The sequence below is a fragment of the Vanellus vanellus genome (assembly GCF_965231255.1).
Source record: "Vanellus vanellus genome assembly, contig: HAP1_SCAFFOLD_125, whole genome shotgun sequence".
NCBI classification, from domain to species: domain Eukaryota; kingdom Metazoa; phylum Chordata; class Aves; order Charadriiformes; family Charadriidae; genus Vanellus; species Vanellus vanellus.
In genome coordinates, this window is record NW_028127759.1 from 150,050 (window position 1) to 220,489 (window position 70,440).

General features: G+C 52.3%; 4 protein-coding genes across 4 annotated transcripts; 1 reads left to right on the top strand and 3 right to left on the bottom strand.

The window, feature by feature from the left end:
• Window positions 1-308: 308 nt before the first annotated feature.
• LOC309685019 (olfactory receptor 14A16-like) lies at window positions 309-4,023 on the bottom strand (the record flags this gene model as incomplete). The annotated part of the gene is made up of 2 exons (XM_082500839.1): window positions 309-380; window positions 3,130-4,023. 2 exons carry the CDS (start codon window positions 4,021-4,023, stop codon window positions 309-311), a joined length of 966 nt encoding a protein of 321 aa, XP_082356965.1.
• Window positions 4,024-15,080: 11,057 nt separating this feature from the next.
• Window positions 15,081-16,016, bottom strand: LOC309685020 (olfactory receptor 14A16-like; the record flags this gene model as incomplete). Its single annotated transcript, XM_082500840.1, has 1 exon — window positions 15,081-16,016. One exon carries the CDS (start codon window positions 16,014-16,016, stop codon window positions 15,081-15,083), a length of 936 nt encoding a protein of 311 aa, XP_082356966.1.
• A 28,924-nt stretch (window positions 16,017-44,940) lies between these two features.
• Window positions 44,941-45,876, top strand: LOC309685021 (olfactory receptor 14I1-like; the record flags this gene model as incomplete). The annotated part of the gene is made up of 1 exon (XM_082500841.1): window positions 44,941-45,876. One exon carries the CDS (start codon window positions 44,941-44,943, stop codon window positions 45,874-45,876), a length of 936 nt encoding a protein of 311 aa, XP_082356967.1.
• Window positions 45,877-62,716: 16,840 nt separating this feature from the next.
• On the bottom strand, window positions 62,717-63,706 carry LOC309685022 (olfactory receptor 14C36-like; the record flags this gene model as incomplete). Its single annotated transcript, XM_082500842.1, has 1 exon — window positions 62,717-63,706. The coding sequence occupies one exon, from the start codon at window positions 63,704-63,706 to the stop codon at window positions 62,717-62,719; it is 990 nt and encodes a 329-aa protein (XP_082356968.1).
• Window positions 63,707-70,440: the final 6,734 nt, after the last annotated feature.

Here is a 70,440-nt window from a genome sequence, read left to right on the forward strand (position 1 = left end):
GGCTCCTGCCCCCTCCACCTCAGCACACAGATGAGGCCCCTGCAGCTCCAGAGAAGTTCTCGGGGAAAGGATCTCAGACAAACAAGTCAGTGCAGGGTACTTCAGTTTTTTAAAAACAAAGAGAGAAGAGCTTCTTATTTACACAAAGTCTGTGGCTCCCACAACACAGACAGACCCTGACATAGCAATAGGATAAAGGATGATTCTTCACTTTTATTGACAGCATTAACAAACCCCAGAAAAGCTAAAAAACACATAAATGAAAGGAAAAATATATTAAAGACAATCTGGGCCTGTAATGAGTTACATCATGTGTGATATGTAGAAGATGGGCAGTTCATTGCTGCTTCTGACAAGATACCAGTCATCAGTTTCCACAGGGCATCCTTGAGCTCCTGGTTCCTCATGCTGTAGATGAGGGGGTTCACTGCTGGAGTCACCACTGAGTACAGAAATGACACCAACAGGCCCAGAGATGGGGAGGAAATGGAGGGGGGCTTCAGGTAGGCAAACATGGCAGTGATGATAAACAGGGAGATCACAACCAGGTGAGGGATGCCCGTGGAAAAGGCTTTGTGCCGTCCCTGCTCAGAGGGGATCCTCAGCACAGCCCTCAAGATCTGCGCATAGGAAAAGAGAATGAAAGCAAAAGCCCCGAATGCTAGTAAGACACTAAGCACCAGAAGCCCAACTTCCCTGAGGTAGTCTGAATGTGAGCAGGAGAGCTTGAGGATGTGGGGGATTTCACAGAAGAACTGTTGCAGGGCATTGCCCTGGCAGAGGGGCAGTGAAAATGTATTGGCCGTGTGCAGCACAGCATAGGGAAAACACTGCCCCAGACAGCTGCTGCCATGCGGACACAAGCTCTGCTGCCCAGGAGGGTCCCGTAGTGCAGGGGTTGGCAGATGGCAACGTAGCGGTCATAGGCCATGATGGTGAGAAAAGAAAACTCTGCTGAAATGTAAAAGACAAACAGCAAGGCTCGTGTAGCATATCCTGAATAAGAGATGACCCTGGTGTCCCAGAGGGAATTGGCCATGACTTTGGGGAGAGTGGTGGAGATGGAGCCCAGGTCAAGAACAGAGAGGTTGAAGAGGAAAAAGTACATGGGGGTACCAAGAAGACCGAGTGGATAAGGCCCTTTATAGACTGATTGGAGTAGGCTCACATTCACAAGCCCTGGTCCTCAGAGGGAACTTCAGCCACCCTGATAGCTGTTGGAAGGAAAGCAGAGCAGCGCATAGGCAATCCAGGAGGTTTCTGGAAATCATTAATGATTTCATCCTTCTCCAAGTGACAGCAGAGCCAATGAGGAGAGGTGCCATGCTGGACTTTGTCCTGACCAAGAAAGAGGGGCCCATGGGGAATGTCATGGTCGAGGGCAGCCTTGGCTGCAGTGACCTTGAGGTGGCAGAGTCTGGGATCTTTAAGGTGGCTAGGAGAGCACACAGTAAGCTCTCTATCCTGGACTTCAGGAGAGCAGACTGTGGCCTCTTCAGGGATCTGCTTGGTGAATTACATTGGGACAAAGCCCTGGAAGGAAGAGGGGCCCATGAAAGTTGGCTAATATCCAAGCGCTACCTCTGCCAAGCTCAGGAGCAATACATGCCGTCAAAGAGGAAGTCAGGCAAAGACAGGAGGAGGCCTGTGTGGATGACCAAGGAGCTCCTGGTCAATCTCAAAGAGACAAAGGAAGCCTACAGAAGGTGGAAGCAAGGACAGGTAGCCTGGGAGGTATTTTCTGAGCAGCCAGGGATCAGGTTAGGAAAGCTAAAGCCCAGGTAGAGGTGAATCAGTCCAGGAGCATGAGGGGCAACAAGAAAGACTTCTATAGGTATGTGGGTGACAAAAGGAAGACTAGGGAACACGTGGGCGCACCCAGGAAGGAACCGGGAGACATGGTCACCCGGGACATGGAGAAGGCTGAGGTACTCAACGACTTCTTTGCCTCAGTCTTCCCTGGAAAGGGCTCTAACACTGCCGTTGTCCGCTCACAGGCACTTCCCAGCACTCCCCAGCCCTCCCCAGCTCTGCCCACCTCCCCTGCCCTCTCCCCAGGACAACCCAGCCCAGCAGCCCAGTCTGGGCTGGCCCCACAGCACTGCCCGCCGCAGGCTGATGCAGAGCTCTGGGCACTCACCGCACAGCCCCAGCTCCTCCCAAGGGCACAGCAGCTCCTGGGGGGCAGAAAAGGAGGTCAGCCTGCCCATCAGCCCCGGGGCTCATGGTTGTGCTGAGGGAATGAGGAAAAAGAGGCTGGTCACTCTCTGCCTCTCCGGAATTCATATTGTGCCTCATTCCAAGCCCTGACTGAATTTGCCCCCTTCTCTCCCCAGTCAGCCCCACGCCCCAGGACAGCACAGCAGACCTGGCCCTGGGGTTCCCTCAGGCACCTCCTGTGTCCCCCCACTCTCCCCTCCCTGTGCCTGATGAGGCCCTGCTGACTCCCTCGGCACTGCAGCGTCCTTGTGCGTGGACACATTGATTCAGTGCTTTATATTGGTGGACTTCACCTTGGAGGGTGTTTCACCTTCGGAGTCTCCATCCGTTCAATCTCAAGGGCAAGTGTCGAGTCCCTTATCCCGCCTCTCTTCCCGCCTGAGATACATTTCCAGAACGTCCAGTATATGCCATCAGTCCTGTCACACATGAAGAAGACTGAGGAGATAATGGGAGCTCATGGACCGTCTCCCCTTCTATTGGGCACCAAGAAGAGCGCCTTTAAATCCAGAATATTTGGTGAAGTGGAAACCAATTATACCATGAGCTTAGCTCCAGAAACTTTGAAAACACAAGAAGAGACTCCTTAAAATATTGATTCCTTGAACATGTTCTTGGAAGGAACTTTGGAGGAACAGCCCATCCTTCAGGCACGGCACTTGGGAGATGCCATTTTATTGAAGAGCTGTTATCTGTCAGGCCACACCTGACTCTGTGTTGTGCAAGGGTCAGACACAGTAGGATGAAGCCTCAAGAGAAGCAGTGTAAACTCAGAAAATTATCTACAAGCAGGATTATCACGAGAGAAAAAAGCAGACTCACAGCCTAAGATAAGCCTTGGGCAATGTGCATGGAAGGGGCAGCAGGTTATTGTCAGTGAAACAGTGTCCATTCGGTCTGTTTCCGTACGGCATCCTTGAGCTCCTGGTTCCTCATGCTGTAGATGAAGGGGTTCATTGCTGGAGGCAGCACTGAGTACAGAAATGACACAACCAGGTCCAGAGATGGGGAGGAGATGGAGGGGGGCTTCAGGTGGGCAAACACTCCAGTACTGATAAAGAGGGAGACCACAGCCAGGTGAGGGAGGCACGTGGAAAAGGCTTTGTGCCGTCCCTGCTCAGAGGGGATCCTCAGCACAGCCCTCATGATCTGCACATAGGACACCACAATGAAAACAAAACACCCAAAGGCTAAACAGACACCAACCACAAGAAGCCCAACTTCCCTGAGGTAGGAGTGTGTGCAGGAGAGCTTGAGGATGTGGGGGATTTCACAGAAGAACTGGTGCAGGGCATTGCCCTGGCAGAAGGGCAGTGAAAATGTATTGGCCGTGTGCAGGAGAGAATAGAGAAACCCACTGCCCCAGGCAGCTGCTGCCATGCGGACACAAGCTCTGCTGCCCAGGAGGGTCCCGTAGTGCAGGGGATGGCAGATGGCAACGTAGCGGTCATAGGCCATGACAGTGAGAAGAGAAAACTCTGCTGAAATGAAAAAGAGTAAGAAAAAGAGCTGGACAGCACATCCTGCATAGGAGATGGCCCTGGTGTTCCAGAGGGAATTGGCCATGGCTTTGGGGAGAGTGGTGGAGATGGAGCCCAGGTCAAGAAGAGAGAGGTTGAGGAGGAAGAAGTACATGGGGGTGTGGAGGCGGTGGTCGCAGGCGATGGCGGTGATGATGAGGCCGTTTCCCAGGAGGGCAGCCAGGTAGATGCCCAGGAAGAGCCCGAAGGTCAAGAGCTGCAGCTCCCGTGTGTCTGCGAATGCCAGGAGGAGGAAGTAGGTGATGGAGCTGCTGTTGAACATTTGCTGCCTCTGGGCAGGGGGATCTGTCCAAGGAGGAAAAGGCAGTGACAAACTGGGAGAGACTTCTCTGAGGAAATCCCAATGCCATTCCTCATAGAAATCCGCCTCCCACAGCTGAATGAGGAATGACTCAGCTCATTCCCAACCCCACAAACTCAGTGACACTCTCCCTTATCGGGTAAAATACTGCTTCGACACCTACTTTCCATGAGGGCACCTCTGGGGCAGGAGTCAGAGGCAGAGTCAGAGGCAGAAGAGAAGCTGACCCACACCCCCTCCCAAACTCCTTAGATGCAGAGTTCAACAGAGGGGTGGGGAAACAAGGAGAAACACGTCTGTGCTCTGAAAAAAGGAAGCAAGGAGAGGGAGTCAGACAGGCGTGCAGTGAAGCCTTCTCCTCAGTGACAGTGTCTCCAGACAGCGACACTGCAGGGCACTTGCTTTTATGTTGTGCATCACTTGTAGGACAATCACACATCTCCTTGAGTGGAGGTGCAGCTGCTGAGAAGGCATCTCGAGCTCTGGACCCTGTGGCTGTGGGGTGGGTGGGAGAGGAGAGCAGAGGCTTCCTGCGGAGAAGTTGTCTGAAGTTCAGGGGGTGGCTGGAGGTGCCGGGATTCCCCCTGCCTGGGCACTTCTGGCAGCAGCTCCCTCTCTGTCCCTGCCTGTGTCTGGGCTGCCAGGAGCTGCCCCTGCCTGGAGCTGCTTCTCTGCCCCCGGGTCTCCTCCCTGCCAGTGCCCCAGAGCCCATCCCACCCGCTGTGTGCTCAGCTCTGCCCTGCAGACCCCTCCTGGCAGCACAGCGCTGCCCGGGGGCATCTCTGGGTGTGCGGGGGCTCAGGAGGGCTTCAGGGAAGTGCTATCGAGAACGGGGGTCTCTGTGCCTTCTCCACAAAGGAGAAATCCATTCCCACCTCCCACTGCCCACCCACCAGCTGAGAGGAGAAATCCCACAGCACAGACTTGTTCCCTTTCAGGGGAAAGGTGCCTCGATGTCCTTCTTCAAAAGGGCCCTCTGCAAATGTCCTGGGGGTGATGGGGATCTGGAGCAGCCCTGACCCACACAGGTCCATCTCAGCAACAGAAGGCATCTGCCTTGCTGGCAGTCACTCCTTCCACCCACTGCTTCTCCCCACAGAAGCTCCGTGGGAGCTCCCCGGGCAGGCGGAGAGCTGACCCTGGCAGAGTCCCTGCCCGGCACACAGCCCCGGGGTGCAGGGACCCTTCTGGCAAGGACAGCCCTTTGCCACCCTTGCCTGCACACCCCTACGCACACCTCCACAAGCATCCCCAGCAGAAGGCAGCCCTCGGGCCCTGTCCCTCTCAATGGGCAGCAGGGAAGCCCTGCTCTGGAGCACATCCTCCTCCTCTACAGCACTGAAACTGAGAGAGTCCTCCTGACAGAGCCCAGCAGCTCTCAGATAGACCAGCTTGAGGAGATCCCTCCAGGAACTGGAGCTGCATTGCCCGGCACCCCGAGACTTACCACGCAGAGGGCGGTGAAGATTTCTGCCCCATTGAGCTCTCAGCACCCCCCACTCCCAACTGCCTTTAAGGTCTCTCTGCCTCACAGGTCTCCCCTCCGTGCTTGCAGGCAGTGCCCCCAGCCCTGCTCCTGGGCAGAGCTGTCTCTCTGCAGCGCTGCCCGCTTGCCAGGAGATCCCTCCGGCCCAGCAGCCCGGCCCAGTTCAGCAGCAGAGGACCAGCCCACGGTGGCACTCTCTCTGTCCCCTCTGGGCTCCCTGGAGGTGTCCCTGCGGCTCCAGGGGAACCGCCTGTGAAAAAAAATGATGCAATCTCTCATGTTCCCTCCCTCAGCTGCGCAGAGACACTTACTTTCAGCAGTGTTATTTCTCCCAGCAGAAGTGCTGGGCATGAGCACCCCGTCTTCTTGTCCCAGCAGTAGCACACACGGGTTCTTGGACTCTTGATACCAGGAGTCCTTATGGCAAGTCACCGCTTGCCTGGTGCCACAGCTGGGGGGCTTCAGCCCAAACGAGCAGTAATGATTTCAGACAGGGGAACAGACAGGACGAGCTGGAGCTGTTCCTGTGGCAGACAGAGCTGTGACATGGTGAAGAGCTCAGTCCAGCTGGTCTTCAAGGACAGCCTCCTCCAAGCTCAGCTATAGTCCAGATCGCAATTCAATCTAAGCCTGAAAGGCAATTCAAGGGCAACAGAATGAGTGTTTACTCCTTCAGGAACAGTTTGAGGAGAAACAAAGCCACTGTGTGGCCACTGCTGAGTTTAAGAGAGCGGGTGGAGCTATATCTGAGATTCTCTACATCCTCTTTGCCTCAGTCTGCCCCAGCAAGGTCTCCCAGGGCTCTGTGTCTCGGGGCAGGAATCTGGAGGAACACCACCAGCAGTGGATTGTTCCCAAGTCACCTTAACTAAGACAATCCTTACCAGTCTATGGGACAGGAAGGGTGGCAGCTGAGGGAGATGACAGGGTAAGCCAATGTCCCAACGTGTCCAATAATACTCTGTAATCATTGAAAGGCCATGGAGGTTGAGGGAGGGAACATAGAGGTACATAGACAGGCCAGAGGGATGGGCCAAAAGGAATATCATGATGTCCGATAAAGAGAACTCTGAAGTCCTGCCCTTGAGGTGCACTAACCCCGTGCAATGACAGAGGGCAGGGGCGGTGTGGCTGGGTGGCAGCTTTGCGGGAAAGGCTCTGCTGGTCCTTCAGTTTCATTAGGCAAAACAGGAGCCAGGGGCAAAGAAGGCCAACAGCATCCTTTGCTTCTCATTCCATTCCCTGAAATCTCGAGTGCTTCTCTTTTATTCTCCTAATACCCTCCCAAAAGAACAGCCCACCTGTGCTGGTTTGAGGTGAAACAGAACCCATTTTCTGTTCAGTAATTTGACTTTGCAGCCAAGCCTCCACGAACTAACTGAACTCTCTGAAATTTAATGCATATTGTCCATAAGCTGTTGGCTCTCAGAGTGACAAAACCTGATCATCTATAATTGATGCCAAGGCATGGTATGCAGAGAGGCTCTTGCTTAGACTTTTTGCTATAACAACCAAGGGCAGCTCACTTTGTTATATGCCCCGTTGGAGGGTCGGAAGCCATAAAGTGTAGAGGGGTCACACCTTTGGATAGGAGCGGAGATGAGAAGTGACCCAAAACTGACTAACTTATCTAAACTGACAAGTCCTTTCTCTCTCTCCCTCCTCTCCTTGGAAAGAGAGGTGAGGGAGAGCATCTGTCGTTTGTCGCAGTGGCCAGGCCGGCCCAAACCACGACAAGGGTGAAGGAACTGCACTGTTGGACTGAAGGCAGTCCTTGCTCCTGCACACAGAATTCCAGCCACAAGTAGCTCTGTGCTCATTTAATATTTGGTTGGCTGCCTCGAGGAATTGTCCCCGACACACCCTTGGCTGGGCTCAAACAGCATTTTGTCTGGGAAGCTCTCCTAACAAACAGCCTCATCCCAACTTCACTGCGTGGTCTGTAAACGGAGAGGCAAGCCCTGCAGTCAAAGTGGAAGGTTTGTGGGTGATGGTGGTGACTGAAATGACCCACAATGCATCTTTGGTGTGGCTTTCTGGATGCTCAGAACCAATGGACCTCTGAAGGAAAGTCAGTCTGGAATTGGAGCTTACAGAAAACGCATTTAAAACTCTTTTCTACTGAGTCGCTTGGAGCAGCAAAATTCCTGTTAGTGTTTGCCTGTGTAGAGGCTGTATGGGAAGTGCACAGCATAAAACAGACCATGCAGCTTGAGCTAAAATATATGTTAAGGAGGAAAAGGATGTTAGAAACTCAATAAGCAGGTGATTGAACTAGAGAAATGCCCTACGAGATCCCACTGTCTTAAAGTAGCAGATCCCACTTCTCCAGCCTGTGAAGTTTACGTTAGTCATTGCAAAGTGAAAAAGGAAGCCGGTGCCATTGGAACCCTGTGGTGTGCCATGTATGATTCACAGGATCTCCTGAGAGAAATGGATGACGAGGTAAAGAATGTGAAAAAAAGACACCCGTAAATTGAAGGAGGAGGAATTTCCCAAAATAAAGACAATCATCTTAATCAAAGTTTGATAGGAAGATCTCAGGGTAAACAGACATAGACCCTGGTTACAAATCAAACAGCTGGACTTAGAAGTTGGACAAGCACAAGATTTAGAAACAGAATTAAAGGTTTTAGAAACTGAGCTACAGAAAGCTGGAACAGCAGCTCAGCTTTCAGCAGAGTAACATATAGTCATGAACAGAAGTCACAATCAATGCAGCGCACTCCCATCAGTCTGGGAATTCAAGAGTATGTCTTGGACAAGATCCATAGGGTCTACTGGGAAGGCCCAGGTTCTTGTGGGCTGGCACCAGGGATCCTGGAATGCTTGCCAGAAGATTCTCACACATCGGAAGTGGCCATTGGGAATAGGAGAAACTTGGCCCTCTTATTAGCGGACACATGAGCATGCACAAACACTCTTCATGTATGGCAAACTCAGGCTGAATAACTCCAGAGTAAGACACTTGGAGTGGCTGTGAGAGAGCCCATCGTCTTGATCCAAGGTGGGAAAATGTCATCTTCCAACCTGGGCAATGAAAGGGATTAATGTGAAAAGACCCATCAGGTCAACCTGCATCGTAAGAGAAAGCAAATTTTCCTTTTTGAAAACGGACAGAAGCCCCCCTCCTTTTGAAACCAACATGGTGGCCACCACTGCCAATCTGCTGTTTTAACTGCTGCACACCATAGAGTCTGATCTCAGCACTGACTTTATCACAAGAATTATGCATGAGCACTGCAAAGCTTAAACGTAAGATGTGCCACCCTGTCTCTGGCAACCCGTGGGGCAGAGGAGAGGGAAAAGCCAGTAACGGGGTTTGGATGTTGAAGGTGGGGTCCAGTAGAGATGAGGAGTCAAGGGAGTGGATGGGGAGAGATAGGCAAAGGTGAGACAAGTTCTGATTTGATTGTGAGGCCACTACTGTTATAGGAGCATGACTGGCCCGCAGATGGCCCCAGCAGTTTGGGGACAAGAGGTTTATCACAATACCACTCCTCCCAGCAGAGCCAAGATAGGGGCAGAGGGAAAGGGGAGCGGCAGGCCAAGGGGAGATGGCTGGCATGGTGATGCTTATGAGGGCACTTCCACAGCAGCAGCCTGGTTGGCCCTCAGGAGACATGCTGGCCAGCAGGCATGCTGAGATCATCCAGCGCATCAGAGACCCCACCCAAGAGGAATTCCGTCCTTGGGGAGGGGAGGGGGTGAGGCAGGTGGAAGAGGCCCACCTGGGTTCTGATCCTGGGGGCACCTCTGTTACAGCAACCTGACCAACCATGGCAGACAGAAGGGCAGGTGGGGCTCATGGCCACCCGGCTCAGGACGAGCCCTGACACTGGCGGAAAATCTTCTCCTTATCTCCAGGTTGAACATCCCCTCTTTCACCCAACACTTGTCTTTCATCCTCCTAATATGCACCAGAGGTGGAGAGCCTATCTCTGTATTTTTATGACCTCCTCCTAGGTTCTGACAGGGTGCAAGGAGGTCCCCCTAAGCCTTCTTTCTGCTCTTGACCTTCCTTGCAACCACTGGCTCAAGGGGAGCTTTGCCTTCCTAAAAACAATGACGTCAACAGAGATAAGTTTCTTCCTTGTAATGTCCTTGCTGTCACCTCCGGGCAGCTGCTTCATGGCCCCTGTCAGAGCCAGCCTCGTCCCTCTACACTCACCCAGCCTCCCTGCCCAACCCCCCCCCCCCCCCCCCCCCCTCCCCGCCCCCAAATGCATTATCATCACGGGAAGACTTGTGGTACACAAAGAGGTTTCTAGGGCAATCAAAACCTTGCTCAGTGGAGAGAGGGAAACAAGGGTGGGCTCTTTGTGTGCTGTATTATGTTAGTGTAAGATATCTACCCATATAGACACACAGCAAAAACGGATCCTTCCAAGAGCTGGTCTGACACCTTCCATCTATCCAGAACCTGACCCCAGGATCCCCTCGTCCCCCTTCTCCCCCCAGGCACAGACAAGCACACACTCACGCAAATGGCTCTCTCCAGCACAGAGTCACAGAATCATTGAGGCCAGAAGCCAGTCAGCGTCCACCTTCTCTGGGCTGCCCCTTCATGCTTCATTTTAGTCAGGACCTCCTTTCTCACCCATGCCAGGCTCCTGCCAGCTTTGACAGACTTCCTATATGATGGGGTGGACTGTTCTGGAGCTGCAAGAGTCCATCCTTGACTAGCAAAGAGCTCTCTGCTCCCCTCTTCTCCGCAGGGCCGTATCCCATGGGATTCTTCTGATCAGGTCCCTCAGAAGGCCAAAGATTGCTCTCCTGAAGTCCCCATCTTGGCCTTGTTCCCTTCTTTCAGGAGCCTCAACTCTACCTTCTCACCCCTGACTGTGACATCCCTGACAGTGGGAGATGGGAAATTTTTTTCTACACTCTGGAGCACGTACGGAGACCCCAGTTCTTGTTAGCATTTGTCTGAGCCTCTTCTTATCCCCTTGGCACACAGAGATGTCCCTGGGCAGTGCCCTGCTGCCAGGAGGGATCTGCAGGGCAGAGCTGAGCACACAGCGGGAGGGATGGGGTCAGTGAGCACTGGCAGGGAGGAGATGTTGGGACAGAGAAACAGCTCCCGGCAGGGACAGCTCCAGGCAGCCCAGACGTGGTCAGGGAGTCAGAGGGACCTGCTCCCACAAACACCTTGGGAGAGGGGACTTGGGCACCCTCCCTGCCATCCCCTGCAGTGCAGACACCCACTCTGAAGGAACGCCCTGGTCTCCTCTTCCACCCAGCAGAGCCCAACCCTCTGTCCCTCTCTTGCCTCCTCACAGCAACACTCCTGGCATTTCTCCACATTTCCCCTTTCTGCTGGTTTAGGGCAGCTTATCGTTTCTAGATGGGGACTTAAAACGATTGCCTTTTTATTTTGGGTGGCAGTATTTTGCTATGTTATCGGGTCTTTTTTAATGTTTCCATTTTCTGTCCCTTACGTAATGGCACCTTGCGAATTGCCGCGGTCAGACTCACCTTGGGACGGCGGGAGGCCTCTGTTGGACATTGTGCATAATTACACCTTGGGTTATATTATGGGCCATTTAGCAAGAGGGGGGATGTCTCTTGAGTCTTTGTATGTGCCGGTGGCATCAATAGCAACAGTTTTTGAAAGTCTGGAGTACCCTTGGAATGTTTTGGTTATTGTGCTTGGGTAATTAAATTTTGCGGGCTCTTTCTTCTTCATTGGTGGATCTGCTGTATAGGGAAGCGTCCAGCGGCAACCCCCCGGCCCCCACAGCCGACATCGTACCTGCACAGCCCCCACCTGTCCCTGTGACAGACATTGCGCCTGCACAGACCCTGCCATCCCCTGCGACACTCAGACCCTGCCAGCCCCCATGGCAGGCATCCATCCGATCCAGACTCCGTTGGCTAAGATCCCGCCGGTTCCTATGTCAGGCACCGCACGGTATTTCTCCTGCACAGCACCCACCAGCCCCCATGACGGACATTGCACCTCTCCAGTCCCCGCTGGCTACCATGACAGGACCCGCAGCTGCAACGAGTATTACACCTACTCCGACCTTGGTGATGGATGATGCAGCTGAACTACAGACCCAGTCAGTGCCGGTATCAGTCAACCCTGTGCATAAGACGAGACGTGCAATAGGACCAGATAGCAACGGGCAGTCAGGGACATCACGCAATGAAGAAACAGAGGAAACCACTCCATCGTTATCCCTAAGTGAGCTGAGAGACATACGTAAGCATTACGGCTGTCAGGAAGGCGAGCAAGTGATTCCTCCGCTACTCGATTGCTGGGACACTGGAGCCGATAGTTTGGACTTAGATGGTAGAGAAGCCAAGCGGTTGGGACCATTGACTAGAGAATTGGGTATTGACAGGGTTTTTGGAAGACCACCACAATCCCTTAGCCTCTGGAGATGACTCCTGTAAAGCGTGAGGAGCAAGTATCCCTATAGGGACGCTATCCCATACCACCCATCCAAGTGGACAACTATTGAGAGAGATGTTCAGAATCTGAGGGAAATAGCTGTGCGGCAGATGATTTTTACTGATTTGGACAACCTGAAGACACCATTAGATCCAGATGCACTCAAAATTACCGGACCCACTTGGCGCATGTGGGTACGGAGAGCACCAGCGGCACATGCTCATGGATTGGTATTATTTTGCTGGAAAGAGGATGAGGCACCGACGGTGGGTCATGTGGATACTGACATGCAGCATTATGCACATAATCTTTTTCTGCCGCGCAGGACAGTGTTTCAGCATTGGACAGGTCACGTGACCAGGCCGCTGTCTCAGTTGAGGAAAAACCATAAATCTGCGGTAGCATGTGGCAGTGTATTGGACAACTGGTTAGATGATGTCCCTCGGCAGGTCAACACCTCAGCCATGGAAAAATCGTCTGAAAAAGCTAGGTGGGAACTTGATGAGATGTAAAACAGAACCAATTTTCTTCAGTAACTTCGCTTCTTAGCCGGGCTTCTTCTAACTACTGAAATTAAGAGTATATTGTGCAGACAGTGTTCAATCTCTCAGAGTGATCAGACCTATGGTCACAGCGGATGCCCAGGCACGGTGTGCAGAGAGGCTCTTGCTTATACTTATTGCTATAACACCCAAGGCCAACCAACTTTGTGGTTTCCCCCTTGGACGGTTGGAAGTGGAAAAGCATAGTGGGGTCCCACCTGCGGGGAGGAGTGGACAGGACAGGTGACCAACGGGGTATTCCATCCCATCTGCCTCATGATCAGTATAAAAGCTGAGGGATCAAAGGGTCAGCTTGCTTCCTTCAATGACCGGTCTGAGGAGGACTCTGTCTGTTCGTCTGCCTGTGATCCCGATCCTGAATCCTTATCTGGAATCCAGTTCCCATCCAGCACTGAGTCCAGTCTGGGATTGCCCCAGCGTCAGCCAGTGACGTGATCATCATCCTGGGAGCTTGATATGGTTTTGTATATATTTCATTATGGACTTTTTATTTTATTATTAATATTTCATTAACATAGTTTAGGTCCTTCTAAACTCATAAGTCCCTTTCTCTCCTGCCTCTCCTCGGTAGGGGAGAGCATCTGCCGTTCTGCCTGAGTGGCCAGTCCAGCCCAAACCTCAATACCTACACATTCACCCTCCATTTGGAGAGGTCCAGTTTCAATATCATTTGGAAATTGCTGATATCACTTAATGCGTAAGCAGATAAACAAAGACAAGTGGAAGAAAAAGGAAACTTTTTTCTTTTCTTTTCTTTCATTTTTAAAATCATTTCACTTCTGAAATCTCTCAAATAAGAATTGTAAAGTGAAGAAAATTATGCTCAGAGCCTTGGCTTGTTAGGGCATTTTGCATGTTAATGAACTGGCCTCTTGAGAAGTAAAAGGCAGCAACAAAGCTTCAAGTTTCTTAGCATGTCAGTGGGCTGCACTGAGGGCCACCCCTGAAAAGACCTTGGGGGGAATGACCAGAAAAGGGACTGTCCCTGGAGGCTGGTGAAGCAGGAATTCAGAGGCACTGCTTACAGGTTGAAAATCAAACATGGAAGTGGTTGTGAAAGCCCTTGACCTGTCTCATCAAGCGGGATGTCCAAGCACTGACCCCCACACCCTGGGAATGGGGATCCTTTCCCACACAGGAAGCTCAGGGCTCTTCCTGGGAGCACTGAGATGAAGGGGTGTGTGATGCCAAGGGCAAGACAGTGGTAGGACACCTCTCAGGCCCTCTGGAGGGTGGGGTGGAGGCAACAAGGCCCCGTTGATGTAAGGAACTGGAGTGCTCTCAGGGGCCTCAGTGGAAGAGACCGCAGCCATAGTCAAAAGGACAAGGATTTCAGTTCTGTTGGGGAGTCCCAGCCCCAAAAAAGGGGCCATACGCCCCACAGGCTGTGGCTGTTTCTCTGCAGATGCCAAGATCAGAGGAGATGATGCCAGCATCAGAACAGATGCAGATGCCAACCCCTGCTTCCCCACCCCACTCTGACCCCATGCTGTCCCAAGCTCTACTGATGACTCTGTCTTCACTATTTCTTCAAACACAAGGCTGTCGTTTTCTGAGGTTTTCCTAATGGCTGTGAGTTCCCCATAACCTGTGCGGCTTCTTCCAAAGCCCTCCTAATGCTCCTCAGATGCCAAAGATGTCTCATCCCATAGACTCATTTGAATCCTCTATTTAGCTCCATGTCATTGCACTGAACTGCACATCCTCCTTCTGCTGCTGCCTCAAAGACAAAACTAGATCTATTTCACTGCAGTATGACACCCTCCTGATATCCCAAATCTGAGTTTGTTACACGGTGTGCAAGCCAATAACACACAGAGCAGAGGTATTTCCAAGTTTATTCCATTAATGCGCGGAAATGGGGTGCTCAGCCCAAAACGGGAGCACAACTTAGCTTCAAAAGACTCCACTTCTATGCATTGATGTTTACATATTCAAACAATTCATATATATATTCACAGTTACTCATTGTTATTCTCTTCAAGGATTGGTTGAGATTTCTTTGCTTCCCATGTAAATTAGTGCACAGACTCTGTCTTCTTCTTCCATTGTTCTCTTTTGAATAGGTGGTATCATTTGGGTAGGTGGTCAGTGAGTCAGTGGTCGCGATCTCCCCCTGGCAGAATTACCTTTTACCACTTCTTTGATCTTGGCAGTTCCAAGAGGTTTTCTGGGTTCGCTGACCCGCCCTACAGTTCATCACTCTCTTGACAGGAATCCCCTGCTTCTCAACAATGCTACATTGTCTGGTGGTAGTTCCTTAACTGAGTCATAGATAAATCATGTCTAGTTACTCTTTCTCTATTTTCATATTAGGAAAATTATTAAATAGGCTTGGGGCAGTACAGGGGACTTGAAAAGCAGCAGGTGTCCTTGGTTGCTTCAATTACAATGACATTTATATTACGTTTTCTTAGTTTATGTCAATTTTCCTGCAACAGAGAGAGCTGCCCTGTTATTACAGAGATGCTCCTCAGGAAGGCAGTTCTGATGCTGTGATGACACATTTACCGAAGGCCTCACTATTATCCAGCACAGTAGGGACAGCCTGTGAGGAGACATGGGCAGCTTACTGCTGCTGAAGGTGAACCCATTGAATCCCTTTCTTCAATGCTTCTTTGAGCTCCTGGTTCCTCATGCTGTAGATGAGGGGGTTCACTGCTGGGGGCACCACCGAGTACAGCACTGCCACCACCAGGTCCAGGAATGGTGAGGAGATGGAGGGGGGCTTCATGTAGGCAAACATGCCAGTGCTGATAACGAGGGAGACAACCATTAGGTGAGGGAGGCACGTGGAAAAGGCTTTGTGCCGTCCCTGCTCCGAGGGGATTCGCAGCACAGCTCTGAAGATCTGCACATAGGACACCACAATGAAAACAAAACACTCAAAGAACAGACAGACACTGACCACAAGGACCCCGGCTTCCCTGATATAGGAGTCTGAGCAAGACAGCCTGAGGATCTGGGGGACTTCACAGAAGAACTGGTGCAGGGCATTGCCCTGGCAGAGGGGCAGTGAAAATGTATTGGCCGTGTGCAGCACAGCGTTGAGAATCCCACTGCCCCAGACAGCTGCTGCCATGTGGACACAAGCTCTGCTGCCCAGGAGGGTCCCGTAGTGCAGGGGTTGGCAGATGGCAATGTAGCGGTCATAGGCCATGACAGTGAGAAGAGAAAACTCTGCTGATATGAAAAAGAAAAAGAAAAAGACCTGTGCAGCACACCCTTGGTAGGAGATGGTCCTGCTGTCCCAGAGGGAATTGGCCATGGCTTTGGGGACGGTGGTGGAGATGCAGCCCAGGTCAAGAACAGAGAGGTTGATGAGGAAGAAGTACATGGGGATGTGGAGGTGGTGGTCGCAGGCGATGGTGGTGATGATGAGGCCGTTTCCCAGGAGGGCAGCCAGGTAGATGCCCAGGAAGAGCCAGAAGGTCAAGAGCTGCAGCTCCCGTGTGTCTGCGAATGCCAGGAGGAGGAAGTGGGTGATGGAGCTGCTGTTGGACATTTCCTGCCTCTGGGTATCTCTTATTCTTAACTGTGACTATCTGTTAAGGAGGAAAAGACAGTACTGAGTCAGAGCACACTTCTCTCAGCAAAATGGATGGCATATGTCTTCGCAGCCCCACATTCAGACCCTCTTTTCAGGAGCACCTCTCTGCAGCTCCCTCACTTGAGCTCTGGCTTTTGCTGGCTGAGGCTGCCACTGGGAGCAGGGCAATGGGCTCCCGAGGAGTCCTCCTTGCTCTGCAGCAAGAGGGAACTAGGACAGCAGGGCTATCTCCAATTAAATGTAATCGTGTTATATCAAAGAGCTTTTCAGCGTTGTTGTCGGCAATTTGCCCAACTGCACAGCAGAGGAGAGGGGATTTTGTTTTCTCTGTTTTGTTCTGGTTGTACCTGCCGCATTTCGGAGCGGTTTGGGATGGCCGAAATCCCTGACATTTCTAATGCACTCCAGGTGAAGTCTTGTGGGTCCTGAGAGGCAAAGGGAGAGTCCCTTAGTGCAGAGAGAGGAGAGCAGCTCTGCCCATCAGTCCTCTTCTCCGCTGCCCTGTGCTGGCAGCTTGCAGCTGGAGGAGGATCCCTCTCAGGTCTTGCCATCAAAAGAAGCAGGACACTGCGGAGAAGAAAGGAATCCAGGTTCAAAGGGCAGATATACAGGCTCATTGCCTTTTCTCATCTCTCCCCTCCCAGACTGGGACCAGGAGGGATCATTGCAGCTGCCCACGTACATCTGCCCAGCAGCATTTCCATGGCCTGAGCACCGAGATGTCTTCTCCATGTGGATCCGAGGGAGCACGGAGATACTATGGGAGAGCTGTGCCCTTCTGGAGAGCACCCTGCAGCCCCACAAGACTCCTCAGGGAAATAGTTGATGTCCTTAAGTTGCCTGGAGGAGACCTGGGCACATTGCTCCCACAGACACGACTGCAGAGCAGGACCCAAAGGGTTGGCATCTGAACGGGAGCTGAATCTGCCACCCGCAACCCCCACCCCCCGCACTGACTCAGTTTATCCTCAGTTTATCCAACGGTGAGAACAAGGGCAGCTCAGGCAGGAGGGGACGGCAGTGAAATGCCACAACTCTCCTGACAAGGGAGGAGGGACATGCTAGGCAGACGGCAATCCGGGGTTCGTTCTTTGCTGGGCTCTGGCTGCTGCAGGGTCAATGCGTGCCCGAGACCCCGTGGGCTGGAGGGCAGAGCTGTGCCCCGGTTGGGAATGGAGACCAGGCAGGAGCTGCCCAGGGGAAGGTGTCTGTGCTTCAGGGACAGCACGGACGGGCCCACATGCCCCTCGCCAGTGTTTCAGGCAGCAGCTCCCTCTCACTCCCTGCCCGTGTCTCTGCTGCCAGCAGCCCTCCCCCTGTCCCCGGCTCAGCTCCCGTCAGTGCTCACAAACCCCATCCCACTGCTGTTCGCCCACCTCTGCCAGCCAACACCTCCAGGGACGGGGCGCTGCCCAGGGGCACCTCTGAGTGTGTGGGGGCTAAAGACCAGTTCACAGCGAACCTGATGTGGCTGCAAAGGGGAAGATGCTGCTGAGTTGGTGTGTTGCCCGAGAGGTCCTCTGAAAAATATCATGAGGTAGAGCTCACCCGTGCTGTGCTCTCTTGAGAGCACAAGCACCATGCCCTGACCTGCTCATCCCTACTCTACCATGCTGGGGTCACTCCTTCCACCCACAGCTTCTCCCCACAGCACTGCGGGGAGCTCCCCGGGCAGGTGGAGAGCTGACCCTGGCAGGCGGCAGAGTCCCTGCCCCGGCACACAGCCCCCGGGGTGGAGGGACCGTGCTGGCAAGGACAGCCCTGCCCACCCCTGCCTGCACACCCACCTTCACAGCCCTTCGACCATTCCTGGGAGAGGGCAGCCGTCATGCCCTGTGCCTCTGATGGTGCAGCAGGGAAGCCCCAATCTAGAGAATGTCCTCTTGTTCCACAGCAGAGAAGTTGTGAGCATCCTCCTGAAAGATCCCACGGGCTGTGGGAGGTGCCAGCTTTTGGAGATCTCTCCAGCTACTGCAGCTGCTCTGCTTTGGGAAGAGTTCTACCCCAATTCACCCTCAGCATCCTCCCTCTCCAGACTGCCTTTAACCTCTCTCTGCCTCCCTGCTCTGCCCTCGCTGCCTGCAGGCAGTGCCCTCAGCCCTGCTGCGCTGTGCAGAGGAGCTGCTCCTGGGCAGAGCTGTCTCTCTGCAGCGCTGCCCGCTTGCCAGAAGCTCCCTCCGGCCCAGCAGCCCGGCCCAGTTTGGCAGCAGAGGACCAGCCCACAGTGGCACTCTCTCTGTCCCCTCTGGGCTCCCTCAGAGATGTCCCTGGGGCTCCAGGGGAACCACCTGGGAAACAAGCTGAAGTCATCGCTGATCTTTTCTCCCTCTGCTGGGCAGAGAAACTTCTTCCCTGCAGTGCCATTTCCCCTTTCGGAGACAGAGTTATGTCCAAGAATCCCCTCTTCTTGCCCCACTAGGAGACAGCACACCCAGGCAGTGAAAGGCAGGAGTCTCCTGTACCTCCTGTACCCATGCAAAGCACAGGTGACACATGAGGTGCCAGAGGTGGTCTAAGACACGTGCTCGTAACTGATGGAAATATTAAGAGGGACAGGGCAGTGTCTGGAGTCATCGTTTTGAGGCTGGTGGGGCATGGTGGTGACACTCTCTCTCCTCCACCAGCTGTCTTTACCCCATCTCCTTTGGCACCCATGGCCCGTTTCTCACAGACACCCCTACAGTGCCCAACCTCATTCAGGGCAGCTGCTCCATTGGAAGGTGACCTACACCCTGCGGTGCTACGGGAGGTGCCAGGGCTCTCCTGCACAGCCGCATGCAGCCAGCAGGGACTACACAAGACGTGCAGGAACACAATTGCCATTCAGAGCAGCCGTGTAACACACCCCAAGAGAACCTCTGGGACGTTCAGTGCCTTTGTTCATGCAGCTGCAGTGAGGCAAGTCCTGTCCCATCTCCATCCAGTAGATGTAGGCAGTGCTTCTCCCACAGCCTTTAGTCATCCCTTTGATGATGCAATCATGGAACAGAGCAATGATTTACCCCATGTTCTTGGATCACAGGATGTCCATCGCCGAGGACATTTTCCAAAGCACCTTGTCTTTCCTGGAGATCAGCTTCCCCTTGCACCACAGGCCCTGCAGGCCTGCAGAGACGTCCCAGAGAGCAAAGCCCTCTCCTGCCACGGCTGCACAGTCCAGCCCTGCTTCTCTCTGGTCCTGAGGGTTTGCTCTTCTTCAGGTCACCTCATTTCCTCTTTCTATTGCCATCTGCCATCCACCCCTGCATGCTCTGAACAAAACCTTTGCCTTGCATAGGACCTTGGGCACTTGGCACCAGATTCCTTTGTTGCACATCTGAGTGTGGTCCTCGTACCTTGGCTGAGGTCCAGCACAACTCTGCTCTGACCTAAAGAACCTATAATGAGGGAGAAGAAGGGGACAAATTCTTATCTTATTTACATCTCCATTTCACAGCTAAATGGAGAAGTTGAAACACGTGTGGAAAAGGCCTTGGTGTAAGGTGTGTGTAAGAAGTCCTCCTCTTGAGAACTTTGATGTTGGTCTGTACATTCTCATGTTTTTCATAAGACAGACCAGCAAGATGATACTTTCTCTGCTCCTATGTACGTAGAGATTTGTGCAGCCATCTGCAAAACCACATTTCCTCCAACAAACTAAATGTAGAAAGTGTGTTCCGAGAACATGTTTCTATCAGGACGTTTCACATCTAAATGGCGCCGGGAGCAATGAAGTTTGGGTAAACTGGATAGATCCTGCTTTTATTTCTTTGCTATCCAACATTGCCCCCACCTGCTAGCGCTTCCCTCCTGACATCCCTTTCTTTGAGAGGGTCAGTGCTAGATGGCAACTGATCCACATATTGCCCGAGTTCATCCAGTCACCTTCTCTTCCAGGCACACAGAAAAGCAATCCAAGGGGACATGACCTGGGACATGTTCCTCATTGTCGTGGTTTAGGCCAAATCCACCACTGGGGACCCGAGGGACCCCAGACGGGACCGACAGATGCTCCCCTCTACCTCTCTTCAAAGAGAGAGGCAGAGGAGGAAAAAGAGACTTACGAGTTTAGAAGAAACTAAGCTACTTTAATGAAATATTAATAATAAAATAAAAAGAAATAATGAAAAATATATACAAAACCGTATCAAGCTCCCGAGACGACAGTCATGTCACCGGCTGGCACTGGGGCAGTCCCAGGCTGGACTCAGTGACGGACGGGAACTGGATTCCGGATCTGGATTCAGGATCGGGATCACAGGTAGATGAACAGAGTCCTCCTCAGACGTCGGCCATTGAAGGAAGAGCCCGTGACCCTTTGATCCCTCAGCTTTTATACTGAGCGTGAGGCAGATGGGATGGAATACCCTGTTGGTCAGTTTTGGGTCACCTGTCCTGTCCGCTCCTCCCTGCAGGTGGGACCCCACTATGCTTTTCCGCTTCCGACCCTCCAACGTGGCATATAACCAAGTTGGTTGGCCTTGCGTGTTATAGCAATGAGTATAAGCAGGAGCCTCTCTGCATACCATGCCTGGGCATCAGCTATAAACAATTGGTCTTATCACTCTGAGAGAGTGAACATTGTCTGCACAATATGCAGTTAATTTCAGTTGTTAGAAGAGGCCCAGCTAAGAAGTGAAGTTACTGAACAAAATTGGTTCTGTTTTACCTCAAACCAGGACACTCATCTAAAGTGAAGCTAAGCAGCCTCAGCTCCGCAGCTCATCCTCTGGATCTTTTGGAAAGATGCATGCCACGTTGCTTTTTGCAGTTGTGATTGAGTCCCCCAGCCTCCAGGACCTTTCCAAGATGATAGAGACTGGCCTCACTGTGACATTCTCTTCCTTTCTCAGCACCCTTGCATGCTACCTCTTTTCCCACATACTGGTACTGGTTGACTTTGCCCAAATCACCTTTGATTTGATTCCCATCCAGCCCTGGCTCTTCTCCTCCAGAGTCTTGCCTTGAGGCACCAAGGCCTGGGAGACCTTGCTGGTGAAATCTGAGGCAAGAGACACATGGAGTATCTCAGTTCTATCTACGCTGGCTCCTACTCAATTCAGAAGTGTCCAGTCAATATCTTTGTTTTCTTCTTTAATTGCTCCTGAGGTAGGCAAAGATCATTATGATTCCCTTGAATTTGCCCTCAGGTTTCAACTGGGTTTTGATACAGACAAATGCTTGGAAGATGCTGTCCTTGAAGACCAGCTGTAGTGAACTCTGCTGTCCTTCAGTGCTGCTGCTGATTGGATCCCCACTAAAACTGCCCAGAACAGTCCCAAGTCTGCTCTCTAATGCCCAGCATCTGCAGTCTTCTATTCTTGTCCCTCCCTCCCCTCGGGACCTGGGACCCCCCTGTTTCGGGGTCATGACAGCCAATCTTCACATCCCGCACCAGCTCTTCTTTGCTTGCAAGGATCAGATCCGGGTGTGTATTACCCCTGTTGACCCATCTGGTCGCTGTGCTAAGGTGTTGTCCTCAGTCATTCCAGAAACTGCCTGCAGTGTGCACGCTGCCGTATTCCCCTTCCAGAAAATGCCCGGGGCACTGCAGTCCCCAGGGAGACTCAGGCTTCTACAGCCAGAGACTTCCTTGGCATGCTGAGCAAAGGCTATGCCCACTTCCTCACCCTGCCTGCAGGTTCCTGAACTCCCACTATGGGAGGCCACTTCTGCTAGCCTCTCCTCTGACCTTCCCTCACAGGGGCTCGTCAAACTTTTCACCTGGTCCACAGAGTAGCTCCATACATCCAGCAAACCTCTTCACTTTCAGTGAACCCCACCCCAGATCCTTCCTGCCTGTCTCTCCTGGAAAGCCGAATCATAGAGTCATAGAATGGCTTAGGCTGGAAGGGACCTTGAAGATCATCCAGTTCCAACCCCCCTGCTTTTGGTAGGGACATGTTCCACTACACCAGGTTGCTCAAAGTCCCATCCAGCCTGGCTTTAAACACCTCCAGGGATGGGGTAACCATAGCTTCTCCGGGGAACCTGGGCCAGTGCCTTACCACCATTGAAATGAAATATTTCTTCTGAATATCTAATCTAAATTTCCCCTCTTCCAGTTTAAAGTCATACCTCCTGGTCATATCACTACATGCCCTTGTAAAAAGTCCCTCCCCGGCTTTCCCGTAGACCCCCTTTAAGTACTGCAAAGTCGCAATGAGGTCTCCCTGGAGCCTTCTCTTCTGCAGGCTGAACAACCCCAACTCTTTCAGCCTGTCCTCAGAGGAGAGGTGCTCCAGCCCTTGGATCAACTTTGTGTCCCTCCTCTGGACCCGCTCTGACAGGTCCATGTCTTTCCTCTGTTGGGGGCTCCAGAGCTGGATGCAGTAGGCTAGGTGGGCTCTCACCAGAGCAGTTCCCTTGACCTGCTGGCCACGCTGCTTCTGATGCAGCCCAGGATGCGGTTGGCTTTCTGAGCTGCAAGCACGCATTGACAGCTCATTTCGATCTTCTCATCAATCGGCACCCCCAGGTCCTTCTCCTCAGGACTGCTTCCAGCCATTCTCTGCCCAGCTTGGATTTGTGCTTGGGATTGCCCCAACCCAGATGTAGGACCTTGCGCTTGGCCTTGTTGAACTTCATGAGGTTGGCATGGGCCCACCTCTCCAGGCTTTCCAAGTCCCTCTGGATGGTATCCCTTCCCTCCAGTGTGTCTACCTCACCACACAGCTTGGTATCATCAGCAAACTTGCTGAGGGTGCGCTTGATCACACTGTCCATGTCACCAACAAAGATATTGTCCCAGTATCAACCCCTGAGGAATGCAACTCATCACTGCTCGCCACTTGGACATCGAGCCGTTGACAACAACACTTTGCGTGTGACCGTCCAGCCAGTTCTTTATCCACCAAGTGGTCCATCTGTTGAATCCATGTCTCTTCAATTTAGAGACCAGGATATCGTGTGGGACAATGTCAAAGGCTTTGCACAAGTCCAGGCAGGTGACATCAGTTGCTTTTCCCTTGTCCAGTACCACTGTATCGCGTTCATAGAAGGGCACCAAATTTTGTCAGGCATGACTTGCCCTTGGTGAAGCCATGCTGGATGCTACCTATCACCTCCTTATTTCCTATGTGCCTCAGCAGAGTTTCCAGGAGGATCTGCTCCATGATCGGGCCAGGCACAGGGGTGAGACTGACTGGCCTGTAGTCCCCCAGGTCTTCCTTATTTCCCTTTTTGAAAACAGGGTTTATGTTTCCCCTTGGCCAGTCAGCAGGAAGCTCACCAGACTGCCACGACTTCTCAAATATGAGGGACAGTGGCTTAGCAACTTCGTCTGCCAGTTCCCTCAGGACCCGCAGATGTGTCTCTTCAGGTCCCATGGACTTGTGCACCTTCAGGTTCCTCAGGTGGTCTTGTACTTGATCTTCACCTACAGTGGGCGGTTCTTCATTTTCCCACTCCTTGCCTTTGCCCTCTGCATCATGGGCAGTGCGGCTGCAGTCTTTGCCAGTGAAGACTGAGGCAAAAAAGTCATTGAGGACCTCAGCTTTGTCTCTGTCCCGGGTGACCAGTTTTTGTATTTCCTTCCGGAGAGGGCCCACATCTTCCCTAGTTTTTCTTTTCTCACTGACATACTTAAAGAAGGATTTTTTGTTTGTCTTGATGGCCCTGGCCAGATTTAGTTCAATCTGGGCTTTAGCTTGCCTAACCTGATCCGGGGCTGCTTGAACAATTTCTCTGTATTCCTCCCAGGCTTCCCACCCCTGTTTCCACCCCCTATAGGCCTCCTTTTCACTTGTGGGCATGTCCAGGAGCTCCTTGTTCATCCATGCAGGACTCCTGGCTTTTCTGCCTGCCTTCTTCTTTGTAGGGATGCATGACTCCTGAGCTTGGAGGAGGTGAGCCTTGAATATTAACTGGCTTACTTGGGCCCCTCTTCCCTCCAGCGCTTCATCCCATGGCACTATATTGAGCAGATTCTTCAAGGAGACACAGTCAGCTCTGCTAAAGCCCAGGGTGGTCAGCTTGCTGCGCACCTTCCTCGCTGCCTTGATGATCTCAAATTCGACCATTTCATGGTCATGGCAGCCCAGGCTGCCCTTGAGCTTGACACTGCCTACCAGCCCATCCTTGTTGGTAAGGACAAGGTCCAGCAGAGCTCCTCTCCTCGTTGGCTCCTCTACCACTGGGAGAAAGACATTGGCAATACAATCCAAGAACTTCCTGGACTGCCTATGCCCTGCTGTGTTACCCTTCCAACAGATGTCAGCAAACTTGCTGAGGGTACACTCTGTGCCCTCATCCAGGACGTTGATTAACATGTTGAACAAGACTGGCCAGTACTGACCCCTGGGGAGCACTGCTATTTACAGGCCTCCAACTAGACTCTGCGCCAAACACTATGCTATCAGCCTCATTCCCCACAGTATTCTTGTGTCCAGTTAGGACATTATGGTCTGATTGGGTGGATAAGTAGATGGCTTATAACTGAGATCAGTACTCGGGCTTGGAAGAACGTGGTGAACGCATAGTGTTCTGCTCAGAGGGATGTATCTAGTCGGGTACCACCATGTTTCAAGGGCTTTTAATTACACAAAGGAGATGAGAAAATGCTTTTTTTACACCATTTGTAGCTGACACCTCAATGAGGAGAGCAGACACTATATTAGAGGGCAGGGTTGCCATCCCAAGGGACCTAGACAGGCTTGAAGGACAGGCCACTAGTAACATCATGTTATCCAACAAGGACAGATCTAAAGTTCTTTCGCTGAGGTTGACTAAGGGCCTGAAGTGACAGAGGGCAGGGACTGCCTAGGTTGGTATCAGCACTGCAGGAAAGGCTCCGGTTATCCTTCGGTTTCATTAGGCAAAACATGAAGCCATCAGCAAAGGCCAAAAGCATCCTGGGTGGTATGAGCAGGAGCACAGCCAGTGGGAGTGATTACCGCCCTGGGTTCAGCACATTTGAGAACAGATCCAGAATATTCATCTAGGTTCTGACCCGCTGCAATGCCTGAGAGACACTGGTAAACTGGAGCCCGTTCAGTGGAGGGCCACCAAGGTGGTCAGGGTTGGAGCACTTGTGCTGTGAGAAGAAGCTGAAAAAGCTGGGCTTGTCCAGCTGGAAGAAAGGAAGATCTTGGGGGAACATGCAGCAGCATGTCCCAGTGGACAACAGGATGCCCATGAGCCAGCAATGTGTCTTGGTGGCCGAGAAGGTCAATGGCATCCTGGGGTGCACCAAGCAGAGTGTGGCCAGCAGGTTGAGGGAGGTCATCCTCCCCCTCTACTCTGCCCTGGTGAGGCCTCATCTGGAGTACTGTGTCCAGATCTGGGCTCCCCACTTCAAGAAGGACAGGGAACTGCTGGAGAGGGTCCAGAAAAGGGCTACGAAGATGATGAGGGGATTGGAACATCTCTCTTATGAGGAAAGGCTGAGGGACTTGGGGCTTTTTAGTCTGGAGAAAAGGAGACTGAGGGGGGACCCTATCTATGCTTGTAAATACTTAAAGGGAGGGTGCCAGGGGGGTGGGAACAGTCTTTTGTCAGTGGTGCCCAGTGATAGGACTATAGGGAACAGGCACAAACTTTAATGTAGGAAGTTCCATCTTAACATGAGGAGTAACTTCTTTCCTTTGAGGGTGGCAGAGCACTGGCACAGGCTGCCCAGAGAGGTGGGGGAATCTCCCACTCTGGAGACATTCCAAACTCGCCTGGATGCCATCCTGTGCAACCTGCTGTAGGTGACCCTGCTCTGGGAGGGGGCTTGGACTAGATGATCTCCAGAAGTTCCTTCCAACACTGACCACTCTGTGATTCTGTGAAACTGGAGAGACGTGGATTTGAAGGGTGGATCGTTCGGTGGATGAGGAACTGTTTGGATGGTCCCATCCAGTAGTGATCAACGGCCTCATGTCCAGATGGAGACTGGTGACAAGTGGTGAACCTCAGCGGTCTGTACTGGGACCAATACTGTTCAATATCTTCATCAGTGACATAAGTAGTGGGATCGAGTGCACCATCAGCAAGTATGCTGATGACACCACGCTGAGTGGTGCGGTTGACACTCCCAGGGGACGGGATGTCATCCAGAGGGACCTGGACAGGCTCAAGAAGTGAGCCCATATGAACAGTATGAGGTTCACCATGGCCAAGTGAAGGGTCCTGCACCTGGGTCAGGGCAATCCCTGATATCAGTACAATCTGGGGGATGAAGGGATGGAGAGCAGCCCCGCCGAGAAGGACTTGGGTATACTGGGGGAGGGGAAAAGCTGGACATGAGCTGGCAATGTGTGCTCGCAGCCCAGAAAGCCAACGGTATCCTGGGCTGCATCAAAAGAAGCATCACCACAGGTCGAGGGAGGGCATTCTGCCCCTCTGCTCTGCTTTGGTGAGACCCCACCTGCAGTGCTGCTCCATCTCTGGATCCCTCAGCACAGGAGAGACATGGACCTATTGGAGTGGGTCCAGAGGAGGCCACAAAGATGCTCCGAGGGCTGGAGCACCTCTGCTGTGAGGAAAGGCTGAGAGAGTTGGGGTTGTTCAGCCTGGAGAAGAGAAGGCTCTGGGGAGACCTTATTGTGGCCTTCCAGTACCTAAAGGGGGCCTACAGGAGAGCTGGGGACAGAGTTTTTAGCAGGGCCTGTTGCGATAGGACAAAGGGTGAGGGCTTTAAACTAAAAGGGGGGAAATTTACACTTGATATAAAGAACCTTTTAACAATGAGGATGGTGAGACACTGGCCCAGGTTGCCCAGAGAGACAGGAGATGCCCCATCCCTAGAAACATTCCAGCCAGGTTGGCCGGGGCTTGGAGACAGCTCATCCAGTTGAAGGTGTCCCTGCTCATGGCAGGGGGGTTGCACTAGATGACCTTTAATGGTCCCTTCCAACCCAGACCATACCATGATTCTAAACAGAGCCCGTTTTTACTGGGAGGGGACCAAGTCTGTACTGGAAGGGTTTAATGAAATCCAGTTTGAAATGGCACAGTGCCCAGTCGTACTGGGAGGGGATGAGAGGATCCAGTTTATACTGGAAGCATGCTCAGCCTGTACTTGGAGGGGTTAAAGAGGACTAGTTTGTAGTGGGAGGGGCCAAGTTTGTACTGGCAGGGGTTAAAGCAACCCAGTTTGTACTGTGACAGAGCCCAGACTGTAGTGGGAAGGGGCCAGGGGCTCCAGTGTGGACTGGGAGGGTGGCCCAGTGTACCCTGGGAGGGTCTAAAGGCATAAAGTTTGTACTGGGACAGGGCCCAGTCTGTTTGTACTGAGACGAGGCCCAGACTCTGCTGGGATTGGCTCAGAGGATCCCGTTTCTACGTGGAGAGGGCCCAGTCTGTACTGGGAGGAAACTGGGGGATCCAGTCTGTACTGAGATGAGGCCCAGTCTGTACAGGGCAGTGTTAAAGCGATCCATTTTGTACTGGTACACAGAGCAGTCTGCACTGGGAGCTGGGCTGGGATCCACTTTGGACTAGGAAGAGGCTCTTTCTCCGCTGGGAGGAATTAAAGGGATTCTCTTCATACTGGGACAAGGCCCCTTCTGTACTGGGAGGGAATCAGGGGATGCAGTTTGGACTGGGACAGGGCCCAGTCTGTCCTGGCATAAGTTAGAGGATCCAGATTGTATTGGAGGTGGCCAGTTGGTAGTGGGTGGGGACCGGGGAGTCCATTTTGGACTCGGCATTGACCCAGTCTGTACTCGAAGGGGTTAAATGGAGTAATCTCTATTTGTTGACAGTCTGTTCTGTATTGGGAGGGGAGCAAGAGATCCAGTTTGTACCAGGAGGGAACCCAGTCTGTACTGGGAGGGGACCACAGCATCTAGTTCGTACTGCCACAGGGACCAGTCTGTAGTGGGAGGGGTTAAGGGATTTGGTGTGTACTGGGAAGGGCGCAGTGTATACCGGGAGGGTTTAAAGAGGTAAAGTTTCTAATGGAATGGAGCCCAGTGGTTACAGGGAGGGGGCCATGGGATCCAATTCGTACTGGCACCTGACCCAGTTTCTGTGTGGAGGGGATGAGGTGGTGGAGTTTGTACTGGGACAGGAATTAGTTTTTACTAAGAGGGGATCGAGTGATCCAGTTTGTACTAGGAGAGGGCCCCATCTGTACTGGCAGAGGTTGAAGGGATCCACTTCATACTGGGTCAGGGCCCAGTCTCTACTGGGAGGGGTTGAGGAGATCCACTTTCTAGTGGGACAGGGACCAGTCTGTCATGGGAGGGGTTAAAGGGATGCAGTTTATACTGGGACAAGGCTCAGTCTGTACTGGATTGGGGATCCAGTTTGTACAGGGACGGGGCCCAGTCTTCTTGGGCTTGGTTCAAAGGGCCCCATTTTGGACTTGAAAGGGCCCAGTCTGTGCTGGGAGGTTGCCAGGAGATGCAGTTTGTACTTGGATGGTGCCCAGTCTGCATTCCGAGAGGATCAGGGGATCCCACTGCTTCTGGGATTGCGCCCAGTCTATACTGGGACACGTTAAAATAACCCACTTTGTACTGTACAAGACCCTGTCTGTACTGGGAAGTGTTAAATAAAGGCCAAGAAAGCAGATATCATGGTGGGGTTCTGTTATAGACCACCCAACCAGGATGAAGAGACAGATGAAATATTCTAGAAGCAGCTGGGACAAGTGTCACGATAGCCATCCCTTGTCCTCGTGGGGGACTTCAACTTACTGGATGTCTGCTGGAAATGCAATACAGTGGAGAGGAAACAGCCCAGGAAGTTCCTGGAGTGTGTTGAGGATAACTTCCTGACACAGGTGGGGAGGGAGCAGAGAAGGGAAGCACCCCGCTGGACCTGTTGTTTGCCAGCAGAGAAGGGCTTGTGGGGGATGTGAGGATTGGAGGCCGTCTTGGGCATAGTGATCATGAAATGACAGAATTTTCAATTCTTGGAGAAGTCAGGAGGGGGGTCAGCAGAACTGCCACCTGGGACTTCCGGAGGGCTGGCTTTGGCCTGTTTAGGGGTGTGGTTAACAGAGTCCCTTGGGAGGAAGTCCTGAAGGGCAAAGGAGTCCAGGAAGGCTGGACATTCATCAAGAAGGAACTTTTAAAGGCACGGGAGCAGGCTGTCACCATGTGCCGAAAGACGAGCCGTCTTCAGCCGAAGACCTGGCTGAACAGAGAGCTTTGGCTGGAACTGAGGGGAAAAAAGGAGTTTATGACAGTTGGAAGAAGTGGCAGGCAACTCAGTTGGACTGCAAGGATGTCATGAGGTTATGAAGGGAGAAAATTAGAAGGACTAAAGCCCAACTAGAAATTAATCTGGCCATGCCATAAAAGACAATTAAAAAACTGTTTCTGTAAATACACCATCAACAACAGGAGGGCCAAGAAGAATCTCCATCCTTTATTGGATGTGGAGGGAAAGACGGTGACCAGGGATGAGGAAAAGGCTGACATACTTAATGCCTTCTTTGCCTCAGTCTTTAAGAGTAAGACCAGTTGCTCTCTGGGTACCCAGCCCCCTGAGCTGGAAGACAGGGTTGGGGAGCAGAATGAAGCCCCCACAATCCAAGGGGAAATGGTGAGGAACCTGCTACATCACTTAGAAATACACAAGTCTATGGCGCCGCTTGAGATCCACCCAAGGGTACTGAGGGAACTGGCGGGAGTGCTCAGCAAGCCACTTTCCATCATCTATCAGCATTCCTGGCTAACTGGGGTGGTCCCAGTTGACTGGAAGATAACAAACGTGGCGCCCATCTACAAGAAGGACCAGAAGGAGGACCTGGGGAATTACAGGCCTATCAGTCCGACCTCGGTGCTGGGGAAGGTTACGGAGGAGATCATCCTGAGTTCCATCATGCAGCACATACAGGACAACCAGGCGATCAGACCCAGCCAGCATGAGTTTATGAAAGGCAAGTCCTGCCTCAGAAACCTGACCTCCTTCTATGACAAGGTGACCGGCTTAGTGGATGAGGAAAAGGCTGTGGGTGTTGTTTACCTGCGCTTCATTAAAGCCTTTGACACTTTTTCCCACAGCATCCTCCTGGAGAAACTGGCTGCTCATGGCCTGGACAGGTGTACACTCTGCTGGGTAAAACACTGGCTGGACGGCCGGGACCAAAGAGTGGTGCTGAATGGAGTTCAATGCATTTGGCGGCCGGTCACAAGTGACGTTCCCCGGGGCTCAGTACTGGGACCGGTTGTCTTTAATATCTTTATCAACGATCTAGACAAGGGGGTGGAGTGCCCCCTCAGTAAGTTTGCAGATGACACCAATTAAGGTGGGAGTGTTGATCTGCCTGAGTGTTGGAAGGCTCTGCAGAGGGATCTGGACAAGCTGGATCCATGGGCCGAGGCAAATGGTGTGGGGTTCAACAAGGCCAAGAGCTGGGTCCTGCCCTTGGGTCACAATAACTTTACTCAGCACTATATGCTTGGGGCAGAGTGGCTGGAAAGATGCCCAGCAGAAAAGGACCTGGGGGTGTTGGTGGCTGAATATGAGCTGGCAGTGTGCCCAGGAGGCCATGAAGGCCCACAGCATCCGGGCTTGTACCAGTAAGAGTGTGGTGAGCAGGACTAGGAAAGTGATCGTCCCCCTGTACTCTGCATTGGTGAGGCCCCACCTCGAGTACTGTGTTCAGTTTTGGGCCCCTCACTACAAGGAAGACATTGAGGTCTTGAAGCGTGTCCACAGAAGGGCAACGAAGCTGGTGAGGGGTCTGGAGGACAAGTCTTGTGGGGAGCGGCTGAGGGAACTGGGGTTGTTCAGACTGGAGAAGAGGAGGCTGAGGGGAGACTTTCTCGCTCTCTACGGTTCCCTGAAAGGACGTTGTAGCAAGGTGGGGGTTGGTCTCTTCTCCCAAGTAATGAGAGAGGACTTGAGGAAATAGCCTCAAGTTTCTCCAGGGGAGATTTACATTGCGTATTAGGAAAAATTTCTTCAGCTAAAGGGCTTTCGAGCACTGGAACAGGCGGCCCAGGGAAGTGGTTGAGTCACCATCCCTGGAGGTATTTAATGGATGTGCAGATGTGGCACACAGGGACATGGTTTAGTGGTGGACTTGGCAGTGTTAGGTTTACAGTTGGACTCTATGATCTTAAAGGTCTTTTGCAATTCTCAATGATTCTATGATTCTTTTGGGACTCTGGATTTTGTTCTGTCCTTGCCCCTTTTTGGGAGGGCAGGAGTTGTCACAGAATTTTCCTACACTCAGCCTCGCTCACCCTCACACCCCACTGCCCCCAGGAAGAGCCCTGAGTCACCAGTGAGGGGCAGGACCTGCCTTCCCAGGGCCTGGGGGTCAGGGTTTGGCCTTTCTGCTGCATCAACCAAGCCAAGGGGTTCCTCAGCGTTACAGCCACCTGCACAGTGCCTTTGCCTACCTGCAGCCACAGCCTCCAGTTATCTCCTCTAACGAGTCCCTGGGGAGGCTTTGGCAGTAAGGACCCTCAGTGGGGCCAATCAAGGCTTCAAGGTACTTTGCTTCTGACTTGGACTTCTGGAGCACTTTGTTCAATCTTCTCTCAGTGCCTGAGGCTCATGGACTCAGCACCAAATACACCGTGGGGCTCATTAAAAGACAGAAAGCCCTAACAAGGTGTTCATCGTTCTTGTAATTTTCTTCAAATCTTCAAGACTTGTACAGCCAATTAGAGAGGTTTCAGAGTGTAGTTAAGGAGGAGATTTCAAAGTGCACCTAAGAAAAATGTCTTTTTTATTTTAAAGGGTATAATGTATTACTCCTGATTATCACTTATGATTAGGATAGAATCATTCTCTGATTGTTCTGGATACAGGGTGTCCCTTCAGGGGGTCTGGACAGGGAGGAGAAGCAGTCCCTGGAGGTCTGACACTGTAGGACAGCTTTGCTCCTCACCTCCCCGCCCTCCCCATTTCTGACATTGGCCACCTGGGACTGACACCCCTGGTCCTTGCATCAGACTTCTCCACTGAAGTCTGCAGCTGGATGTCACAGCTCCATTGCCCCATCTCCCACCTGCGCTCCTCAGAGCCCTGGCTGCACCCAGGCGCAGGAGAACTTTTCCTGTTTGTAAGACAAGAAAAGTAAAGCATAATCAGATTTCCTAAACAATAACACACAGTCCGCAATCACACGCTCATGACAAGCTACCTCTAATGAGGCTGCCTTTCTACAAGGGAGTTCTTATGAGAAAGAGTTTAGGAAGGTAGATAGACAAGACAGATATAAACACAATTAAGGAGTTGGCTGAGGAGACAATTAGATTGTTGAAAGACAGGCAAGCTTTGAACTCCTTGAAAGTCAAAGCAGCAGCACAGGTGAGAGGTATCTGAGTGAAGAAAGAGTAAGGGGAGGAGAAAACGGGCGAAGAATGGAAAGGGCCTTTGCCCAGAGAGTCTGCATCTGCAAAGATGACTTTAGAAATGAGCATTGTCTCAGGAGAAGGGTAAGCATCTGAAAGATTAGAGAAAGTACACACAGCGTGTACCAGGGAGAAGAGTGGTAATGAGGTTACAGGGGAAGATCAATATTTCTTTGGAATATCCCTTTTGAAAGGTCATGGGATTGCAGAGGTCTCTGGTGAGAGAGGACAAGCAAGTGTAGCACCTGTCTTTGAAAGAGTCCAAATGTGCAACCCAGGGAGCCACAGGCTGTACAAGCTCACTTTGGTGAGGAGTGTTGTGCCATCAGTCAGAGCCCTCCTTGGTGGCATTTCTGGGCACCGATAACAGAAGAACATGTCCAAGAAACATCAGCATGGATTTCATAGAATAGAATCATAAAATCATAGAATTGTTGAGGTTGGAAGGCACGTTTAGGATCATGAAATCCAACCATTAACCTACCCTGGCAGAACCACTTCTAAACCATATCCCCAAGTACCACATCTACCCTTTTTTTAAACACCTCCAGGCATGGCAAATCCACCACCTCCCTGGGCAGCCTATTCCAATGCTTGATAACCCTTTCAGTGAAACAAAAATTCCTAATATCCAATCTAAACCTTGCCTGACATAACTTGAACCCATTTCCTCTTGTCCTATCACTTGTCACCAGGGAGAAGAGGTCAGCCCCCACCTCTCTACAAGCTCCTTTCAGGGAACTATAGAGAGGAATAAGGTCTCCCCTCAGCCTCCTCTTCTCCAGGCTAAACAACCCCAGGTCCCTCAGCCGCTCCTCATAAGATTTGTCCTCCAGACCCCTCACCAGCTTCGTTGTCTTTCTCTGGACACGCTCCAACACCTCAATGTCCTTCTTGTAGTGAGGGGCCCAAAACTGAACACAGTACTCGAGGTGGGGCCTCACCAGTGCCAAGTACAGGGGTATGGTCAGTTCCCTAGTCCTGCTGGCCACACTATTCCTGATACAGGCCAGGATGCTGTTGGCCTTCTTCGCCACCTGGGCACACTGCCAGCTCATATTCAGGTGGCTGTCCACCAACATCCCCAGGTCCTTTTCTGCTGGGCATCTTTCCAGCCCCTCTGCCCCAAGCCTGTAGTGTCTGTGGGGTTGTTGTGACCCAAGGGCAGGACCTGGCACTTGGTCTTATTGAACCTGAAACCTTGTTGAACCTAAAGCCTTGTTGAACCTGTTCTTACGGAAATAATAAGAACAAATGAAGAGATGTCCTAAACCCAGAATTCAACAGACTACTGAAAGACAAATTTTAACTGCCTGAAGCTCCAAGCAGCAGTGGGATTGTTGAGAGGTGTTCCTAATGATGAAAGAGGAAGGGGAAGGGGAATGTAGAGAGCAATCACAAGTGCTTCTGTGCACGTGCACTGCTGGAAAGGTGCCTTCAGACATGGTCACTTCCTTTAGGATAGGTGGAAATACGTGAAAGGTGAGGGAGATTAAATTCAGAGGCTGAGAGAGAGAGTCCTGACAATGCAAAGAGAGGGAAAGGTCAGTAGCTCTCGTCTTGCTGTCAATGGACATCCTGAAAACTCCTCATCTACATCTCATGGGAGAACACCAAATGTTTATTAAAAGTATTCTCTTGTTTTAGCTGATGAGGTCGTGCTCATACACATGTCAAAACGTCTCAGGCTTCCAGGCAGCGCTCCGCTGTCTGACCATCAGTACCCAGTGGTTCCTCCAGAGGACCCTGTGTCTCCGAAGCACCTGCCTGGGCCTGGCCGCTGTCCCAGAGGAGCTGCTGGAGACCAGAGCCCCTGGGAAGCTGAAGCTGGAGCCTGGGCAGAGGGTCCCAGGCACCTACACTGGCACCGCGCTCCCGTGTCCCTGCCACTGCATCCCACCCCAATTTTATGATCACTTGCCTTTGCAAACAAAGGCAGCACAAAAAATCGCTGAGAAATCACTTATTAAAACAAGACAAAACCAAGCAAAGAGAATAACAACACCAAAAATGTTTGAAGTTTAGAGTTGCAAGAGGAAATCAACCAAAGCACAAATACAGGCTGGGTGCAGAATGGATAGAGAGAAGCCCTGAGGAGAAGGACTTGGAGGTGTTGGTGGATGAGAAGCTCAACATGAGCCAGAAATGTGTGCCTGCAGCCCAGAAAGCCAAGCACATCCTGAGCTTCATTAAAAGCAGCATGGCCAGCAGGTTGAGGGAGGTGATTCTTCCCCTCTGCTCTTGTGAGACTCCACCTGGAGTACTGCATCCAGCTCTGGAGCCTCCAACAGAAAAAGGACATGGACCTGTTGGAGTGAGTACAGAGGAGGCTCACAAAGATGATTAGAGGGCTGGAGCACCTCTCCTCTGAAGACAGGCTGAGGGAGTTGGGGTTGTTCAGCCTGTATAGAAAAGGCTCTGGGGAGACTTTATTTTAGCCTTCCAGTACCTAAAGGGGGCCTACAGGAGATCTGGGGAGGCACTGTTTTCAGGGAGTGTAGCGATAGGATGAGGGATAACGGTTTGAAACTGAAAGAGGGGAGACTGAGATTAGATATTAAGAACAAATTCATTACTCCAAGGGTAGTGAGACACTGGAACATGTTGCCCAGGGAAGTGGTGGATGCCCCGTCCTTGGAAGGCTGGATGGGGCTTTGAGCTAGCTGGTCTAGTGGGAGGTGTCCCTGCCTATGGCAGTAGGGTTGGAAGTAGATGGTTTTTAAATTCCCCTCCAACCTAAACCATTCTATGATTCCATGAAATATGTAATAAGAAATATGAAATAAGAGATGACATAAGCTCTCTGAGAGATCTCCTCCAGTGCTTGACTATCTTGATGGGGAGAAAGATTTTCTTCATGTTTTTCAGCTGACGTCCATTGGCCTTCCTCCTCCCATCATGCACAACAAGGAAGAGCTTGGTAGCCTTTTAATGCAAGAAGATACAGGGAACTCATGAAAGAGGATGAAGAGATTTGTCAAAGTGTTGGTGATGTTCCCCATTTGCAGGAGGGGAAACTGCATTAAGGAGGTTTGATTGTCCCCCTCCCCTTTCTTGGCCAGAAAGCCAAGGAGGGATAACATAGCACACAGAGGAATTGGTAATGAGCCTGTCCAAGGCAGGTGAGATGAACCTCACTGTGATGGTGGGGGTTGTTCCTGGAGTCAGACACAAATGTCAGGGCTGTGAGGTGTCCCCACCTCATTTGGCCTCATGCACTCCTTGTACACACAGGGGTGTTTGGAGACACGAGTCCTTCCCTTCCACAGGCAGAGGCAGAGCACTGCAGCAGTCGTAGTGTCTCCCTGGCCTCCTGTTGCCAGTCCCAGAGGCTGGCTGGCACCTCAGCCCTGTGGTGTGTCCCCCTGCTCTTCACTCATCTGAGATGCCCCAAATCGTGAAGAATGAACAGGGGGATGTCAGTTCAAGGAAGCACATTCCAGTGCTTCATTAAGAGGGTTTCCCAGGGGACCATACTCTCCAGGTGGAGTGACCTCAGGACACCGTCTGTCCCACAGTCCTTCATGGCACCCCTAAGAACAGGTGATGGCGTTTGTGCTCACTTGGGTTCATCTTACCACCCGCACGCAATGTGTATACTTCTGTCTCCTCTGTACAACGCAAACACGGTCTTCACACCTCGTCTTTCAATGTCCCTCTGTGGAGGGAAGAAGAACCTCTCTGAGCTGGGCGAGAGGGCAGTGCTGGAAACAGTGCTTGTTAGTGGGTGCCCTGTGACGATTGCCCCAGGGCAGCTTCCCTGGGGTGTCGCATTGTGATAAGCCCAGCGTTGTTTGTTCACCAAACCTAGAAATTTACATTGTCACATTGTTTTACAAAAAAGCAATTGCTGAACCGGATGTTGCAAGATAGCCAGCACAGCATCCTGTGAGCGGGCAAGGTTAAAAACTGCAAAGGTCAGGTTATGCAAACAAAGTAGGATGTGAAAAGACTTGAAGGAGGGGAGGGGGGCTCATGAAGACGAAGAGTGCGTAATGTAAGGAAGTCATGAATCTTTCATCCCTGCGACCACCGGAGGAAAAGGAAAGCAGAAAACGACCCCCTAGCAACAAGTCAAGGCGTGCAAATGCGGAGTACGCCTATACCGGAAAAAGAAGAGTATAAAACCAAAAGATTTTCGGGAACCAGGCGCGTGCCGTCGGCGGAGTGAGTCTCCCGGGCCGCCCAGCGCTGTTTTGCTTGTTGCCGCTTGCTAAATAAATATTCCAAATTTTAATTGACTCTGTCTCGCATCAATTTGTGGGATCAACTTATAACACCATGAACAAAGGCAGAGACATCACCCTGCTCTGCTGCTCCTGTGTGTCTCTCCCAGGAGCCCGGGCTGCGTGAGGACACTGCTGTGTGCCCCTACCCTGCACGCTCACACACTTTAGCTGTACATTGGTGTTTCTTCCTCCCCAGCGTTTCCGAGCCCAGCCGTCCCAGTCCTTCCCAGCTCTCCCCACTCCTCTACCTTCTCCCCAGCCGAGCAGAGCAGCCCGGTCTAGTTGGGCCCTGCAGCAAGGAGGAAACGGAGGTAAGTAGCAGTGTCTCTTCTGCTGTCATGTCCTGGAGATCCCATCCCAGGAAGCGTGCAGCCCCCGTTACCAGCAGCGCTCCCCAGGAAAGCACAGAGTCCTGGCCCCGGCGCTCCTCTGGAAGCTTCTGCTGTCCCAGCCGCAGGGCAACCTTGCTCAACCTGGCCCAAGCTGGCACAGCGAAGTGTTTCTCTTTCCATGTCTCCCCTGCACACACACCGTTCCCTGCTCTTCTCCCAGGACATCCCACCTGCCCACAGAGCCTTTTCCCAAGGTCAGCATGTCTGTGCTGGCTCAGCCAGTCATTGCTGCGCCCTGTCCCCATGGTCCCCACAGCCCTCGAGCTGGTGATGCTGCTCTGCAGAGCAAGTGGGCTATGGTGCCCAGGACCAATGGGGTGATTCTGCTGTGCTGTGCTGGTCAGGCTGGGAGGCAGACCCAGCTGATGGTGGTCACTGCCACTGAGCACCTCCCACACAAGCTCTTATGTGGCCATGGAAGGTGCTCAGAGGTACCCTGCCTTACTCCAGTGCTGTGAGATGTGTTTGGGTGCTGCGCTGGATCCAGTCTGTGAAAGTTCACTGAGGGTAAAATGAATCACTTGCCAGACTCCTTTCCCTGTGCCAGCTGTCTCCCTCGCGGCTGCAGAGCTCTCATTTGCAGGCTTATATACAGACTTGGTGTGTTGTCTGTGGGTGACACCACAATGGACAGGCTCGTGCTCAGTCGGCACCATTCACTGCTGACTCCCTGGCACACGCTGTCCCTGCAGATCCCTTGTGCTCTTCTGGCAGCTCCCAAGTCCCTCCAGAAAAACGCTGCTCTGCCATCAGCCCTATGAACTGCTGCAGAGCCCCAGGCAGGTTCGTTGGAGACCATTCACTGTCTGCATGGGCCCTGGCCACCAACAAGCAACACCTGAACCAGCCCTAAGTCCCTAGAAGGCCATCCTGGGACCACAATCTCATCGCACTGAGCCCAAAGAGAACAAACAAAGCAACAAGGCTCTTTAGAGTCTATTCCTTGGGCATGTTCTTGAGAGCAACTTTGGAAGAAGACCGAAGCTTTCAAGCACTGTGTTGAGGACATCCCCTGTCATAATGGAGATGCCGTTATAGAGGTCAGCTGTGTCACAGAAGTGCTCATGGCCTGTCCCTGCCTGCAGTCACAGGACTACCACACAGCAGGACTGTGACCCCTGAGGCTTACACCTACACAAGGGCTCCAAAGGAGAGCGTGGGAGTGGCAAGAGAGCAGGTCTGGCAAGACCGAGGCTGGTGCGCCCTGGCAGTGCTGCTGTGCTGGGACTCGTTCCCCTCCACCTCTGCACACAGGCACTGCCCTGTGTCTTTACAGAGGTCTCAGAGGAAGGATCTAAGACAAACAAGTCGCTGCAGGGTCCTTTCTTTTGTTTGAATACACAGAGAGCACTGCACCTGATTTACACAGTCTGTGGGTCAAATTCTACAGGTACACAATGAATTAGAAGTGGGAAGAATAATGAAATTTTGCTGAGCACAACATTATAACAAGAAAAACAAAGAAACACACACACAGCAAAAACCTGAGAAGACATTCTGGACCTGCTATGAGTTACACTCTGAATGCTGTGCAGAAGAACACAGGCACTCTATTGCTTCTGAAAAACATCCAACCATCATTTTTCTCAGAGCATCCTTAAGGTCCTGGTTCCTCATGCTGTAGATGAGGGGTTCACTGCTGGAGGCACCACCGAGTACAGCACTGACACCACGAGGTCAAGGGATAGGGAGGTGAGATAGACAGGGGCTTCAGGTGGGTAAACGGTGATGTGCTGACAAACAGAGGCCATGAGGAGGTGAGGGAGGAACATGGGAAAGACTTTGTGCTGCCCCTGCTCCGAGGGGATCCTCAGCACAGCCCTGAAGACCTGCACATAGGACAGCACAATAAAAAAAATGAAACACCAAATCCAAAAACAATACTAATCACAAGTACTGCATCTTCTCTGTGGTAGGTTTCTGAGCACAGGAGCTTGAGGATGTGGGGGATTGCACAGAAGAACTGGTGCAGGGCATTGCCCTGGCAGAGGGGCAGTGAAAATGTATTGGCCGTGTGCAGCACAGCATAGGGTAAAACACTGCCCCAGGCAGCTGCTGCCATGTGGACACAAGCTCTGCTGCCCAGGAGGGTCCCGTAGTGCAGGGGATGGCAGATGGCAATGTAGTGTTTGTAAGCCATGAAAGTGAGAAGAGAAAACTCTGCTGGAACACAGAAAAATAAAAAAAAAAAAAACCAAACAACCAAACACCTGAAGAGCACATCCTGAGTAAGAGATGGCCCTTGTGTCCCAGAGAGAATTGGCCATGGCTTTGGGGAGAGTGGAGATGGAGCCCAGGTCAAGAACAGAGAGGTTGAGGAGGAAGAAGTACATGGGGGCGTGGAGGAGGTGGTCGCAGGCGATGGCGGTGATCATGAGGCCATTTCCCAGGAGGGCAGCCAGGAAGATGCCCAGGAAGAGCCAGAAGGTCAAGAGCTGCAGCTCCCGAGTGTCTGCACATGCCAGGAGGAGGAACTGGGTATTGGAGCTGCTATTGAACAGCTACTCTGGGCACAGCACACTGCTGAAAGAGAAGACATTGACAAGATAAGGGAGACATCTTTGAGCCCATCCTGTGCTGTTTCCCAACAAATCCCCTGATAATTTTTTCTTTGGCATACTTTCCTCCATTTCTGGGAGGACATGTGTTGAAGGACATGTGTCTGAACAACATGTGTTGGGCACAAGGACTGAAGGACAGCAGTAAAATGATGAGGCTTCTGGGTCAATACTTCCTTCAGTGAAAACCCTGACACAGTGTCCCAGCCTTCCTTTCCACAAAACCCTTCCGGAGGGGATGATGGCCACAGGGCCATGGTCTCATTGCAATTATAGAGACATGGTGGGATAGCTCGCAGGACTGGAATGCTGTCACGGACGGTTATGTACTGTTTCGGAAAGACAGGCCAGCGGGGTGAGGTGGTGGAGTTTCTTTCTACGGGACAGAGCAACTGGAATGTCTTGAGCTCTGCCTGCAGCTGGATGAAGAACATGTTGAGAGCTTATCGTTAAGAATTAAGGGACAGGGAAATGTGGGAGACACTGCTGTGGGTGTTTACTACAGACCACCAGATCAGGAAGAGGAAGTTGATGAGGCCTTCTACAGACAGCTGGAAATAGCCTCATGGTCACAGGCCCTGGTTCTCACGGGGGACCTCAGCCACCCCGATATTTGCTGGAGAAACAACACAGCCAGGCACACACAGTCCCGGAGGTTTCTGCAGAGCATTGATGAGAACATTCTGACACAGTTGGTGGGGAAACCAACGAGGAGAGGTGCGCTGCTGGGCATTTTACTGACAAATAAAGGAGGACTAGTTGGGGATGTGAAGGCTGGGGGTAGCCTTGGCTGCAGTGACCATGAGATGGTGGAGTTCTGGATCCTGTGTGGAAGAAGCAGGGCAAAAAGTAGAATTCCAAGCCTGGATTTCAGGAGAGCTGACTTTGGCTTCTTCAAAGACATACTTGGAGGAATCCCATGGGCAAAGGCTTTGGCAGGAAGGGGGGTGCAGGAGAGCTGATTAATAGAAAAGCTCCACTTCCTCCAACCTCAACATCAGTGCATGCCTATGAGTAATAAATCAGGCAGAGGAGGCAGGAAATCTGCATGGACAAGCAAGGACCTTCTGGAAAACTCAGGTGCGAGAGGGAAGTTTAGAGAATGTTGAAAAAGTGAGTGGCGACTTGGGAGGAGTATATAAACATTGCGAGAGTATGTAGGGATGCAACGAGGAAGGCTGAAGCGCACGTGGAAATAAACCTGGCAAGGGATGTCAAGGACAATAAGAAGGGCTTCTCCAAGTATATCAGTAGTAAAAGGCAGACCGGGGAAAATGTGGGCCTGGTACTGAATGAGGTGGGTGCCCTGGTGACGGAGGACGCAGAGAAGGTGCAGTTACTGAATGCCTTCTTTGCTTCAGGCTTTACTGCTAAGGCTGGCCCTCAGCAATCCCAGACGCTGGAGTGAAGAGAAAGAGTCTGGAAAAAGGAGGACATTCCCTTGGTTGAGGAGGATCAAGTTAGAGATCATTTAGGCAAACTTGACACCCACCGCCCTGATGGGATGAACCCAGGGGTGTTGAGGGACCTGGCAGATGTTATTGCAAAGGTGCTCTCCATCATCTTTGAATGGTCACGAGGGACAGGAGAGGTGCCTGAGGACTGGTGGAGAGCCAAAGTCATGACAGTCTTCAAAAAGGGCAGGAAGGAGGACCCAGGAAACAGCAGGCCGGTCAGCGAGACCTGGAAAGGCTGGAGAGCTGGGTGGAGAGGAACAAAATGAAATTCAACAAGGGCAAATGTAGAGTCCTGCACCCTGGGAGGAAAAACCCCATGCACCAGTAAAGGTTGGGGGTTCACCTGCTGCAAAGCAGTTTGCTGAGAGGGACCTGGGAGTCCTGGTGGACAATAAGTTGACCATAAGCCAGCAATGTGCCCTGTTGGCCAAGAAGGCCTATGGTCTCCTGGGGTGCATTACCAAAGAGCGTGGGCAGCAGGTGGAGGGAGGTCATCCTTCCCCTCTGCTCTGCCCTGCTGAGGCCGAATCTGGAGTAGTGTGGCCAGTTCTAGGTACACCAGTGCAAGAAACACAGGGAACTACTGGAGAGAGTCCAGTAGAGGGCTACAAAGATGTTCACGGGACTGGAGCACCTCTCTTATGAGAATCAGCTGAGAGAGGTGGGTACGTTTAGCCTGGAGAAGAGAAGGCTGAGAGGGGATCTCCTCAATGCTTATCAGTTTCTAAAGGGAGGGTTTCAAGAAGATGGGGGCAGACTCCTTTCTGTGCTGCCCACTGACAGGACAAGGGGAAACGGGCACAAACTGGAACACAGGAAATTCCATCTGAACACAAGGAAAAATGTCTTTACTTTGAGGGCACCAAAGCACTGGAACAGGCTGTCCAGAGAGGCCGTGTAGTCTCCTTCTGTGGAGATATTCAAAAGCTGCCCGGCTTCATTCCTGTCCAACCTGCTTTAGGTGACCCTACTTTGGCACGGGGGTTGCACGGGGGTTGCACTAGACGATCTACGAGGGTTCCTTCCAACAACTACCATTCTGTGATTCTGTGATTCTGTGGTCTTCTATGTTTTCTGTTGGCCAAAGGGATTCCCCACCAGCATCCAAGACAATGCCCCCAGATGCTGCCCTGTCTCTCACAATTGCTCCATTAGAGCTTGCAGTTCCCTGCACGTGTCCTGAACCACCTCTGGCACCTCAGACGTCACCCAGTGTTTGCATTGGAAAAGCTCCCTCCTGGCCTCTGTCTCCATTGCTCACAGGGCACCTCAGAGGAGGAGCTCACAGCAATTTAGGGCAGCTGAGCTGAGGCAAGAGGAATCCCCCCTCTGGTGGGTCTGTGGGGTGCACTGGAGAAGCTGAATGTCCCTCCGGCCTCAAGAATACTGCTGAGGAACTCTGAACATTGATGCCTCCTGTAGGTCCACACACCCTGGCAGAGCAGAGATTCCTTCCCACCACAGGAATCAGTCCATCCAGGGTTCAGAGAGGGACAGTCGGTGATGACTTCTTTGTGCTTCAAACTCTGCTCCCCAGGAGAGACCCCGCTGCCTTGGAGGAGCTGTCAGCCCTGGAGGCGCAGGGACACCTCGAGGGATTGGGGCAGTGCGGGGAGGAGGCAGAGAAAGGCCCAGTGGTCCTCTGCTGCTGAGCTGGGCCGGGCTGCTGGGACGGAGGGAGCTCCTGGCAAGCGGGCAGCGCTGCAGAGAGACAGCTCTGCCCAGGAGCAGCTCCTCTGCACAGCGCAGCAGGGCTGAGGGCACTGCCTGCAGGCAGCAAGGGCAGAGCAGGGAGGCAGAGAGAGGTTGAAGGCAGTCTGGAGAGGGAGGATGCTGAGGGTGAGTGGGGGAGAAGTCTTCCCAAAGCAGAGCAGCTGCAGTAGCTGGAGAGATCTCCAACAGCTGGCACCTCCCACAGCCCGTGGGATCTTTCAGGAGGACGCTCACAACTTCTCTGCTGTGGAAGAAGAGGACATTCTCTAGATTGGGGCTTCCCTGCTTCACCATCAGAGGCACGAGCATGACGGCTGCCTTCTCCCAGGAATGGTCAAAGGGCTGTGAAGGTGGGTGTGCAGGCAGGGGTGTGCAGGGCTGTCCTTGCCAGCAGGGTCCCTGCACCCCGGGGGCTGTGTGCCGGGGCAGGGACTCTGCCGCCTGCCAGGGTCAGCTCTCCGCCTGCCCAGAGAGCTCCCACGTAGCTTCTGTGGGGAGAAGCTGTGGGTGGAAGGAGTGACCCCTGGCTGGGCAATGTCCTTCTGCTTTGAAGAGGGTGCTGTGTGGGTCAGGGCTCTTTACACCTCCAGATGACCTCTGGTCATTCCTGGAGGGACTTTTCAAGATGGAGTTCCCTTAATATGAAGTTAAATTTCTTTTGCTGTTTCTTCTCTTGTGGTGCTGGGTGGGCAGTGGCACATGTCCAAGAGGACTTTCAAATGAAAGATCAAAGGAGGGTTCATGTAGAGATAAGGAGCTTTCCTGAGTCTGTGTCTTTGGTTTCCAGCTCTGGGGGCTACAGACAGCACCAGCATCCCCTTGCCAGTCTCACCAGGGTCTGTGGCACCTGCAGACCACACAGAGGCTGCAGGGCAGAGCTGGGCACACGGGGGCTGCCATGGGGTCTGCGAGCACTGGCAGGGAAGAGACGTGGGGGCAGGGAAAAGGCTGCTGGCAGGGAGAGCTCCAGGCAGTGGAGATGGGCAGGGAAGGAGGGAGCTGCTCCTGGAAGCCCTGCTGCAGGGGAGATAGGGGCACCTCCAGCCACCCCTGCAGTGCAGATGCTTTCCCTGAGCCACCCAGCACAGCCCTCAGCCCTCACGGCCATGGGCTCTGGGGTGGGAGTCAGCTCTGTGCTCGGCAGAGCAGCAGGAGAGGCGAAGGGCATCCCTCCTGCCATGTGCCCCATTGCTGCTGCCCAGCGGTGGGGCTGAGGGCACCTGCCCTGCATGATCAGTGTCTGGGCGGTGGCGTGCCCAGCAGGGTGAGGGTAACGCTGCCCTGAGTGCCCGGCTGCCTCTCCCGGTGCCTCTCCCAGCCAGACCCTCACGGCATTTCTCCTGGTTTCTCCACATGTCTCCTTTAAAGTTACCTTTTTATTGCTGTCAGCCTCCCTGGGGATGGGAATTTCAGCTGCAGAGTCCCACACTGATCTTGTTCATCCACTCCTGCCGGTGTGTCCATGGGAACCAGTGTCAAAGTTTTCTTCTGACTTGTGGGGCTGTGGGCAATGCAGGTTGTGCGGGTGGGGAAGGAGTCCATTTTCTATCACTGAGATCCCATAAATTGGGTATGTCCTTTGGGTGTCCGGAAGCTGTGAGCTGCCCTCCAGGATGCCAACCTGTCCCATAGCACCTTTGTGTTATCGGAAAGCCCCACAGAGAAACAGAGACCCTGTGACTGAGGAAATGCTGTTGGGTGGGTGAAATGAGCTGTGGGTGTCCTTGGCTAGAGGTGGGCTGCTGAGACCTTGAGAAAGGGTGAGACATTTCATGGTCTGAGATGGATCCTTCTGCTCTCATCACTGTCTGATGGCATAATAGAAGAGGGGAATCCCCCTCCATCTCATGACAGTGCAAGATGGAGGGAAAAACCATCTCCCTTGACTCTGCTCTCTGCCCCAGGCAATCCTCATGTCTCACAGCACTCACTCTGTTCCCCTGGAGGGCAGCAGAAGTGCTGAGATGTTGAAAAGCCCATCTGCATTAGGTGTGGGTTCCTCAGCCAAAGCAGAACACCAGGACTGGCTCCTGCCACCACCCTCCCTATGAACTCCCTGCTGCTCAGCAGGGCTGACCCCTCGGCAGCCACTGGGCAGCGCCCTGCTCCTCACGGCAGAGGCAGCCAACGCCAATCAGAGCTCCAGCCACGGACGTGAGGAAGGTCTCCTGGAAAATGAAAAGGGAGTGTATGCAACAGAGACAGAGCCAACGGGAAATGGCTTTCATTTTTCTTACAGAAGTCTCCATTGACTTACTCTGTTTCCCTCCTTGAACAGGTTGCCCTGCCCAGAGGCAGCAAATGTCCAACAGCAGCTCCATCACCCATTTCCTCCTCATGGAGTTTGCAGACACACGGGAGCTGCAGCTCTTGACCTTCGGGCTCTTCCTGGGCATCTACCTGGCTGCCCTCCTGGGAAACGGCCTCATCATCACCGCCATCGCCTGCAACCACCGCCTCCACACCCCCATGTACTTCTTCCTCCTCAACCTCTCCCTCCTCGACTTGGGATCCATCTCCACCACTCTCCCCAAAGCCATGGCCAATTCACTCTGGGACATCAGGGCCATCTCTTACTTAGGATGTGCCGCTCAACTCTTTCTTTTTGACTTTTTCATTTCAGCAGAGTTTTCTCTTCTCACCATCATGGCCTATGACCGCTACGTTGCCATCTGCCATCCCCTGCACTACGGGACCCTCCTGGGCAGCACAGCTTGTGTCCGCATGGCAGCAGCTGCCTGGGGCAGTGGGTTTCTCAATTCTCTCCTGCACACGGCCAATACATTTTCACTGCCCCTGTGCCAGGGCAATGCCCTCGACCAGTTCTTCTGTGAAATCCCCCACATTCTCAAGCTCTCCTGCTCACACTCCTACCTCAGGGAAGTTGGGCTTATTGTAGTTAGTGTCTGTTTAGTATTTGGGTGTTTTGTTTTCATTGTGCTGTCCTATGTGCAGATCTTGAGAGCTGTGCTGAGGATCCCCTCACAGCAGGGACGGCACAAAGCCTTTTCCACATGCCTCCCTCACCTGGCCGTGGTCTCCCTGTTTGTCAGCACTGCCGTGTTTGCACACCTGAAGCCCCCCTCCATCTCCTCCCCACCTCTGGACCTGGTGGTGGCAGTGTTGTACTCGGTGGTGCCTCCAGCAGTGAACCCCCTCATCTACAGCATGAGGAACCAGGAGCTCAAGGATGCCCTATGGAAATTGGCCCAATGGACACTGTTTCACCGACAATAACCTGCCGCCCCTTCTCCGCACGTTGCCCAGAGTTTATTTTAGGCCACGAGCCTGCTGTTTTATCTTGTGATAATCCCGCTTATTTATATTTTTCTGGGTTTATACTACTTGTCTTGAATCTTGATCCTACTGTGTCTGACCCTTGCAGAACACCGTGCCACATGTGGCCTGACAAATAACAGCTCTTAAATAAAAAGTAATGTCCCAGGTAGAATAGGGAGAAAAGGAAGAAAAAGGAAAAAAAGACATGGGCTGAGATAAATATTGTTTAATAGAATAATAACAGAAAAGATGATGATGATGATGATGATGATGATGATGATGAGAAAGTGATGCAACACAAATTGCTGTCACCACCCAATGATCAATTGCCCCGCCTGTCCAGAGAAGCGATGATGGATCCCTGACCCTAGGCTGACTCCCATTTATATACTGAGCATGACATCTATGGGATGGAATATACCTTTGGCCAGCTTGTCTTGTCTGTGCCCCCCCACCTTCTACAGGAAGTTGAAAAAGTCCGTGACTTAGTATAAGCATCATTCAGCAACAACTAAAACAGAGGCGGTGACTCCTTGTTAAAACAACCGGCTCGTAACACATGAATTAATAAACCCCACGGCCTCCCAGCATGGCTACAGCGCGTGCCCAAATTGGTGCCCTGGGAAGGAGGCACAGGGGATAACGGGGTCTGGGTTTCACGCAGCAAAGATGCTTTTCCCCCAGCGCTGCTTTTCTTTTTTCAGGGCTTTTTTTTCCACCCGCTGGAGCAATGCCGGGAAGGTCGTCTATAAAATCCCCGGCACTTCACCTGAAATGATGCGGCTCATTACCAAGTACGCCTACACCGGCACAGTACCGGTCACGGCCGACAACGTTGAACGTTTGCTGATAGCGGCCGACCAGTTCAACGTCATGGGCATCGTCAGACTGTGCTGCGAGTTCTTAAAGTCCCAGCTGTGCTTGGAGAACTGCGTCGGCCTCTGGAGATTCACCAAGTATTACTACTGTCCTGACCTGCGGGAAGCAGCCCACGCGTTCATCCCCCATCACTTGGAAAGGGTGACCAGGGTATCGAGACAGTTTCTGGAGATCTCTGTCAACGAGCTCCAGCGCGTCCTGCAGAAGGAGGATCTCAGTGGGAAAGAAGGGGCCATGTTCAAGGCCATTCTGCAATGGATGGCTCACGACCCGCAGAACAGGAGGCAGCAGGTTGCAGTCTTGCTGGGCGAGGAAGAGTGGAAGGGGGGACACAGGGGATGTATTTTAAAAAAAAGAAAGTCTAGCTTTGTCTTAGTTAAAAATAAAATAAACTCAACATTGTTGACAGTTAAGACTTTGCTTGAAACTTTTGAAATTCTGCCTTCGCAGGGGTATGAAGGTCACAAGTTCGGGCATTGGAATAGACTGCCCAGGGAGGTGGTTGAGTCACCATCCCTGGGTGTGTTTAAGGGATGTTTAGATATGGTGTTGGGGAATATGGTGTAGGGGAGAACTTTGTAGAGTAGGGTAGATGGTTGGACTCGATGATCCCAAGGGTCTCTTCCAACCTAGACAATTCTATGATTTTATCATTCTATGATTCTATGAATTTGTAGTTCATATTCACTGTACAAACACGTCACTCACCCAAATCCCATTGTTTGTTAGCACGTGCATGGTTTCAGAAGGCACACACACTGACACTGACACTATGGAAATGATGAGGTATGTGTTGTCTATGAGTACCCAGGCCACAGTTGTGTGAGGCATTGCACAAGCATCCAAAATCAATGCACTGCTGCAGCAAAGGCCAAGAGGTTCCTGGGCTGTGTTAGGAAAAGCATTGTCTTCAGCTGGAGGGATGTGACCTATCTCTTCTCCTCAGCACTGGTGAGGTCACATCTGCAGTACTGTGTCCAGTGCTCGGCTCCCCAGTGCAAGGAAGCTCTTGACCTCCTAAAGGACTTCCAGCAAAGGGCCCCAAAGCTGATTTAAGGGGCTGCAGCATCTTTCCTAGGAAGGAAGGCTGAGAAATCAGCAGTGTTCCCAGAAACGTCTGCAAGCTTCAGCATATCAACCAGCAGAGCTAGACCTCGTCATTCAAGGCAGGATTCCATGCGCTAGGGCTGTGTCAGCAGCAGCTGTGGTGATTGAGAGAGCAAGAAATGGTCTCCTGGGGCACATCCTGATGCTAACGGTTCATTCCTGACTCCTTCGTCCTCCTCCGCAGAGTTCAAGCAGCAACTGTGTGTGTGCCGCGGTTGGGAAGTGCATTGGTTCATGGCAATAAACAGAGGTGGTCATTGGCCTCTTTGGCTGAACTCTCTGTCCGAGCCCCAAGGTGCTCTCAGAGTCCCCAAGATGTCCCCTGCCTTGGCTGGCCCTGCAGCGTGGGCAGTCGGGTGCCCCAGGGCAAAGCCCGCTGCATCTGCCCCGGCTGGCTGCGGAGAGGAAGGGACAGCGGGGGTGACAGCCCAGGGGGTGACAGCCCAGGGGGTGACAGGAGGGCCAGCAGGCGGTGAGAGGCATAGGGGGTGGCAGGATGGGCCCTGCGCTGTGGGGAGAGCCAGCACTGGCCCAGGGGCTGCCGGGAGGTGACGCCGGGTGATGAAGGCCCCAGGGGGGACAGGAGGGACCCCAGAGACTTGGGGGGACAGGAGACCCATTTGAGACAGGTCACAGGACAGCAGGGACAGCAGCGGCCTGGGGCGGCGACAGGCCTTTTGTCACAATGCATGTGAGGCGTGGGGGGGCGGGGGTGGCGTGCCGTGTCCCCGTGGCCATAGTGACCGGTCAGGCCTGGCAGCACTGCGTGCCAGAGAGGGAGCAGAGGCCGCGCTGGGCTCAGCCAGGTAAAACGATGAGGAAATGTGGGAGGATATCTTATAAGAACAAACTTGCCAGATGTCTTTGAAAGCTGCTGGAGAGCGCTGAAAGGGACAGAAACAGAACGGAAGGGCAATTTGAGGAAAAAGTGGTTTGGGCGACTTAATGTTGTCTTCAACTTGTTTTACTCCACTGCATTGGAGAACTGGTTTTGCGGCGGTTGCAGAAACTGCTCACCAGCAACCTTTTGGATCAAGAGTGTATCTGTGAGGTATAATCTACGCAGGCCCTTGAAAGCCATCTTGCACAGGAGTTGTCTCCCTATCTAAATGACAATTTGGAATCTCTTTTTAATGTGACTTCTTTTCTACACCAAAGAAATTGTCATTCAGGTGCTACTGAGCACCATTTCATCATTCATTTCTAACTGTAATTTTTTCCCTGGTACTACGAGTTAACCATATCAGGGCAGTACTGAAGTTTTACGGTAGAACATTTATGGTGACTATATGTAAGCAATGTTCTTAGAGAAGTCTTAAATTCTTTTAAATCTAGTCAAAGGTGCCTGATTCTCAGAGATCATAATGGTTTCATATTACCCAGTATGATATTTCAGTTTGGTAATCGCCGTCTTGATAAATTTGAATGTGATTAAAGACTTGGGGATGGGACTTCTCAGAAACAGAAAGACCTGTAACGTGTTTTCATTCCTTAAACATTAAATTCCCCCCATCCCCGCCCCTCCTGCCAGTCGTTCTGTGACACTCTTACAACAATCTTTTCTTTAAAATGGGTACTCGTGGGTGTTTTCCTCTTCCTTTTTCATGTATTAAAATTTAAAGAGAATAATATGTACGCTGCAGTAACTGTAACTTTGGGCTCTGCTGGGTGGAAGAGGAGACCAGGGCGTTCCTTCAGAGTGGGTGTCTGCACTGCAGGGGATGGCAGGGAGGGTGCCCAAGTGCCCTCTCCCAAGGTCTTTGTGGGAGCAGGTCCCTCCGACTCCCTGCCCACGTCTGGGCTGCCTGGAGCTGTCCCTGCCGGGAGCTGTTTCTCTGTCCCAACATCTCCTCCCTGCCAGTGCTCGCTGACCTCATCTCTCCCGCTGTGTGCTCAGCTCTGCCCTGCAGATCCCTCCTGGCAGCAGGGCACTGCCCAGGGACATCTCTGCGTGCCAAGGGCTAAGAAGAGGCTCAGACAAATGCTAACGAGAACTGGGGTCTCCGTGCCTGCTCCAGAGTGGAGGAAAAAAATCCCCATCTCCCACTGTCAGATGTCACAGGGATGTCACAGTCAGGGATGAGAAGGTAGAGTTGAGGCTCCTGAAAAAAGGGAACAAGGCCAAGAGCAGGACTTCAGGAGAGCAGGCTTTGGCCTTCTGAGGGACCTGATCAGAAGAATCCCATGGGATAGTGCCATGCGGAGAAGAGGGGGGCAGAGAGCTCTTTGCTAGTCAAGGATGGACTCTTGCAGCTCCAGAACAGTCCACCCCATCATACAGGAAGTCTGTCAAAGCTGGCAGGAGCCTGGCATGGGTGAGAAAGGAGGTCCTGACTAAAATGAAGCATGAAGGGGCAGCCCAGAGAAGGTGGACGCTGACTGGCTCCTGACCTCAATGGTTCTGTGACTCTGTGCTGGAGAGAGCCATTTGCGTGAGCGTGTGCTTGTCTGTGCCTGGGGGGATCAGGGGGACGAGGGGATCCTGGGGCCAGGTTCTGGATACATGGAAGGTGTCAGACCAGCTCTTGGAAGGATCCGTTTTTGCTGTGTGTCTATATGGGTAGATATCTTACACTAACATAATACAGCACACAAAGAGCCCACCCTTGTTTCCCTTTCTCCACTGACTGTGGTTTTGATTGACCTAGAAACCTCTTCGTGCACCACGGGTCTTCCCATGGTGATAATGCATTTGTGGGGCAGGGAGGCTGGGTGAGTAGAGGGACGAGGCTGGCTCTGACAGGGGCCATGAAGCAGCTGCCCGGAGGTGACAGCAAGGACTTTACAAGGAAGAAACTTATCTCTGTTGACGTCATTGTTTTTAGGAAGGCAAAGCTCCCCTTGAGCCAGTGGTTGCAAGGAAGGTCAAGAGCAGAAAGAAGGCTTAGGGGGACCTCCTTGCAGCCTGTCAGAACCTAGGAGGAGGTCAAAAAAAATGCTGAGATAGGATCTCCACCATAGTGCATATTAAGAGGATGAAAGATGAGTGTTGGGTGTAAGAGGGGATGTTCAACCTGGAGATAAGGAGAAGATGTCAGTGCCCCAGTGTCAGGGCTCGTCCTGAGCCAGGTGGCCATGAGCCCTGCCTGCCCTTCTGTCTGCTATGGTTGGTCAGGTTGCTGTAACAGAGGTGCCCCCAGGATCAGAACCCAGGTGGGCCTCTTCCACCTGCCTCACCCCCTCCCCTCCCCAAGGACGGAATTCCTCTTGGGTGGGGTCTCTGATGCGCTGGATGACCTCAGCCTGCATGCTGGCTGGCATGTCTCCTGAGGGCCAACCAGGCTGCTGCTGTGGAAGTGCCCTCAGAATCATCACCATGCCAGCCATCTCCCCCTGGCCTGCCACTCCCCTTTCCCTCTGCCCCTATCTTGGCTCTGCTGGGAAGAGCGGTTTTGTGATAAACCTCTTGTCCCCAAACTGCTGGGGCCAGCTGCCAGCCAGTCATGCTCCTACAACAGTAGTGGCCCCACAATCAAGATCAGAACTTGTCTCACCTTTGCCTATCTCTCCCCATCCACTCCCTTGACTCCTCATTTCTGCTGGACCCCACCTTCAACATCCAAACCCCGTTACTGGCTTTTCCCTCTCCTCTGCCCCACTGGTTGCCAGAGACAGGGCAGCACATCTTATGTTTAGGCTTTGCAGAGCTCATGCATAATTATTGTGATAAAGTCAGTGCTGAGATCAGACTCTATGGTGTGGAACAGTTAAAGCAGCAGATTGGCAGTGGTGGCCATTACGTTGGTTTTGCAAGGGGGGGCTTCTGTCTGTGTTAGACAAGGAAAATTTGTTTTCCCTTACGATGCAGGTTCACCTGATGGGTCTTTTCACATTAATCCCTTTCATTGCCCAGCTTGGAAGATGACATTTTCCCACCTTGGGTCAAGACGATGGGCTCTCTCATAGCCACTCAAAGTGACTCTACTCTGGAGTTATTCAGCCTGAGTTTGCCATACATGAAGAGGGTCCGTGCATGATCATGTGTCCGCTAATAATAGGGCCAAGTTTCTCCTATTCCCAATGGCCACTTCAGATGTGGGTTATCCCCAAGAATCTGCTGGCAAGCACTCCAGAACCCCTGGTGCCAGCCCACAGGAACCTGGGCCTTCCGAGTAGACCCTATGGATCTTGTCCTAGACATACTCTTGAATTCCCAGACTGAGGGGAGTGCACTGCATTGGTTGTGACTTCTGTTCATGGCTATATATTACTCTGCTGGAAGCTGAGCTGCTGTTCCAGCTTTCTGTAGCTCAGTTTCTAAAACCTTTAGTTCTCTTTCTAAATCTTGTGCTTGTCCAACTTCCAAGTCCAGCTGTTTAATTTGTAACCAGGGTCTATATCTGTTTACCCTGAGATCTTCCTCTCAAATTTTGATTAAGATGATTGTCTTTATTTTGGGAAATTCCTCCTCCTTCAATTTACAGATGGGGTTTTTTTTGCACTTTCTTTACCTCATCATCCATTTCTCTCAGGAGATCCTGTGAATCATACATGGCACACCACAGGGTTCCAATGGCACCGGCTTCCTTTTTCACTTTGCAATGACTAACGTAAACTTGACAGGCTGGAGAAGTAGGATCTGCTACTTTAAGACAGTGGGATCTCCTAGGGCATTGCCCTGGTTCAATCACCTGCTTATTGAGTTTGTAACATCCTTTTCCTCCTTAACGTATATTTTAGCTCAAGCTGCATGGTCTGTTTTATGCTGTGCACTTCCCATACAGCCTTTACACAGGCAAACACTAACAGGAATTTTGCTACTCCAAGCGACTCAGCAGAAAAGAGTTTTAAATGTGTTTTCCGTAAGCTCCAATTCCAGATTGACTTTCCTTCAGAGGTCCATTGGTTTTGAGCACCCAGAAAGCCACACCAAAGGTGCATTGTGGGTCATTTCAGTCACCACCATCACCCACAAACCTTCCACTTTGACTGCAGGGCTTGCCTCTCCATTTACAGACCACGCAATGAAGTTGGGATGAGGCTGTTCATTAGGAGAGCTTCCCAGACAAGATGCTGCTTGAGCCCAGCCAAGGGTGTGTCAGGGACAATTCCTCGGGGCAGCCAACCAAATCTTAAATGAACATGAAGTTATTTGTGGCTGGAATTCTGTGTGCAGGAGCAAGGACTGCCTTCAGTCCAACAGTGCAGTTCCTTCACCCTTGTTGTGGTTTGGGCCGGCCTGGCCACTGCGACAAACGACAGATGCTCTCCCTCACCTCTCTTTCCAAGGAGAGGAGGGACAGACAGAAAGGACTTGTCAGTTTAGATAAGTTAGTCAGTTTTGGGTTACCTGTCCTCTCTGATCCTATCCAAAGGTGCATCCCCTCTACACTTTACCGCTTCCGACCCTCCAATGGGGCATATAACAAAGTGAGCTGCCCTTGGTTGTTATAGCAAAAAGTCTAAGCAAGAGCCTCTCTGCATACCATGCCTTGGCATAAATTATAAATAATCAGGTTTTGTCACTCTGAGAGCCAACATCTTATGGACAATATGTATTAAATTTTAGAGAGTTCAGTTAGTTCGAGGAGGCTTGGCTGCAAAGTCAAATTACTGAACAGAAAATGAGTTCTGTTTCGCCTCAAACCAGCACAGGTGGGCTGTTCTTTTGGGAGGGTATTAGGAGAATAAAAGAGAAGCACTCGGGATTTCAGGGAATGGAAAGAGAAGCAAAGGATGCTGTTGGCCTTCTTTGCCCCTGGCTCCTGTTTTGCCTAATGAAGCTGAAGGACCACCAGAGCCTTTCCCGCAAAGCTGCCACCCAGCCACACCGCCCCTGCCCTCTGTCATTGCACGGGGTTAGTGCACCTCAAGGGCAGGACTTCAGAGTTCTCTTTATCGGACATCATGATATTACTTTTGGCCCATCCCTCTGGCCTGTCTATGTCCCTCTGTGTTCCCTCCCTCAACCTCCATGGCCTTTCAATGATTACGGAGTGTCATTGGACACGCTGGCACATTGGCTTACCCTGTCATCTCCCTCAGCTGCCACCCCTCCTGTCCCATAGACTGGTAAGGATTGTTTTAGTTAAGGTGACTTGGGAACAATCCACTGCTGGTGGCGTTCCTCCAGATTCCTGCCCCGAGTCTCAGAGCTCTGGGAGACCTTGCTGGGGCAGACTGAGGCAAAGAGGATGTAGAGAATCTCCGATATAGCTCCACCTGCTCTATGAAACTCAGCAGTGGCCACACAGTGGCTTTGTTTCTCCTTGAACACTTCCTGAAGGAGTAAGCACTCATTCTGGTGCCCTTGAATTGCCTTTCAGGGTTAGATTGAATTGCGATGTGGACTATAGCAGAGCTTGGAGGAGGCTGTCCTTGAAGACCAGCTGGACTGAGCTCTGCCACCATGTCACAGCTCTGTCTGCCACAGGAACGGCTCCAGCTCGTCCTGTCTGTGCCCCTGGCTGAGATCATTGCTGCACGTTTGGGCTGAAGCCCCCCAGCTGTGGCACAAGGCAAGCGGTGACTTGCCATAAGGAATCCTGTTACCAAGAGTCCAAGACCCCGTGTGTGATACTGATGGGACAAGAGGAGGGTGTACTCATGGCCAGCTCTTCTTCTGCTGGGAGAAATAACACTGCTGGAAGTAAGTGTCTCTGCACAGCTGAGGCAGGGAACATCAGAGATTGCATCATTTTTTTTCACAGGCGGTTCCCCTGGAGCCCCAGGGACACCTCCAGGGAGCCCAGAGGGGACAGAGAGAGTGCCAGAGTGGGCTGGACCTCTGCTGCTGAGCTTGGCCAAGCTGCTGGGCCGGAGGGAGCTCCTGGCAAGCAGGCAGCGCTGCAGAGAGACAGCTCTGCCCAGGAGCAGGGCTGGGGGCACTGCCTGCAGGCAGAGAGGGGAGACCTTCGAGGCAGAGTGAGCTTAAAGGCAGTTGGGAGTGGGGGGTGGTGAGAGCTCACTGGGGCAGAAATCTTCACCAGCCTCTGTGTGGTAAGTCGCAGGGTGCCTGGAAATGCAGCTCCAGTTCCTGGAGGGATCTCCTCAAGCTGGTCCATCTGAGAGCTGCTGGGCTCTGTCAGGAGGACTCTCTCAGTTTCTGTGCTGTAGAGGAGGAGGATGTGCTCCAGAGCAGGGCTTCCCTGCTGCCCGGTGAGAGGGACAGGGCCCGAGGGCTGCCTTCTGCTGGGGATGGTGGTGGAGGTGTGCGTAGGGGTGTGCAGGCAGCGGTGGGCAGGGCTGTCCTTGCCAGCAGGGTCCCTGCACCCCGGGGCTGTGTGCCGGGGCAGGGACTTTGCCAGGGTCAGCTCTGCGCCTGCCCGGGGAGCTCCCACGGAGCTTCTGTGGGGAGAAGCAGTGGGTGGAAGGAGTGACTGCCAGCAAGGCAGATGCCTTCTGTTGCTGAGATGGACCTGTGTGGGTCAGGGCTGCTCCCGGATCCCCATCACTCCCAGGACATTTGCACAGAGTCCTTTTGAAGAAGGACATCGAGGCACCTTACCCCTGAAAGGGAACAAGTCTGTGCTGTGGGATTTCTCCTCTCAGCTGCTGGGTGGGCAGTGGGAGGTGGGAATGGATTTCTCCTTTGTGGAGAAGGCACAGAGACCCCCGTTCTCGATAGCACTTCCCTGAACCCCTCCTGAGCCCCCACACACCCAGAGATGCCCCCGGGCAGCGCTGTGCTGCCAGGAGGGGTCTGCAGGGCAGAGCTGAGCACACAGCGGGTGGGATGGGCTCTGGGGCACTGGCAGGGAGGAGACCCGGGGGCAGAGAAGCAGCTCCAGGCAGGGGCAGCTCCTGGCAGCCCAGACACAGGCAGGGACAGAGAGGGAGCTGCTGCCAGACATGCCCAGTCAGGGGGGATCCTGGCACCTCCCGCCATACCCTGACCTTCAGACAACTTCTCCGTAGCAAGCCTCTGCTCTCCTCTCCCGCCCGCCCCACAGCCACAGGGTCCAGAGCCCGAGATGCCTTCTCGGCAGCTGCACCTCCAGTCCAGGAGAAGTGTTTGTGTCCTACAAGTGATGCACAACATAAAAACAAGTGCCCTGCAGTGTCTCTGTCTGGAGACACTGTCACTGAGGAGAAGGCTTCACTGCACGCCTGTCTGACTCCCTCTCCTCGCTTCCTTTTTTCAGAGCACAGGCGCATTTCTCCTCGTTTCCCCACCCCTCTGTTGAACTCTGCATCTAAGGAGTTTGGGAGGGGGGTGCAGGTCAGCTTCTCTTCTGTCTCTGACTCTGGGAATCCTGCCCCAGAGGTGCCCTCATGGAAAGTAGGTGACGAAGTAGTATTTTACCTGAAGGGAATGTGTCATTGAGTTTGTGGGGTTGGGAATGAGCTGGGTCATTCCTCATTCAGCTGTGGGAGGGGGATTTCTGTGAGGAATGGCATTGGGATTTCCTCAGAGAAGTCTCTCCCAGTTTGTCACTGCCTTTTCCTCCTTGGACAGGTCCCCCTGCCCAGACACAGCAAATGTCCAATGGCAGTTCCATCACACAGTTCCTCCTCCTGACATTCGCGGACACTCGGGAGCTGCAGCTCTTGACCTTCGGGCTCTTCCTGGGCATCTACCTGGCTGCCCTCCTGGGAAACGGCCTCATCATCACCGCCATCACCTGCGACCACCTCCTCCACACTCCCATGTACTTCTTCCTCCTCAACCTCTCCCTCATAGACCTGGGCTCCATCTCCACCACTCTCCCCAAAGCCATGGCAAACTCCCTCTGGAACACCAGGGCCATCTCCTATGCAGGATGTGCTGCACAGGTCTTTTTCTTTCTCATTTTTATTTCAGCTGAATATTTTCTCCTAACCATCATGGCCTATGACCGCTACGTTGCCATCTGCCAACCCCTGCACTACGGGACCCTCCTGGGCAGCAGAGCTTGTGTCCGCATGGCAGCAGCTGTCTGGGGCAGTGTTTTTCCTTATGCTGTGCTGCACACGGCCAATACATTTTCACTCCCCTTCTGCCAGGGCAATGCCCTGCACCAGTTCTTCTGTGAAATCCCCCACATCCTCAAGCTCTCCTGCTCACACTCCTACCTCAGGGAAGTTGGGCTGATTGTGGTTAGTGCCTGTTTAGCATTTGTGTGTTTTGTTTTCATTCTGCTGTCCTATGTGCAGATCCTGAGGGCGGTGCTGAGCATGCCCTCAAAGCACGGACGGCACAAAGCCTTTTCCACGTGCCTCCCTCACCTGGCCGTGGTCTCCCTCTTTCTCAGCACTGGAGTGTTTGCCCACCTGAAGCCCCCCTCCATCTCCTCCCCATCTCTGGACCTGGTGGTGTCATTTCTGTACTCGGTGGTGCCTCCAGCAGTGAACCCCCTCATCTACAGCATGCGGAACCAGGAGCTGAAGGATGCCCTGTGGAAACAGGCCCAATGGACGCTGTTTCACCGACAATAACCTACCGCCTCTTCTCCGCACATTACCCAGAGTTTATCTTAGACCACGAGCCTGAATTTTTCTCTTGTGATAATCCTGCTTATTGATATTTTTCTGGGTTTATACTACTTTTTCTGAGGCTTGATCCTACTGGGTCTGACCCTTGCACAACACTGAGTCAGATGTAGCTGGTCAGATAACAGCTCTTAAATGAAATGGGATGTCCCAGGTAGAATAGGGAGAAAATGGAGAAATGGGAAAAAAAAAAGACATGGGCTGAGATAAATATTGTTTAAAAGAACAGTAACAGAAAAGATACTATTACTGCTACTACTACTACTACTACTAATAAACAAAATAAAGTGATGCAAAGCAAATTGTTGTCACTTCCCAATGATTAACTCCCCAGCCTGTCCGGAGACGTGATCACCGATCCCTGCCCCCCTGCTAAGTCCCATTTATATACTGAGCATGACGTCTATGGGATGGAATATTCCTTTGGCCAGCTTGTCTTGTCTGTGGCCCCCCACCTTCAACGGGAAGTTGAAAAAGTCCGTGACAATATAAGCATCACTCAGCAACAGCTAAAACAATATGTGTTAGCAATGTTATTCTCATAGTCAATCCAAAACACAGCAGCTACCAGGAAGGATATTAACTCTATCCCAGGCAAAACCAGGACAGCGTCCGCCCCTTATTCTATACCATCTACCTCATGCCCAGGTCTTACACTTTTCCATAAATCACCACCATTTTCCTGTCTTTGATATATGTATATATGCACACAGATATCATTCCCTTAGTCCATGGGCCATCCCACTGAAATGTCCCCTGAGTTCATTTAGTCCATGACTTTGGGCTCCATCTGTTGTAACTGTCTTTCCCGGCAGGAGACGTGGTGTGTGGTGTTGAATTGTTGTGTGCTGCATCTGGAGCTCGCAGCTGGTGTAGACGGCAGGGCCCATGCCCATCATCTGTGGGTCACTCTCACTGTAATATCATGGCTAGAGCATACGACAACTGTAGTAGTGATGGCATATAGTGGTAATTTAGCAATAAATATATAATTTGATTCATTGGCCATTCTCACCAAAATCAAATCCCCTTGAGGAACACGTTGGTCATCCCCATCCTCCCGCATCAGCCACCAAGTGCACCAAGGGCCCTAAACAAAAGAAATCCCACGGATAGGATTGCCTTTGCCTGTGTCAGGAATAACCCGGATTTTCTTCCCGAACATATTCTTCATGTGCCCTGTGGGGACTTTATCTCCTTCCACAGTATGGAAAAGTTCTCACTGGGCAGGGACAGCTCCATAGCAGATCCTCAAATGTTACCCAACCAAGTGGCCTTTGCTAAATGGGCATCCCTGCATTTGAAGGTCCCACCACCCATGGCTCTCAGTGTAGTTTATAGCAGTCCGTTGTATCGTTTGATCTTCCCAGAGGCTCGTGCATGGCAGTGGATGTGATACACCCACCCAATGCCATGCTCTTTGGCCCGCTGCATGCTCTGCTCGTGGGATGAGGGTGTGCAGGCCCCGTGGCAGGCAACAGCGCCTGGCTCCGAGCACTGCCTGCTGACAGCTCGCAGGAACAAACCAAGCGTGGCATCATTGCCCTTTGGGCAGTGCCTGCTGCGACAGGGCAATGGGTAATAGTTCTAAGGTAGAAGAGGGTCGATTTAGACTACATAGAAGTCTTTTCCTCTGTTTTACCAGGTAGAGAAGGGAGCAGCCAGAAACGGACACATAATGCATGTCAACTCCTGGCTACGTGGCTGGTGCTATCATGAGGGTTTTTGCTTCTATGACAATAAAATATGAACATGGCCTTTTAGAGAGGGATGGGATCCACCTGTCTAGAAGAGGCAAGGGAGTCTTTGGCAGCAGGCTGGCCAGCTTGGTGAGGAAGGCTTGAAACTGTCACATCCAGCTGGGCAATAACCACGGCCAACCAGAGCAGTGACAAATATTCCTTAGCGGACTCCCAAGGTGATATCCAGAAAGCCAACCACCTCCAGGGCATGTAAGACTGTGATGGATCCTCTCGCTCTCCTCCAGGGAAACCTGCATGCTTGATGACCTCTCTGAAATGCCTGTACACATGCAGCGTGGTTAATGGACAGGAAGAAGTACAGATCTGTGTGCAGTCACAGGGCCATGATCTCATTGCAATTAAAGACATGGTGGGATAGCTCGCAGGACTGGAATGCTGTCACAGATGGCTATGTACTTTTTTGGAAAGACAGGCCAGCAGGGTGAGGTGGTGGAGTTGCTCTCTATGGGACAGAAGAACTGGAACTCATTGAGCTCTGCCTGCAGCTGGATGAAGAATGTGTTGAGAGCTTATCGTTAAGAATTAACGGACAGGCTAATGTGGGAGTCACTGTTGTGGGTATTTACTACTGTGACCCCTGAGCCCTTACACCTACACAAGGGCTCCAAAGGAGAGCGTGGGAGTGGCAAGAGAGCAGCTCTGGCAAGACCGAGGCTGGTGCGCCCTGGCAGTGCTGCTGTGCTGGGACTCGTTCCCCTCCACCTCTGCACGCAGGCACTGCCCTGTGTCTTTACAGAGGTCTCAGAGGAAGGATCTAAGACAAACAAGTCACTGCAGGGTCCTTTCTTTTGTTTGAATACACAGAGAGCACTGCACCTGATTTACACAGCCTGTGGGTCAAATTCTACAGGTACACAATGAATTAGAAGTGGGAAGAACAATAAAATTTTGCTGAGCACAACATTATAACAAGAAAAACAAAGAAACACACACACAGCAAAAACCTGAGAAGACATTCTGGGCCTGCTATGAGTTACACTCTGAATGCTGTGCAGAAGAAAACAGGCACTCTACTACTTCTGAAAAACATCCAACCATCATTTTTCTCAGAGCATCCTTAAGGTCCTGGTTCCTCATGCTGTAGATGAGGGGTTCACTGCTGGAGGCACCACCATGTACAGCACTGACACCACCAGGTCAAGGGATAGGGAGGTGAGATAGACAGGGGCTTCAGTTGGGTAAACGCTGATGTGCTGACAAACAGAGGCCATGAGGAGGTGAGGGAGGAACATGGGAAAGACTTTGTGCTGCCCCTGCTCCGAGGGGATCCTCAGCACAGCCCTGAAGATCTGCACATAGGACACCACAACGAAAACAAAACCGCCAAATCCAAAAACGATACTAATCACAAGTACTGCATCTTCTCTGTGGTAGGTGTCTGAGCACGGGAGCTTGAGGATGTGGGGGATTTCACAGAAGAACTGGTGCAGGGCATTGCCCTGGCAGAGGGGCAGTGAAAATGTATTGGCCGTGTGCAGGAGGGAATTGAGAAACCCACTGCTCCAGGCAGCTGCTGCCATGCGGACACAAGCTCTGCTGCCCAGGAGGGTCCCGTAGTGCAGGGGACGGCAGATGGCAATGTACTGTTTGTAAGCCATGACAGTGAGAAGAGAAAACTCTGCTGCAACTCAGAAAAAGAAAAAAAAAAACACAAAAAACCAAACACCTGAAGAGCATATCCTGAGTAAGAGATGGCCCTTGTGTCCCACAGAGAATTGGCCATGGCTTTGGGGAGAGTGGTAGAGATGGAGCCCAGGTCCAGAAGGGAGAGGTTGAGGAGGAAGAAGTACATGGGGGTGTGGAGGCAGTGGTCGCAGGCGATGGCGGTGATGATGAGGCCGTTTCCCAGGAGGGCAGCCAGGTAGATGCCCAGGAAGAGCCAGAAGGTCAAGAGCTGCAGCTCCCGAGTATCTGCACATGCCAGAAGGAGGAACTGGGTGATGGAGCTGCTATTCAGCACCTACTCTGGGCACGGCGCACTGCTGAAAGAGGAGAAGAGGCCTTCAGCCTTTGGGCCCTCCCTTACGAAACCATTTTGATTATGGTGGTTCCTGCACAGAGACCAGCTCTGGTAAACAGGTTCACGTGACCTGCTCCTGCCTGCAGCCACAGGGATGCCACTGTATGGACAACAGGACTGTCACAAGTTCCACAAGACCTTTTGGGTAACACAAAGGCAAGAGCACAGAAGACTGTGGATGTGAGGAGATACCAGCACTGAAAAGGCGACCTCATTCTGCTGCCTTTGGCCATGGCTCAAGGGGAGCAGCAGCTCAGACTCACAGGCAGCAGAGACAGAGTGCCCAGCGAGGCAGCCAGGGGCAGCCCAAAGGGCCCCCGAGGCTGATCCTCCATGGGGCAGCTGGGCATTTGCCTCTTGAACCTCTCTTGCATGCTGGGGCCCAGCTCCAGGGGAGATGTGAAGATGCAGAAGTTGATACAACTAATTTTCTGCTGGATTCTTTATTAAGCTAGTCTAAACAAGGAGCTTCGATCTAGCTCAGGTGCAGTCCTGTTCAATATATTCATCGATGACATGGGTGAAGGGATAGAGTGTACCATTAGCAAGTTTGCTGATGACACAAAACTGGAAGATGTAGCTGACATGCCAGAAGGTGGTGCCGCCATACAGTGTGACCTGGCCAGGCTGGAGAGTTGGGCAGAGAGAAACCTTATGAAGTTCAACAAGGGTAAGTGTAGGGTACTGAGCTTGGGGAGGAATAACCGCATGCACCAGTACAGGTTAGGGGCTGACCTGCTGGAGAGGAAAGGGACCTGGGAATCCTGGTGGACAACAGGATGACCTTGAGCCAGCAATGTGCCCTGGGGACAAGAAGGCCAATGGCATCCTGGGGGGCATCAAGCAGAGTGTGGCCAGCAGGTCGAGGGAGGTCGTCCTCCCCCTCTACTCTGCCCTGGTGAGGCCGCATCTGGAATACTGTGTCCAGTGCTGGGCTCCCCAGTTCAAGAAGGACAGGGAACTACTGGAGACAGTCCAGCAAAGGGCTAAAAAGGTGATCAGGGGACTGGAGCAACTTTCTGATGAGGAAAAGCTGAGGGACTTGGGGCTTTTTTTGTGTGGAGAAAAGAAGACTGAGGGGGGATCTTATTAATGCGTATAAATAGTTAAATGGAGGGTGCCAGGGAGATGGGAACAGTCTTTGTTCAGTGGTGCCCAGTGATAGGACAAAAGGTAACGGGCACAAACATGAACGTAGGAAGCTCCATCTTAACATGAGGAGAAACTTCTTTCCTTTGAGGGTGGCAGAGCACTGGCACAGGCTGCCCAGAGAGGTGGGGGAGTCTCCCACTCTGGAAACATTCCAAACCCGCCTGGAAGCCGTCCTGTGCCACTGCTGTAGGTGCCCCTGCTCTGGCAGTGGAGTTAGACTAGATGCTCTCCAGAGGTCCCTTCCAACCCTGACCATTCTGTGATTCTGTGATCCTTATGCACATGAGGTCTTTGGGTCCAGGAAAAGAAAAAAAAAAAAAAAACAAAGCAAAAAAAAAAAAAACCCAAGCATGAGAAGAAGAACAGTAACATCATATAATAAAAAACAGAATGAAAAAAAAAAAAGAAAACAAAACAACAAAACAAGAAGAAAAGCAATGAGGTAAAATGCACAATTGAAGAAAAGTTAGTCCTGGTCTTTGCTGTAATACTGTGGGTACCCTTGTGGGATAATGGGCACCATATTAATTGTGAGTAGATTGTATTGCAATAATTTGTACAGGGCATCCTTGATTTCCTTGTTCCTCATGCTGTAGATGAGGGGGTTCACTGCTGGAGGCACCACCGAGTACAGAAATGACACAACAAGATCCAGGGGTGGGGAGGAGATGGAGGTGGGCTTCAGGTGAGCAAATACAGCAGTGCTGATAAACAGGGAGACCACGGCCAAGTGAGGGAGGCACGTGGAAAAGGCTTTGTGCCGTCCCTGCTCAGAGGGCATCCTCAGCACGGCCCTGAAGATCTGCACATAGGACACCACAATGAAAACAAAACACCCAAAACCTAAGAAAGAACTTAATATAAGAAGCCCAACTTCCCTGAGGTAAGCGTCTGAGCAGGAGAGCTTGAGGATGTGGGGGATTTCACAGAAGAACTGGTGCAGGGCATTGCCCTGGCAGAGGGGCAGTGAAAATGTATTGGCCGTGTGCAGCACAGCATAGGGAAAAACACTGCCCCAGACAGCTGCTGCCATGCGGACACAAGCTCTGCTGCCCAGGAGGGTCCCGTAGTGCAGGGGTTGGCAGATGGCAACGTAGCGGTCATAGGCCATGACTGTGAGGAGAGAAAACTCTGCTCCAAGAAAGAAGAAAAGCATAAAAACCTGTGCAGCACATCCTACGTAGGAGATTGCCCTGGTGTCCCAGAGGGAATTGGCCATGGCTTTGGGGACAATAGTGGAGATGGAGCCCAGGTCCAGAAGAGAGAGGTTGAGGAAGAAGAAGTACATGGGGGTGTGGAGGCGGTGGTCACAGGCGATGGTGGTGATGATGAGGCCGTTTCCCAGGAGGGCAGCCAGGTAGATGCCCAAGAAGAGCCCGAAGGTCAAGAGCTGCAGCTGCCGTGTGTCTGCGAACTCCATGAGGAGGAAGTGGGTGATGGAGCTGCTGTTGGACATTAGTTATTTCTTTTATGGGGGCTCTGTTAAAGGAAGGAAAAGACAGGAAAAAATCAGGACAGAATTCTATGAGCCCATATACTCCATTTTTCATAGATATCACCCTCAGTTGAAATGCATTTTTTCTCTCTGGGTGGTGCTGGCTGAGTGTGGTGTGAGGAGCAGCACCTCTGCCCCTGTGCTGCTGAGGAGTCAGCCCTGCTCTGCTGCAGTGGGTACAAGGGAGCTGCTCTGTGACAGCTCCAACCGTCACAAGGGGTGTCAGATGTAATCCACCTGTAATGGAAAAGTTCAATATTTGCACTCATGGCTCTCCAGAGCGTGGGCTGCAGAGCAGAGGGTTAGCATGTCCTTATAAATTTTTGCCTGTGCTTTTTATTTTCCATGATAACATCTCATGAATGTAGAAATCCTCATTTTGATGACTAATCATGTTACGATTCTTCAGACGGGACAGACGAGTTCAGCTCTCTTTGGCTTAAAGCAGAGTCAGGAGAGCTGCACTGTCCATCGGGGTTTTGCCCATCTGCCCTCTGCTTTTGTTTCATCTGCCTTCGAGATGACTCCACACACAAACTACTTTTTAAAAAATACCAAACAGCTGAACTCATATGGGATGAGGGGAGCACTGGTTGAGAGGGCAGATCTGCAATCTCTTCCCTGTCCCAGCGCAGAGATGGAGCTGTGATGGAGAGAGCAGGACACCACCCCTCCCCGAGAGAAGCAAAGCACTCTGAGAGGAGACTGCCCACCCCCGAGGAAAGGCTCAGCACTCCCCAGGACCCGACGGCAGCGCTGTGCCTTGCTGGGGGCAGCTCACAAGCCCCACAGGACCGGCAGAGCAGGCAGTCGGGGTGCCGCAGAGGAGATGATGTGAAGTGAGAGTGCGCTCAGGTCCCAGCAGACAGCGCCCAGCAGACACCTCCATGGAGGAGCCCAGGAGAGCTGGCTGAAGGCAGCCTCCCCCCGGGCGTGTTGGCAGTTTCCCCCCGGCCCTTGCCCCTGTCTCTGCTGCCTGGGGCTGTCCCTGCCAGGAGCTGTTGCTCTGTGCCCAGGTCTCCCCCTGCCAGTGCCCCAGAGCCCATCCCACCCGCTGTGTGCTCAGCTCTGCCCTGCAGCCCCCTCCCAGCAGCAGGGCACTGCCCAGGGCCACCTCCCTCTGTGCGGGTCCTGAGGAGTGGAGCAGATCCAGCCTGATGCTGCAGGCAAAGGGGATGCTGGTGCTGTCTGTGGGTAGAGGAGTGAGTGCAGGCACTTGATGAGGTTTGTGGCAGACCTGCTGATCCCTCAGTGTCACAGTGACAGCTCCTTTCCCTTAGGAGAAAGCTGCGAGCACAGAGCCTGGAAAGGTCTTTGTCTTTAAGGTAGCCCCTGCCTTGACTTTCCCCTTGCAGTGCTGCCTCTGCCAATGTTCTGGGGGTGGTCAGCAGCTGTGAGCAGCCGTGACCCACACAGCACCCTCTCAACAATAGAAAGACCCTGCCCTGACAGGGGTCACTCCTTCCTCCCACAGCTTCTCCCCACAGCACCTCCGTGGGAGCTCCCCGGGCAGGCACAGAGCTGACCCTGGCAGAGTCCCTGCGCCGGCACACAGCCCCTGGGGTGCAGGGACCCTGCTGGCAAGGACAGCCCTGCCCACCCCTGCCTGCACATCGATCTGCAAACCCCGGAGCCATCCCTGGGAGAAGGCAGCTGTCCGTCATTGTCCCTCTGAAGGTGCAGCAGGACATCCCTGCTCTGAAGCACGTCCTCCTGCTCCACACCAGACAAGCCAGGAGAGCCGTCCTGACAGCTCCTATCAGCCATGGCGTGTGCCAGCTCTAGGAGACACTGCCAGGAACTCATCTGCATTGCCCCACAGCCAGAGACTTACCATGTGAAAGGCTGCGAAGGTTTGTCCCCCGGTGAGCTCTCTCCTGTCCTCCCACCCCAGACTGCCTTTACCTCTCTCTCTCTTCTCTTCTCTTCTCTCGCTGCCTGCAGGCACTGCCCTCAGCCCTGCTCCTGGGCAGAGCTGTCTCTCTGCAGTGCTGCGCGCTTGCCAGGAGCTCCCTCCGGCCCAGCATCCCAGCCCAGTTTGGCAGCAGAGGACCAGCCCACGGTGGCACTCTCTCTGTCCCCTCTGGGCTCCCTCAGAGATGTCCCTGGGGCTCCAGGGGAACCACCTGGGAAACAAGCTGAAGTCATCACTGATCTTTTCTCCCTCTGCTGGGCAGAGAAACTTCCTCCCTGCAGTGCCATTGCCCCTTTCGGAGACAGAGTTATGTCCAAGAATCCCCTCTTCTTGCCCCACTAGGAGACAGCACACCCAGGCAGTGAAAGGCAGGAGTCTCCTGTACCTCCTGTACCCATGCAAAGTACAGGTGACACATGAGGTGCCAGAGGTGGTCTAAGACACGTGCTCGTAACTGATGGAAATATTAAGAGGGACAGGGCAGTGTCTGGAGTCATCATTTTGAGGCTGGTGGGGCATGGTGGTGACACTCTCTCTCCTCCACCAGCTGTCTTTACCCCATCTCCTTTGGCACCCATGGCCCGTTTCTCACAGACACCCCTACAGTGCCCAACCTCATTCAGGGCAGCTGCTCCATTGGAAGGTGACCTACACCCTGCGGTGCTACGGGAGGTGCCAGGGCTCTCCTGCACAGCCGCATGCAGCCAGCAGGGACAGCACAAGACCTGCAGGAACACGATCGCCATTCAGAGCAGCTGTGTAACACACCCCAAGAGAACCTCTGGGACATTCAGTGCTTTTTTTGAGGCAGCTGCAGTGAGGCAAGTCCTGTCCCATCTCCATCCAGTAGATGTCAGCACTGCTCCTCCCACAGCCTTTAGTCACCCTTTTTTGATGCAATCAAGGAATAGAGCAATGATTTTCCCAGTGTTCTTGGATCACGGGATGCCCATCGCCAAGGACATTTTCCAAAGCACCGTGTCCTTCCTGGAGATCAGCTTCCCCTTGCACCACAGGCTCTGCAGGGCTTCAGAGACGTCCCAGAGAGCAAAGCCCTCTCCTACCAGGGCTGCACAGCACAGCCCTGCTTCTCTCTGGTCCTGAGGGTTTGCTCTCCTTCGGATCACCTCATTTCCTCTTTCCATTGCCATCTGCCATCCACTCCTGCATGCTCTGAACAAAACTTTTTCCTTGCATGGGACCTTGGGCACTTGGTACTGCCTTTCTTTTTTACACATCTGAGCGTGGTTCTGGTGCTTAGCTGAGGTCCAGTGTATCTGCTCTGATTTATTAATTAGGCAGGACATGATAGGATGAGGGGGAATGGCTTCACACTGGAAGAAGGTAGATTTAGATTAGTTTTTAGGGAGAAATTTTTCACTTTGAGAGTGGTAAGGCACTGGAACGGGTTGCCCAGAGAAGTTGCAGGAGGTCCTGCCAGCACATCCACCAGCTCCTTCAATACCCTGGGATGAATCCCATCAGGCCCCATGGACTTGTGAACATTCAGCTGATACAGCTGTTCTCTGACGATTTCCGTCCCACAAATGGAATGTTTTTGTTTCCACACTCGTGGTCCTCCGATTTAGGGGACCGGGCAGCCCAAGCTCTAGATGCGTGATTAACGAGTGAGGCAAAAAAAAGCATTGCACACTGCTGCTTTTTCTTCATCCCTATCAGTCAGATGACCACCTTCAACAACTATCGGTCCAACGTTTTCTTTAGACCTCCTCTTGCTATTAATGTACTTAAAAAAGCACTTCTTGTTTTATAGAATGCTTTAGGTTGGAAGGGGCCTTGAAGATCATCAACTTTCAACCCCCCTGCCATAGGCAGGGACACCTCCCACTAGACCAATTTGCTCAAAGCCCCATCCAGCCTGGCCTTAAACACCTCCAGGGATGGGACCTCAACAACTTCTCTGGGCAACCTCCGCCAGTGCCTTACCACCCTTAAAGTCAAAAATTTCTTCCTAATATTTAACCTAAATCCACCCACTTCCAGTTAAAAGCCATTCCCCCTCATCCTATCACTACATGCCCTAGTATAAAGTCCTTCGTCAGTTCCCCTGTAGGCACCCTTTAGGTACTGGAAGGGGCTATAAGGTCTCCCCGGAGCCTTCTCTTCTCCAGGCTGAACAACCCCAACTCTCTTAGCCTGTCCTCATAGGAGAGCTGCTCCAGACCGTTGATCATCTTCAGGGCCTCCTCTGAACCTGCTCTAACACATCCATGTTCTTCTTATGTTGAGGGTATCAGAGCTGGATGCAATATTCCAGGCGCGGTCTCACGAAAGCAGAGTAGAGGGGCAGAATCACCTCCCTTGACCTGCTGGCCATGCTGCTTTTTATGGACACCAGGATCTGGTTGGCCTTCTGGGCTGCAGTCTCACATTGCTGGCTCATGTTGAGCTTCTCGTCAATCAGCACACCCAGGTCCTTCTCCTCAGGGCTGCTCTCCAGCCATTCCCCGCTGAGCCTGTATTTGTGCTTGGGATTGCCCCGACCCAGATATAGGACCTTGCACCGGCCTCGTGGAACTGCATGAGGTTGGCTTGGGCCCACCTCTCCAGGCTGTCCAGGTCCCTCTGGATGGCATCCCTCCCCTCCAGCATGTCAACCTCGCCAAACAGCTTGGTTTCATCAGCAAACTTGCTGAGGGTGCACTCGATCCCCCTCTCCGTGTCGCTGACAAAGATGTTGTACAGCACTTGAGGAATGCCACTCATCACTGCTCTCCATTTGGACATGGAGCAATTGACCACAACACTTTGAGTGCGACCGTCCAGCCAATTCTTTATCTACTGAGTGGTCCATCTGTCGAATCCATCTGTCTCCAATTTAGAGACCAGGATATTGTGTGGGACAATGTCAAAGGCTTTGCACAAGTCCAGGTAGATGACATCAGTTGCTCTTCCCTTGTCCAGTACCACTGTAACGCATTCATAGAAGGGCACCAAATTTTGTCAGGCATGACTTGCCCTTGGTGAAGCCATGCTGGATGCTACCTATCACCTCCTTATTTTCTATGTGCCTCAGCAGAGTTTCCAGGAGGATCTGCTCCATGATCGGGCCAGGCACAGGGGTGAGACTGACTGGCCTGTAGTCCCCCAGGTCTTCCTTATTTCCCTTTTTGAAAACAGGGCTTATGTTTCCCCTTGGCCAGTCAGCAGGAAGCTCACCAGACTGCCACGACTTCTCAAATATGAGGGACAGTGGCTTAGCAACTTCGTCTGCCTGTTCCCTCAGGACCCGCAGATGTGTCTCATCAGGTCCCATGGACTTGTGCACCTTCAGGTTCCTCAGGTGGTCTCGTACTTGATCTTCACCTACAATGGGTGGTTCTTCGTTTTCCCACTCCTTGCCTTTGCCCTCTGCATCATGGGCAGTGCGGCTGCAGTCTTTGCCAGTGAAGACTGAGGCAAAAAAGTCATTGAGGACCTCAGCTTTGTCTCTGTCCCGGGTGACCAGTTCTTGCATTTCCTTCCGGAGAGGGCCCACATCTTCCCTAGTCTTTCTTTTCTCGCTGACATACTTAAAGAAGGATTTTTGTTTGTCTTGATGCCCCTGGACAGATTTAGTTCTATCTGGGCTTTAGCTTGCCTAACCTGATCCGGGGCTGCTTGAACAATTTCTCTGTATTCCTCCCAGGCTTCCCGCCCCTGTTTCCACCCCCTATAGGCCTCCTTTTAACTTCTGAGCATGTCCAGGAGCTCCTTGTTCATCCGTGCAGGCCTCCTGGCTTTTCTGCCTGCCTTCTTCTTTGTAGGGATGCATGACTCCTGAGCTTGGAGAAGGTGAGCCTTGAATATTAACTGGCTTACTTGGGCCCTTCTTCCCTCCAGCGCTTCATCCCATGGCACTATACCAAACAGATTCTTCAAGGAGCCACAGCCAGCTCTGCTAAAGCCCAGGGTGGTCAGCTTGCTGCGCACCTTCCTCGCTGCCTTGAGGATCTCAAACTTGATCATTTCATGGTCACGGCAGCCCAGACTGCCCTCGAGCTTGACACCGCCTACCAGCCTCTCCTTGTTGGTAAGGACAAGGTCCAGCAGAGCTCCTCTCCTTGTTTGCTCCTCTACCACTGGGAGAAAGACGTTGTCAATACAATCCAAGAACCTCCTGGACTGCCTATGCCCTGCTGTGTTACCCTTCCAACAGATGTCAGCAAACTTGCTGAGGGTACACTCTGTGCCCTCATCCAGGACGTTGATTAACATGTTGAACAAGACTGGCCCAGTACTGACCCCTGGGGAGCACTGCTATTTACAGGCCTCCAACTAGACTGTGCGCCGAACACTATGCTATCAGCCTCATTCCCCACAGTATTCTTGTGTCCAGTTAGGACATTATGGTCTGATTGGGTGGATAAGTAGATGGGTAATAACTGAGATGAGTAGTCTGGCTTGAAGGAACTTGGTGAATGCATAGCGTTCTGCCCAGAGGGATGTATCTAGTCGGGTTCCACCATGTTTCAAGGGCTTTTAATTATGCAAAGGAGATGAGAAAATGCTTTTTTTATAGCATTTGTAGATGACACCTCATTGAGGAGAGCAGACACTATATTAGAGGGCAGGGTTGCCATCCCAAGGGACCTAGACAAGGACAGGCCACTAGTAACATCATGTTATCCAACAAAGACAGATCTAAAGTTCTTTTGCTGACTTTGACTAAGGGTCTGAAGTGACAGAGGGCAGGGACTGCCTAGGTTGGTATCAGCACTGCAGGAAAGGCTCTGGTGGTCCTTTGGTTTCATTAGGCAAAACATGGAGCCGTCGGCAA